The 72089-nt window shown below is 35.9% G+C and overlaps 1 long non-coding RNA gene across 6 annotated transcripts; it reads left to right on the top strand.

Annotated features, from left to right (window-relative positions):
- The first annotated feature begins 26113 nt into the window (after positions 1–26113).
- Positions 26114–60656, top strand: LOC141545511 (uncharacterized). 6 transcript variants are annotated; one of them, XR_012483051.1, is made up of 4 exons: positions 27364–28640; positions 28748–28766; positions 34238–34356; positions 54572–60656. It is a non-coding gene; the product is annotated as an uncharacterized LOC141545511 (long non-coding RNA). The 6 variants fall into 6 exon arrangements; XR_012483043.1 differs by lacking the exon at positions 28748–28766 and having other exon boundaries at positions 26114–28747; XR_012483048.1 differs by lacking the exon at positions 28748–28766 and having other exon boundaries at positions 27364–28747; positions 59248–60656.
- Positions 60657–72089: the final 11433 nt, after the last annotated feature.

Here is a 72089-nt window from a genome sequence, read left to right as displayed (position 1 = left end):
GGAATAGAAGAAGGAAGATATTTTTTAGCAATATCAGGAAGGCAGCAAGTGGAGTCACCTTGACTAGCCAAGACTCTTCAGAAATAGTTGGGGGCTCTTGGTCATTGGCACTTGTAGGCTCTGCTGTTTTGGAGAGTTATAGTAGTCTTGCCCATTGTTATTGCTCATTGCCAAAGTACACTCCTATAAAAAAGAGATTTCATTCATGCTTAAAAGTGCTTAAGAATATCATGAAGATCAATAAGGTAATTCCTTTAAAGTGCACTGAAACTCTGAAGAGAAATGGGCTATATAAATATGTGTATATTGACCCATCAGTCATTCAAAAAATAGAAATTGAACATAGACTATATACCAGACACTATAAGAGGACAGTAAAGAAATGCACGCAGAATCCTTGTCCTCAAAGAGCTTATAATACAGAACAATAATGTGCTAGTAAATATTTAACAACTGAGTTCTTTGCACACACACACAAATACATACATACTTCTAAATTTAATCCAAAATATCAACATTTCCTTAAGTCTATCTAGATAATCAACAAAAAAAAATAGATGAAACTGATTTGTAGGGAGATTTCTGAAGTATAAATGCTCATTCTAAAAACTTTATATACTTTGACAAGCCAGTTTAGAGCTGGTTCTAGCATACTCCTTATCTTAGTAATCACTTCATCCAATCTTCTTGTTTTATAAATAAGACACCTAAAAGGCTAAATAAAAGAGAGGCTAAGTAAGGTCACAGAGCTTACCAAATAATCAATTAACAAGCATTTGTTATGCATCTGCTACTATCAAGCATTGAACTAGTAGGTACTAGTTATATAAAGAATATACTACCCCCCACAATAAGGAATTTACATATATACATATATATAAGCATATGTAAAATAACAATAATATAATAAAGACAAATAAAAACATGGTAATTATATATAAAGTAGCTGGGGCAGTTAGATGGTACAGTGCATAGAGGCAGGAAGACTAATCTATATGAGTTCAAAATCTTGGACACTTAACTAGTTTTTTGACTCTGGGCAAGTCACTTAACCCTATTTGCCTCTGTTTTTTCATCTGTAAAATGAACCCGAGATGGGTATGACAAACTATTACAGAATCTTTGCCAAAAGAACCCTAAATGGGGTTACCCAATTGAAAAACATTGAACAACACAGGGAGTACAGTAACATTTGGGGAAATCAGCAAGGGCTCCCCAGAGAAAGTGGTGTTATAACTTAGGTGTATCCTAAGAAGAACCAGTTCTTAGGATTCTTAAAAGTAAATTGATAAAATTTCAGAGTGAATACTTTCCCAAAGAAGTAATTAAATAATTTTAATTATCACATTTCTCAATATTCTTTCTTTTGTTTTTATTGTTTACAAGTTTAATCTTACCTCCAACAAATCAGTGATCTCAATAAACACAGGCAGTTGGCATCAGGAATCATTCTCATCCAATAATGAGTCTTCTCCAATCTGTCAAAATATAGTCTATTTAATTCTTCATGGTGATGTTTGGTGCTCACCATGTCTAGCATCTACTAGTTCTTTTTTTTTTTTTTTTTTTTTGAGAATAGTGTTTACTCTATAGACATTTAAGGCTTCCTTGTCTCTCATCTCTGAATTAGAACCATACTTTCCCTATCTTTCTCATTTCATATCTTGCCATTAAAGATACCATATACCAGAGTGTATATCATTTGATTTGAATGGGTTTCATCGAATTCCTGTACCACCTAGTCCTCAAGAATTAATGTTGGTGTATAAGCTGCAATTATTTTCATGGTCAGTTCATTTGGGTACAATAGGGCAGAGAGGTCAAGGGATTCAGCAGTTATAAAATCATTGATTATCATTGTGGGAGAAATTTTAAATGATAGATGAAGTCAAAATCTGACAAGTGAGTGAGTTGAACGTAAATAAATGTCAGAATCAAGTATAGTATATCTTTCTAAGAATTTGGAAGTGAAAGAGAAGACATGTATAAATATAGCCTGAAGTGAGGAACTATCCGGAGAAGGTCTTTTACACTATGAGAAAACCTAGGTTTATAAACTAAAGGAATATAACTAGCAGGTGGAAAGTGGTAGAAGTTGGAAGAAAAAGGACTGGGAGATACCAAAAGGAACAAGAAATCAATTTCTCCTCCTCACCCATTGTGTCAGGGGCCATGAGGAATATGGTGTCTTCTGGGAAGAGTCAGATTTCTGTAAATTCAAAAAAATAGAATGAATTGGAAATGAAGAAGAGAAAGCAGATAGGTGGAAAAGGGTAGTGACTGAGAAGAGATGAGGTGACTTGGATAAGAATGTGAGTTTAGAGAAAGGCAGCAGGGAAAAAAGAAGAAGCATTCCCTCTCCAAATCCTATAAAGATAATGCTACATCAGTCCACATAAGAACACTGCTATATGAGGCAATGAAGTTTGAGATGGCAATCAGGGTCTTTGATACCTGAAGAACAGGTTCCTATGAGCATACTGAACTCAACAGAGATTCCAACTTTGTATTTTCATCCCAAAAGGGCAAGAGATGAGGCATATTTAAAAAGAAATCCCACCAGATATGGTCTGATCAATGCAGAGAGGATCAGGCCAATCACCCCTTTACATAGTGTGTCCTTTCTTGTTTACTTTTAAGTTCTGGCAAGGGAGTGGAGTAGCTTACTGTGCAGAAGTTTGTAAGGAATATAATATTTTCTGGGAGGAACATTAAAAACATATTTCAGTCAAAGCAGGATGGAAAGAATGTTGGTAGAAAGGTTTACAATTATAGCAAATATCTTTTGATAATGAATGATCGGTTCCTGAAGGTACAACCCAATGAATTATGAGATGGATGACTCATTCAGGTTAGAATGAGTCAGAGAGGAATATGGCTAATTAGAATACAGATGAGAATTCTGAAGCTTGTATGAATATAGCTCTTATTCCTAAAGAAGAGAGTAGATCAGGATCTAGTATAATTAGACATAGAAAGGGTAGCATTCCTTGTGTCCAGATCTTCTGTCCTATTTCAAAATAAAATTCGTAATGTTAGTATTTTAGAGTTCTAGGTATGCTGTTGATGTCTTTTCTTCCTGGCCTAGGTTCCATTTTTAATTCTCTAGACTTATTTCTCCATGATAATTCAGCAATATTTTATCTTAGAAGATCACTCCATCCCTATGACACCTTCTTCTGATGGGTCAGTTCTTCCTGGAACCTCTGTTTTAAGGAAAATGCACAAGCTAGTCATATTCACTCCTTCATTCCTTTCTGCCCTCTAACCCTGAGTCTACAGAGTTCGTTGTTCAGTATCCTACTCACTGGAAGACCACTTTTCATGCTGGAAGAAAGATCACTCTGTCCTAATGGGTCTCTTTTTCTGACTGTTCAGTTCCTCCAGGAATACCATCTCACCCATACACTTCTCTTTAAGTGTTATTTCTCCCATGAGAATATGAGGTTCTTGAAGGCAGAAACTCTTTTTTGTTGTTTATATTTGTTTTATCAGTGCTTAGCCTAATGCTTGGCATTTAGTTTTTGACTTGGAATGACTCCAGATTGGAAGAATGAGGACAAATGATGGACTGCTGTAGATTTTTGCAAAGTTTCATCCCCAAGTATACTTTCTGTTGGTTCTTCCTAATGGGTCTAATCATAGATTAATACTGGTATTTCAAAAGATAGGATGTGATAATATTGTTTATGCCCAAAAATTCTTACAAGGGCAGGGCACCCAAGATTGATTTGGTGTCCAAAAGGCTCTAATATTTTCTATTGCTAGAGAGACAGTATTATGGAAATGAATATTATCTCTAAACAAGGGAAACATAATAAGAAAGCATGGATCAAGTGGCTAGGAAAGGTCAGTCTTGATGCTCCTATTCTGACCTTGCAACTTAGTTATTATAATTAGCTTTTTGTCTTGTTACTTATAACCCTGACCCTGATCTTGTAACCCAGTATCAGAAACTGGGTCACTAACTTGAATTCCTATGTCTAAATCTATGCTTTAGTATTTTGTTCCATGTCAGAATGGGAATCTATTTTTCCATCACCAACTCTTTCATCACCATATGTCTTTCAGATCTTTGAATGTAAGTTCTGAATGCCTGCCTATTTGGACATACAGCTAATATCTTCTGCCACATTACTGAATGTCTCACCTTTTAATATTTCCCCTATCTATTGCCAGGTATCCCTGGGTCCAGACCCTTGGATTCCAGTCTATTGCCTGTTTCTATACTCACGTGATATTAAAGATAAGAATATCTCACATTTATAAAGCATTTTGTGATTTCTAAGAATTTCATAAAGGATATAATACAATTTCATTATTCTAATTTTGCAGGTGAGGAAATTGTGCTTAAGTCCCATATTTGTTTCTTCCTATTAGTATGACTTAAGACAAGTCACTTCATCTCTTTTTTTGCCTCAGACGCCCTTGCTTAATAATAGGACAGAATAAATCTGGATCTCATCCATCCATTAGTCCATTCACATCAGAATTTGGTGGCAAGGAATAAGGTCACTTATTGGCTTGTTCTCAACTGAGAGATCATACTTATTGTGTTAGAGACTGGAACATATATTATTTTGGGGAGATATTGGACATATTCTTTTACCAGAAATCTTAAGAGATCAATTATTTTTTCTCAATCAAGAATTATTAAATATACTAGAAGATGGATTGATATTTAATAAACTATACATGATTACTGTGCCAATTTTCTCCCTGATACTTTTGCTGGCCAGTGATCTAAGGTTCTTTTCAATAATGGACTATAGGACTCTTGATGGACCCCATTAAATAAACAAGCAGTTTTTCTCGAGAGCAAGAAGTATTTAATGAGGACTTTCAATGTTTAGTTGAATGATAAACATAAACCCATCAAAATGACTTTTATTATATTAAGATTGTGGTCCTTAACCAGACCTCTGAGGATATGAAACATGTTGATACTCCTAAAAAGATCATGGAGGTGAATTGTTTTTCCTGGGCCCACTTGCTATGCTATGTAAACTTCCCAATTTTTAGGAGAAGGGTGGGGGCAAAGGAAATGGAAAAGAGAAGAGGGGAAGAGAGGGAGGAGGAAAGTAAGAACAATAAGGGAGAAGAGGGAGAGAAAGGAGGGGAGGTATTAGTAGAGGAGAGAAGAAATTCTCATATTAGTGGTTGTTTCTCTTCCTATAAGATAGTGATACCTACATTTCAACCTGCTTTTATCCACAGAGAAGATGAAGAACCATGGTATTCTTTATTGTACTAGCCCCTAAGGGAAAAAGAGAAGGCAGATTAAGAAGGCAGAGCCTTCTTCTTTTTTGCTTGCCAGGAAAAAGGGAAAAGAAGCTAAAAGAACCAGATTCTTCAAAAGATCTGAGGCTTTAAGCCCTACCTTCTACTTCTTGTCTGGTCAGGTCCCAAAGTTCTAGTCATGTTCCTTTTTGCTATATCTAGACCTTTTCAGATCTATCCTCAGAGGGAAAGAGGTAATTTCATATATTTTGTTATACAAGCCAACTTTGAATCTCAGAGACCTATCCTATTAATAAAAGCAAGTCCCCTCTTCAGTCACATGAATTCAGAGATCTGTTTTCCTGAATGGGAACTGAATGAGGAAGTAGTAAATCCTTATATCCATTCCCTCATTCCAAACAGCCAGAAGATATCCTGGTTTTAGATGATAATAACTACATTGCCTGGGATGGCTAAGCAGGCAATGAATGATTCAATCTTCATATGCACTGAGAAAAAACCAAAAACTTATCACACATATCTCAAGTTTAGTTTTAAAAAATATTGGTATCCTCCTTAATCAATGTGCCTTCTAATTTCCTGTGGGATCCTGTGAACATAAATCAGTACTTAGTCTTATTGGCATTTTAATGGCTTTGCCCTTTTATTATTCTGGTTACATATGCTACTTCACACTTAGAAAAAAATTGCAATAGTTGTAATTTCATTTGACTTTTTATCACAAAAGAGAAATGTGTTAAATGACAAAAATGAATGAAAGTAAGCCAGCTCCATTTTGTATTGTCAATGAAACAAGCATTAGCAACATTAGGAATCCCAGAAGAAATAGTCTGTTGTCAGTCTGTCCATGGATGTAAGGATTCTCATCCACCATCCATCCTGTCCTCTGAGAACTGAATGGAGACGTGAATCACTTTGTAGGCCAGACAGCTTTACAAAGCATGGAAACCCATAAGTACTATAGGTGGATGTAATTTAGTTACATTTTGAATCTGTACTTCCCAGAAACCATTCAAAGTATCTAGAAAAAGAAAATAAATACTGGAGATCTGACAATTTGGCAATGCTTGAAACAATTTTTCTCTCCAGCAGTTAATGCCACTTTATTATTATACTATATTATTGGTTCCTAGACTCTTATTCTCAGCAAAATATTCATTCAACTACTGCTCTGTTTTCTCTTGAGACATTAGAACTCTCTTCTCCTAAAAAGTGCTAGGAGAGTATTTTGACATCTTTGGACTTAAGGAATTTGGTTAAAATGAAGAACTGGTGAGAAGGATGTGGTCTGAAGATAAATAGGTATCTTTATTATTTAAAAACAACAACAACAAAATACTAAATACCACCAACATTGTTAGGTATAAACAAACACTATCATATAATATCATTCACCATTTTATACATGCAGGATCTGAGATAGAGTAAGAGACTTGCTCAGGGTTCCACAATAACCAAGCCTGATCTAGAACCAAGTTCTATTTGCCTTCTAGTTACGTACCTTTCCTCTAGACTAGACTAGATAGGTAGGCAGGTGGATAAAACTGACTGATAGACAGATGACTAGCAGGATATTCAATCAGACAAACAGAGACAGATCAACAGACAGACAGACAGACAGATAGATAAATAGATGGATAGATGGATGGATAGATAGATGGATGGATGGATGGATGGATCAGTAGACAGAGAGATGAAGATATAGATAAATAGATATTTATATAGATATATTAACATGTACACACATATAAATACATGTATGCATGTGTATATTTGTGTGCATATATGTATGTATTCATCTTTATCTCTGCCTGTCCATGAATTCCTAATTCAGGTGGCTAGGAGGGGGAAGACAGCCAGAATTTTTTGGTATGAATAATTAACAATATATAGAAAGAATCTTTGTGAATGGCATCCAGGACTGAGAGAGGTGAGAAGAGCCCTCATAGGAAGAGAGAGAAAAGGAAAAGAAAAAAAAAGAGATGAAAAAAGTAAGAAAGGGTGATTATTTAATGTGTGCTATATCTAAAATGTACTACATTTTATTCCTGTTGAAAAAGAAAAAAACAGTCTTTCTTCTACCCAACATAGGAGAAATGTAAGTTTTATATTTAGTTTTTAAAATTATCTTAATTTTAGCCTGTTAATGAATAACAGTTATTATGGCATCCATCAACATATAATTAACTTAATTAGTAAATTAATAAAATGAGTTATTAATAATATAATTCAAAATATTTAGAGCTTAGAGGGAAGCAGACCATAGGGAAGAAGAGAAACTGAAAAGTTTTCCACAGGTAAAAGAAATAGTTTTGGGAAATGGTCTATTAGAGCATGTTTTCATGGTAGGATCAAATAGCATGCAATTATTCTGTAATTGCCTTTCAGCCACTTGCTATGTAATTATTCATTTGGTTATATGCTCCCTACAAATTAGCTTCTCCCCCCCAACCCCAAGATCTTTTTAAAAATTACAGAGAACATGGTGATTATCCTTAGAGTTACATGGTTACTGTAAGGGTAATTACCATTTAATTGAGTAGACATGTACTCACGTTGTGACTACATGGTATTCGTGTACTTCTAGAGTAACTGCATGGCTGCTGAGTTTTCAAAATGCCATTTGCAACTAACCTAAAGTATCTGAGAGTTCTTGAGCATACCATTGCTCCAAAATAGTTGTGTGTGTGTGTGTGTATGTGTGCACGTGCACACACATAAGAGAGTTAGGCTTTCTAATTAACTATCTTCTCAGTTCAGGTATAAGCAACTTTTTTATGTTGACTATCACCAAACCACTGAAAAATAAATTAAATTGAGTCACATATAGCTTAAAAGCAACTTAATTTACTTAATTTTCTTCCTCTAGCCAGAAAGGCATGGTAAGAGAATACAAAAGATTCAACTTCATCTATTTTTAAAACAAACACAAAATATAAAATATCATTCATTAGATGTGCTCCCTGATCTTATCAGTGTGGGTATCCCCTTCCCCAACACAGCCATAAAATTCTTTAGGCTCTTTTATGTAGTTTTTTTCCCATTATGTTTTCCTGTAACTTACCTATACACTAACCTGCTAACAGACTGAAGGCTGTCTTCCACTTATAGCATGACTACCAGGACAATCCTTGCATCACTCTCTTGTGACCCTCCCCATTCCTCTTCCTGGCTACATGGCTGACCATATTCTTTTTTCACTTCTGCAAGATGATGTATTTGCTATTTCACTTTTACTACTGTAGTAGCATGCTGCCCCCTTGTTCCTTCCTTCTCCTCTCTCTCTTCTACCTCTTTTTTAAAAATTTATTTTATTTCTAATTTATGGAATAAAATGAAGATTTCTATAACAGAATAATTTTAATAAAAAAACCTTTTGCATATGAAACTGCAGATCTATTATGTACAGCTTTCTATTCTTTTTAAAATATAAGCTATCATATACATTTCTTTTTTCTCCTTCCTCCTTTTTTTCTCCCCTTACTCCTCTTTCTCTCATGTATTCTCTTCTCTCTCCCCCTTTCTTACACCTGTCTCCCTATCTGTTCTTTTCCCCAAGACCACATGTTCCTGAAGCGTACTTTTATATTTCAAGAAATATACAATATAACAATAATAGTAAACATTTTATAGCACTTGTAAGTTATATATATATGTACATATATATATATGTTCTCTCATTTGATCTTTATAACAACCCTATGAAGAAGTATTTTCCCTATCTTTAGATGAGAAAAATGAGCCCAATGGAAGCTAAGTTAGTTGCCTGAGTTCACACAGCTACGTTGTATCTGAGGCCAAATTTGTACGCAGATTTTCTGGATTTCAAGTTAAACACTCTTTATCAATTGTGCTACCATGGGTATTGACTTTTTTCCTTCTAATTTTTCTCATAAATACTTTTCATATTATTATGGCCAGTTCTTTCCCTGGGTAAGTCATCCTTTTCACAATCATAAGATTCTCAAGGTGAGGAGAAGAAAAGGAAGGCCTGGCAAAGATATTTCCTTATGTTTGTCACTATCAATACGCCCTAATTGAGGAAAGAAACTTGATTAGAGCTTACCTGAACAAAATCCTCAGGGTTTGTCTTTAAGGGAAGAATTTTAAAGTGAAGTCATGAGTTGAAGATTCTTGAGTATGAAATGGATCTTAATGCTAGACTTTTTTTCAGTTATCAGCAAAATTCTTGATATTAGTGACAGGCAGTAGGGACTAATAGACCCATGTATAAAAACTAGCACAGAAAATTGAACTGAGGCTTTGATCTGGGACACAGATTCCCAAGAAATGTTCCAAGTTATTAAAATGCTATCTAGCTCCAGATTTTGCCCTTGCTACAGTCTTTCCTCACTCCTCAGAAAGGCAAAGAACATTATTTACAAGTCTAGCAGCTCTTATTTTAATGTTCCTAGAAGCTGGTGTTTGTTTCCCAACAAGTTCCTTTTCCCACAAAGAATCATGTCACCTTTAGTAAGAAACACCCTATATTTGATATCCCATCCAAACATTTTATTTGGCATTTAGACTTGCTCCTGCAGATTGCTTAGCACAGCTTATATTGTTAGAGTCTCAATCATATATAGCTTATTGTTTTTCCTGTATCTTTGAACCATAGGATACATCCACAGATCCCTGCTTTTATAACACAATGAGGCATGGAGGTGACCTTCAGTTATCAAAGATTAGAGCAGTAGAATGCACTCGAGTTTTATCTTTTTGGAGAGGTTTCAGATATGGTCTTGGAAATGGAGTATGTCTCCTTCTCAAGGACATAGCTAAATAAGGAAAGACTCATTATCAGTAGACTGGCCACTTGGTGATGAATTCACTAGCCATGGAGATTAGTAACACAAAGGAAATACTACATGATCCTTTAGTCCTACTGTGTGGCTTCCATATGATTCTGTATTTATGGTAATATAATAGGAAGAAGACAGTCTTGTAGCAAAAATGAGGGATAAACCTTAATGTTTCATGAATGTACTCTGAGATACCACTACACACCTGTCAGATTGGCTAAGATGATAGGAAAAGACAAGGATGAATGTTGGAGGGGCTGTGGGAAAACTGGGACACTGATAAATTGTTGGTGGAGTTGTGAAAGAATCCAACCATTCTGGAGAGCAATCTGGAATTATGCCCCAAAAGTTATCAAACTGTGCATACCCTTTGATCCAGCAGTGCTACTACTAAGCTTATATCCCAAAGAAATATTAAAGAAGGACAAGGGACCCACCTGTGCCAGAATGTTTGTGGCAAAATACTTGTGGCAGCCCTCTCTTTGTAGTGGCTAGAAACTGGAAAATGAATCAATGCCCATCAATTAGAGAATGGTTGAGTAAATTATGGTACATGAATGTTATGGAATATTATTGTTCTGTAAGAAATGACCAACAGGATGAATACAGAGAGGCTTGGAGAGACCTACATGAACTGATGGTAAGTGAAATGAGCAGAACCAGGAGATCACTGTACACTTCAAAACAATTCTATATGAGGATGTATTCTGATGGAAGTGGATATCTTCAACATAAAGAAGATCTAATTCAGTTTCAATTGATCAGTGATGGACAGAATCAGCTAAACACAGAGAAGGAACACTGGGAAATGAGTGTGAACTATTGGCATTCTTGTTTTTCTTCCCACATTATTTATTTTTACCTTCTGAATCCAACTCTTCTTGTGTAACAAGAGAACTGCACGGTTCTACACATATATATTGTATCTAAGATATACCATAACATATTTAACATGTATAAGACTGTTTGCCATCTAGGGGAGGGAGCGGAGGACGGGAAGGGAAAAGTCGGAACAGAAGGGAGTTACCCATGAATATATTCTGTCAATAAAAAGTCATAATAATAATAAAAAAAGTTTCATGAATGTCCAGTAGACCTCCAGCATTTTTGTTGCATCCTCTATGGAGGCTGTTCATGAGCACAGGATGGGAAGGTGTATTTAGATTGCAATCTGCATTTTTAAAAGGAGAATTGGACTTTCTTATCAATACAAATCTATCTTAAGTAAACTTTAAAATGTTGAAGTATTTATCTCTGTAGAGAAAAACATGTCATCAAAAAGTGTCCTCCAATAATGTTTTCCCACACATATCTATAGATCATATAGGATTTCTTGATTGATTCATCAAGAGAAAACATTTTTTAAAGAATCATCTGATTATCAGCATCATGTGAATAAGACAGGGTCTCCTCAATGATATTAATGATCATTTAAAGAGATCACCCTAATAATTAGCACGACAAAAGATAAATGCCCAAACTATGACATTCTTTTGAGGGTGGGGGTGGAACAGCCCTTCAGTTCATTTATTTATACATATATATTGGATAGGCTTTGTAAATGGACAATAAGCTAGATCCAGAGTGGGATAAAATAGTGATAGAACTGAAATGAATATTGGGAAACTGTGTACTGCTTTCAATGATTTCAAGCTTGTCCTTGATGAAAAAAAAAAAAAAAAAGAAAACAGGATCATGGAGTCTTAAAGTTGGAAGATGTCTTCATTCTATTAAAACTATTAAAAATAGTTTAATCTATCCCTGAACATGATCTTCTTCATCAACTAACCAGCTAATCATAGGCACTTATAGAGTATTTACTGGCTTATTCTGGGGTACTGGCACACTTGGGTAAACATTACCACTGCTCGACCCCTTCCATTAAAAAAAAAAAGAAGTGTAAGAATAGAGTTATGTCAACCCTAAGTTGACACTGAGTGTCTGCCCTCAAAAGAAAGGCCACTGTTAAAGCCCAGGTGCTTGGTTATCCCATTTCACTTTGAGAATAGCTCCAATTGTTAGGAAGTTTTCATTTATATCAAATCTAAATCTGTAGCTCTGCAGCTTCCACACATTTCTGTCCTACAAGACCAAGTAGAATAAGATCAATCTCTCTTTCACATGACAGATCCTCAAGTATTTGAAGATAGCTACCATATCTCTAGCAACTAGACAGTGCAGTAGATATAGTTTGGAATCAGAAAGACTTATCTTCATGAGTTCAAATCTGGCCTCTGACACTTCCTAGATATAGGACCTTAGGCAAGTCATTTAATCCTTATTTGCTTCAATTTCCTCATCTGTAAAATAAGCTGGAGAAGAAAATGGCCAATCACTCCAGTATCTTTGCCAAGAAAATCCCAAAATGAAGTCACAGTTAGATATGACTGAAACAATTCAATAACATCAAAAACCGTTATTTCCCTCAGTCTTCTTTTTTTTTTTTTTTTTTGTCAGTTCTCAATAGAGTCTTATTTGACATGATCTTTAACATCCTAGCCACTGTCCTCTGGACATTCTTCAGTTTATCTATATCCTTTTTAAAAGATTGTAACCCAAACTATACAATTTCCAGATGTCTGGCCAGGACAAATTAACCAACATATCACCATTTGTGGATATTGGGTTTCTCTTATTGCCACCTATGATCACATCATTTTTTTAGCCTCTATATCATACTATTGATAATATGACCTCTTTCTTATTCCACTAAAATCCCCTGGTTTTATTCAGACAAACTACAATTTACACAAGTTTCTACCATTTTACCTATGATTTTTAAACTTTTGCATGTTATATTTATTCCTGCTAGATTTCATTTTATTAGATTTAGCTTAGTATGCTAGCTTGTCAAGATCATATTGGATCCCAACTGTCACTTAATCAATCAATTAACATATTAAAGCACCTACTATATACCAGATATTATTAGCTATCCCATTCACCTATTTTGTATCATCACAAATTTGTTGAGGATTCCATCTATATTTATAATCACATTAATTATTTTAAAATGTTATACAACCATTAATGATTATAATTTGTATGCAACACTTCAACTACCATCTAAAGGCACATAATTACTATTATTTAGCAAATATATCCCCAAGGATAGCATGAAGGTACCATCAAATGTCAATGTAAATCTTGTCTAAGGTATCTTTTTACTACCAATGTTCAGACTTTGAAGTCTAATCAGATCACCATGGGTCAGAACTGACAATATTTTTATTTTTATGATAATATATTTATAGACCCATCCAACTTATAGTCCTTTCCTCTATTCCATAAGTAAAAGAAAAAGTTATGACGGCTATCTTAAAGCACAGAATAAGGGAAGGCACAAGGCTAGGAAAGAAGCTTATTAGTATTCATAAACTAGCTGAGTTAAAAGAAAAATCACTTTCTGATTGCCCAAAACACCACCTTTGCCCCATTTTAGAATTGAAGATGCTTTGGCCCAGAAAGATAAAATGTTACTCAGTGATGGCTTATAATTAATGAGCAATCAATGCAAATCAACAAATTACCTGTAACAAAATCTTACAAACCAGAGGGACTTGAAAAGGTAGGTTTATACAACCATTATATTTCAGAGGTAGGGCTTGAACTCAGATCTATCCAGGCTTTTAAAAAAGCCTCTATTCCTTAGAACCTGAAAAACAAATTCTATAATATAGTAAATTCTTTCTCTATAATATAGTAAAATCATTCTGAGAATTTTCTGAGACTTTGTTTAATGACTAATTTAAACCATTCTCTGCTATGGTTATCCTATTAAACTGTTCTGTTACTCTATGATATTTATATAGGAATAATATATATTCTTAAAATTCAAATTATATAAGAACTCATATTGACTTTCATAGGGACTGCAGATTAAATCTTTTTTCAACATCCACTCTGTATTTAGGAGAATAAATTATGTGTTCTAGGTTTAGTCTCACAAACAAAATTTTAAAATCTTACAAAACAGTAAATATTAAGAGACTAGCTGAATTGTGTGTCTGCCAGAAAGAGTAAGGTCTGTTGAACTTTTTATCACTTAGCTATGCATTATATAATTTTAAATATATTTTATTATTTAGGATATTTTAAAAGATTTATAATCTTCCTGATTTATGTATAGAAATGCATTTGTGCATAAATACATATATTATGTGTAGTTTGACAATATAAATAATTTATGTTTTAAGTTTATATGTCTTGTTCATATGTAGTCTTTAGTTGCTAAGAACCCTAGGGGGAAAAATATTACACTATCAACTTTGACAAGCTAGAGCAGGTCTATAAGAGGGCAGTCAAGACTCCAAACCGTGCCATATAAGAAATACTTGCAAAAATGTGGAAATGTGACTTGCAAAAGAAATGTGAAGAGTGTATGCTGATATGGGGGGGGAGACAATATGATTATTGTTATCAGTTATATGAAAGGATATTGTGGGATAAGAGTTACATAGTAGAATTACAAAAGCAAATTATAAGGAAGCAGATTTCCATTCAATTTAAGTGAAATTCCAGTTATGCACAGTCCCAGGGCCATTTTTTTGAGAGGAACAGCCCTGCTGCATTATAGAGGGGAGGCTTGATTCCTGTTTGAGATATCAGAAACAATCATGCTATATACTTTCTTTAGACAAACACTTTGGAAGAAGAATTCAAGAAAGACAGTTTAAAGAGATAAGTGTGAACTTCTTTGAGTGGCAGACAGGAAACCTCCTTAGAGCTTCTGATGTGAGAAACCTGACCCCTAACAAGTCAATTACCCTACTTCCTGTACATACAAAACAAAAGATTTCTAAGAATGGACTAATCTTTTCCCCTACTCAATCCTTCTCTTTCCCAAAGGGAAATCCTTTTTTAAAAACTGTTTTTCATCTATTCTTAATGCTTACTAATCTGTACAACTTCTCCAATATCTGTTTACTGCTTATTTTGATGAAGAAGTACACTGGTTTTTCCATGATGATGATCTTTTGTATAATTAGCATTTATTAAGAAGGAGTTTCTCTAAGTATATATAATACAGGACAGAATGTTACAAGTACAAAAAGAGAGCTCTAAAATTCCATAACAATTTGTAGAGGGAGAAATGATTTAACCTAGGAGGATCAAAGAAGTTTCTGTAAAAAAAGGATTTCAGTAGTTGTGTAAATGCTGAACGAGTCCATTCCAAACATGTAGACAGAAAAGGAGAGACTAAATAGTGCTTTTTGCTACAATGTGCAGCATGTGGGGAGAAACTGTGAGATAAATCTGGGAACAAGCCTGGAACTTAAAAGTTCATCCAGACCAACCTATTTATTTTACAGAGGAAATTGAGAACAAAGGAGATGAGATCTGTCAGTCACAAATGTAATAAGTAGTAGAACAGAGTAAAAATTATGAAATTCTGATCATATATCTATATCTATCTATCTATCTATCTATCTATCTATCTATCTATCTATCTATATATCTATCTATATATATATATATATATATATATCTTCCAAGATAGATTGAATGCCAAGATCTCCTTTATACCTTAAGTAATAGGAAGTAAAAGTTTTTGAGCAAAAGGGAGGAGTCACTAAATGTCAGGTGGTAATAAAATGGGCCAGATCATCAGGTAGTGTGTAGATTGGGGATGGGAAAGGGGAAAGACCAGAGGCAGTAAAAGCAATTAGGAGGGTTTTGTAGTGAGGATCTAAATTAAAAGCAAGAGATAATCCAAAGGTAGGGCTGATAAAAATTGGCTGAGGGAAAGGAATAAGCATTTATATAGTACCTACAATGTTCCAGGCATTGCACTTAATACTTTTTATGACTATTATCCCAGATAGTTCTCAAAACAACCATGTTAGGCAGATGCTATTATTATCACCATTTTATAGTTGATGAAATCGAGGTTAAACAACTTGCCCAGGATCACATAGCTAGTAAGTGTGTGGGACTCCATTTGAACTCACATCTTGAATACAAATCCAGGGCACTATCTGTTGAGCTACCTTCTACCTAATTGGAAGCTACTTGAAGGTAAGGGGTGAAGAGTTAAAGATATTTCTAATTTTCTGAGCCTAGTGAATTGGTAAGATGGCGGTATTATCAATAGAAATAGAAAAACGCTATAATTACTGCTTGGTAGAAGAGAATGTTGAAAGGAAAAAGAAGAGGCAACATGATACATTATCTGCCAGAGCACTGAATTTGAGTCAGATCTGGATTCAAATTTGCACCTACTCCTTATTAGCTTACACAACTTTTGACAAAAAAAAAAATCATGGGTTGAAACAAAAGGCTTTGCAATTGTCAATGCTGGAAAATTACCTATGCATAAATTTTTTTTAAAATTAATTTAATTAATTAACTAATTAATTAAAAAAAAAAAAAAAAGAAATATCATGGCATTGTGAATAGAGTGTTGGAGTTAGAGTTCACAAGACCTGAATCTGACCTTTGCCCAAACTATTTATTCACTATATATCCATGAGAAAAATCTTTCCTCAGAGCCTCAGTTTTTTCATCCATAAAATGGGGATAATAATCCTTATTCTCAGAATATACATGATCATCAAATGAGATAATATATGAAAAATGCTCTGAAAACCTATCTTAAATTACCATATAATTATGCTCTTTGGATGAATACAATTTCTATCTTTCCTCCTTTTCACAGCCTAAAATTAAAAAAAAAAATATGTAAAGTACCTTGTAAACCTAAAAGTGCTGTGTAAACATCAGCTATTTATTAAATTATTTCTCTTGTCTGAACTGGAGCTTATTCATCTGGAAAGTGAGAGGATTTAGTTTAGATCTTGCAAGTATCTTCCATCTCTAAATCCTATGAACACAGAGAAAATCTCCTTGGTTGTCTTAATTATGCGCTGCTTAAAATGTATGGTGGACTAGACTCAGAATCTTGGAGACATCTTTGAGTGGGAGAAATAGACAAGCAAATTAGTGCTCCATTATTATTTTAAATTTAGGTGTCTGCATGTATACTCTCCCCAGATGACACTGGCTCTATGACACTCTCATATTGAGTGTTCCTTGTCTTGTCTCACCAAAAGGGGTGGGGCAGAAGGGGGCATAGGGGTACTCCTCATTCCTACTTTCTGACTGCATCTTTGCCACCCTCTCTCAGAAGCTTATTTCCCTTTGAAATTCAGTTCATCCTTTTTATAAGCTAATATAACTCCTTAGCAGAGTTAAGGAGTGGCCATTTCCCCATGTTTCTCTACAAGTTCAGTATCTGCCTGGAAGCCTTCCTATCTACTCCAACTTTTTCTTCCCAGTTCAAGAACTTCATCATATATATCAGTTCCCTCAAATACTTTGTTCTCCCAAACTCTTATGATCTTCATTTCTACTCCACCTGAATCATGTGCAGGGATAGTCATATCTTGATATGACCATCACCTATCATCACTACATCTTTCTGATTCAGAATGCTGAAATTCCTTTTTGACCCAAATCTTCTAGATTTCAATTTTTCCTTGTATTCATATTTCCTAATCCTCTTCTTCATCCTCATTATGATCGTTGGTTCCTCCATCTCTACTAGCAACTGCTTTTTTCTAGCCTCCCATTTTTCCCATTCATAGTCTTCACCCTTGAATCTCCTTGGTCACATGTTCAATCAGTTTAGCCGTATACTATCATATAGCCTTGAGTTTCTTCTTGTCCTACTTCCAGGAATATCTTGCCAAAACTGCTATCCTCAGTCACTCTAACTATTTGCCTTTTTTAATCCTACTCACATAGTGCTGGATACTTCTGGATTTACCCCAACCCCTATTACCATATAAATATAAATAACAAAATGTTGTGATGTTGTTTGCCCAATATTAAATTAAGTGTAAAGACCTGTGGAATCACAGAAAGTAAAAGGACAGTTACAATATATTAATACTGTCATACCCTTTATGAAAGTGTGAAGTTTTCTTTAATAGAATTAGAGGAACAACTTGCCATCAGATGACAAAAGACTAGTCCCCGCCCTATCCATTTTGAAAAAGCTAGGTTTCTAAACACTGGCATCAGTCAAGACTGCCTGTTGTAATGTGACACCAGTTTTTATACCTGAGGATAGTTGGAAAAGGTGAGGAAGGAAATTCACTCCCTATCACCACCAGCTTTGGATATCTTATCCAATAATTAGCAAAGTTACACCCCTTCCAAATAGACACTGAACAGAAAGGCAGCTGAATCAAGCAAATTGTGGCAGGAAGCAGCTTCAAGGAGCAGGACTTCTGGCAATAAAAAAGAGCCTCCATTAGATTCAAGAAAGAACTAATTGGAATTGAGTTGTGGAGAGAAACACTCAGCAGACATACTGCAACCAGGAGAAGGGGGATATAAAAATCCTACTAGAAGAGAAGGAACAATTGACTTGGCTAGTGCTCCTTATAAGGCTGCCTGACTACCATTATACTCTAAATTTGTGTCTACTCTTTCAGGGAGACTGTTTACTTGTGAGAGAGTGCACTTCAGGTTTATGAGGGGACTCTTGATAGCTATTCTTCTAAATATGCTGTTTTAGTAAATGCCATTGTTTGAACTAATTTGTCTGAGGAATGACTGTTTAGGGAAACTTACTGCCTGGATTCATGAGCTATACTTTTAGGATGCAGACCTACAAATGGGTCTCAGAATCTGGGAATGACAGTAACCCACTTAAGGAAACAGCTATTAAACACAAGTTTTAGTTCAAGGAAGAAAAAGATGAGCAGAGTTTGCTATATACTCAAAGGAGTTAGTTTGGGTACACAGTAAAGCACTGTTTTACAACCTCAATTTGGTCCTTGCAACTACATGGCAATCTTTTTATTCCTTCCTGACTGTCTCTCTCACTCTGCAGACTTATAGGTCTCTCCATTCTCATCCTTTTCTGTCCCTTTCAGCAGAAAATATTTTCTCCTACTTTACCAAGAAAATAAAAACCATTCATCCTGAGCCTGCTCTTCCTCCCCATTCAAAACCCCTCTCTTGCCCCCATTCTCACTGTTTGTGCTTTGGTCTCTGAAGAATAGGTGGGTTTTCCCCTTATCCAAGTTAAGCCTTATGGTTGTGTTCCTGATACCCTCCCCTCCTGTTTCCTCCAGGAGCTTTCATCTTCAAATAATTCCCTCTCTGTCATCTGCAGTACCTCCTTATTTTTTCAGCTTCTTCCAAATATAATCAGATCTCAGTTCCTAAAACAAATCTTCACTTGATACTCTGATTTGTCTGTCTTCTGCCTTTCACTACAAAATGATAAACTGATGATCTAGTCTTACTTCTAACTTCCCTCACTCTTCAAATTGATTTTCTACCCCATCTACTCAGAAACTGAAACTGATCTCAGAAAGGTCACCAAAGATCTCTTAAATCCAATGGGCCTATTGTGCTATAAGAAATGATAAGAGGACTTATTTCAGAGAAAGGTGAAAAGAATTGTGTGAACTGATGCATGTTGCAAGGAACACAACCAGGTAAACAACTTACTTAATAACAACAATATTGTAAAGACAAACAACTTAGAGACTTAAGAACTCTGAATAACACAATAATCAGCCACAATTTCTGAGGAACCTTAATGAAACATGCTACTCTTCCTGACAGAGAGGACTCAAGAGTGAAGATTGAGATATCTATATTTTTTGGACATGGTTGATGTAGGATTTAGTTCTGCTTTACTATGTTACATTGATTAAAATTGATAAAAATTTCAATGAGAGATAGAAAAATGGAATGAGCTATTAATAAAATATATTTCTATTCATTAAAAAAGCTAAATTAAAAAATTTTAAAGATAGTTTTTTAAAAATCAGTCTCCTTTCTAGCTTCAACCTCCTTGATCTTTCTGCAGTTTTTTTCTATAGTTGACCTCTGTATTTTTTTTTTTATGTTGTTGGTCCCACTCTCTCCTCTCTCTTTCATTGGTTACTATAACACTGATTTCTGTCCTTCTCCCAAGTGTCTGACTGCTTCTTATCAGTTTCCTTTCCTGAATCCTGATTTTACTCACTAGCACTTTTCTGGTCTTACTTTTCTTCTCTTTCTATGCTTTCTCCCTCAGTGACCTCATCAGCTCCCATGGGTTCACTTATTACTTGAATGCAAAAGACTCTCTAGCTCTAATCATTCTCCTGAATTCCAGTACCATGTTACTAGTTGTGTGATAGACATTACTATTGTTTCTGCGAGTAGCATAGGCATTTTAAGTTTACCATGTCCCAAACAAAGCAAAAATTATTTCCCCCTAAACCTATCTATCTTCCAAACTTTCTTATTTCTATTGATAGCACTACCATACTCTCAGTTACCAACATTTGCAATCTTTGGCTTTTGACATGAGTTAATCTTGACTCTCCCTCACCCTAATCCCCCCTTATCAATCTGTTACCAAATTTCATCAGCTTTACTTCCAACAAGTGCATCTGTCTCATTCTTCCTAATCATAGTCCTTCCTGGTTCAAGTTCGAATAACCTCTTCTCCTGGAATACTGGCTCCTAACTGATCTCCTTATCTTATCATTCTTTTCTTCTTAATATCATCCTCTATGGAGCTGCCAAAATTAATATTCCTAAAATGAAGATCAGGCCATATTGTTCAATTCTCCTCAAAAAGTCTTCAATAGCTCCCCAATTTCAATCTTTATAATCTGTCTAAAGTTTTTCCTTCTCTTATTAGGAATGTTCTGACTTTTTATAGTATTTTATCTTCAGTAAAGGCCTATTGGTCATTTTCCATATATCCCCAAAACTATTTTCTTCATAGATTTAATATAGTTTTCTCATTCAAAGAGATCCTTTATAGAAAATAGAGCTGTTCTATTGTCTCATGTCATTTAGCAGAAATTCCCTATCTCTCTCAAAGAATCTACTATGCCATTAATGGAATATTTAATGTCTTTATCTTTTAGTCAGGAAGCACTCCTTTAACCGAGTGCCATGGGTGTGTTTTTGTGCACACTGTTGCACACTAGGGTCCTAAAGTTTAATTATCCAAATTGCTCAGTTTAGCTTAAAATATACCCAGAGCATATAAAGTAAAGCAACAGATAACTGACAACTAAGCAGAAAAACAGACAATAATTGTTTTAAAGCAACTGTGAACTGTGTTCCATTTTACTAGTCAGCCAAGAGGATACCAGTACTTAAAAGCAAAGATATATAAGGAAACGGCAAAGCTGAATCTCCTTTGGCCAAGACAGAATGAAAGGAAAAGAGGAAGGAAGGAAGAAAGGAAGGAAGGAAGGAAGGAAGAAAGGAAGGAAGGAAGGAAGGAAGGAAGGAAGGAAGGAAGAAAGGAAGGAAGGAAGGAAGGAAGAAAGGAAGGAAGGAAGGAAGGAAGAAAGGAAGGAAGGAAGGAAGGAAGGAAGGAAGGAAGGAAGGAAGGAAGGAAGGAAGGAAGGAAGGAAGGAAGGAAGGAAGGAAGGAAGGAAGGAAGGAAGGAAATTAGCATTCATTAAGTTCCTACCATGTGCAGGCACTGTACTAATCATTTTACAAATTTTATTTCCTTTGATCCTTATAATAACCTGGAGATAGGTGCTATTATTATGCCTGTTTTACAGTTGAGGAAACTGAGGCAGTCTAAGGTTAAGTAACTTGCCCAGGGTTGCACAGCTAGTAAATATCTAAGACTCAATTTGAACTGATTTTCTTGACTCCAGGTACTCTATCTAATCTCTGTATAGTTTCTTGTAGAGTATTACTTTTTTCAAATTATAACAATAATTAATAATATTATTATCTTCATTTAATTATATATATAAATTATTAACATATATAAATAAAGATAATAATATTATATGATATATGATATATAAAATAGAAAATATTTAATTATATTATAATTATTAATAATAAAGTAATGATAGTAATATCTAGCATTTATATGATACTTTAAAGTTTTCATATAATTTCATATATGTATATATGTATATAAAAACATAAGTACATATATATTTATATATGTACTTATGTTTTTATATATGTGTATATATACAATTGATCCTCACACAGCATTGGGATGCAGGTGCTATATTATCATCATTTTGTAAATGAGGAAATTGAGGCACAGAAAGGTAAAATGACTCGCCCCAGTTCACCTAGCTGGTCAGTGTCTGATGCAGAATTTCAAATCAGGAAATTTTAACTCCAAGCATTTTATCATATCCCCTGTGAAGCTACAGCATCATTAGCCCCAGACTGGACCATTTGCATAGAGGGAAAATGCTTCATGTCATTAGCGCTGGCTTGAGCTATACTCAGCCCTCATTTTTTCCTCCTCGTGTTCCCTTGTGTCTTCCTATCTAGATTGCTTCTTGTCCTATAACTGTCTGTAAGATTTCTTCCTCACTGTTTCCACATTCCCTAAGTGGAAGGGCTCATGTCCTCGTATCAGATGGTGCTCCTGCATTGTAATACCCCACACAGACTTCTAGAGAATATAGTTCTCAAAAAGAACATGCCCTTCACATCTTCCCAACAGGAAAAAAAACCTTTCAATAACTACAAACTAAAGTTGTTCTTGGAACTAAACATATATAAGTACATCAGTTGATATAGTCACAAACAATTTCTCTGAAAGTATGGCATATATGCAGTAATGCACATGTCATTCTCATTAGAATATCTGTAACAGGCTTAGGTCATATCACAAATAAAATACTTGCCCCATACAACAAAATGCCATAGAGGAAAACAAATATGGAAGTTGTACACTCTTTAGAGTATCACCAAGAATCTGTTATCTGGCTACATTGTAACTCTCTCTCCCAGAAGTCCTGAAGCATCATAAGCCATCCTAGTCATTGGCTGAACAGTCCTTGCATTTCTTCAGAGATCTGCTTGCAGTTTTGTACCCTCAGCATCCTTCAGCCATAGTCCTAATCTTGGGCATGTGTTTGGTCTGCCATCGCCGCCTTTCCTCATTTAGACAGCCTATGTAGGTAGCCTGCATCCTTATGATTTTTACAGTTTTGTAGTCAAGCCTTCCCTTTGCCCAGTCCCCTGGTAGTCCAGGTCAATATTACCCAATTTCCTAGGACCTCAGGAGGGTGGAAACATGCAATTTCCTCTTTATCTATTTTCATTCTTGTAATGAGAGGCATGATCTAAGTGGATTTCTGAGTATTTTAGGGATGTAATCTTTCAATAAATAAATTCTCTAAAAGCAAATTTATAATTTTTAGAAGTGAATTGGTTTTTACAAGGTATATCATGACTTTACTAAATTGTATACAAATATTTTGAAAGAATTGATATACTCCCAAGTGAAACCCTTTAATTTGCCTCATTTTGAGGGTTTTACACAGAAGGGAAAAGACTCTAGAAGACTCAGTGGTCCTTTGATCCTCTTTTTCTAAGTTTAGGTTTCTTTTTAAAGGACAGGAATAGTGGTTTGGAAGGGTAGGAGGGAGTGATGCTTCAAGGATGATAAAAAAGAGGTTTCTCCACATCTTGAGGATGCACTCCTTTAAAATACCTACAAATAAATAGCTTCTGGGCCTTTTCTGTGGGGTCAAAGTTACTGCTACCCCAGTTGACCAAAGAGTCTTCTTCATAGGTAGGATAGATGTATCATCTAGTATAAATTTAGGACCACTCAAAAATTCCTTTTTTTTTTCCTTAAAGTTTTTTCTGCTGTTAAAATGTAAACATTTCTGTGAGGAGAATATATGAAAACTTACCAGCCATTAAGTCTATGTGTGAAATGAGTTTATCAGACCTTTTCCTTGAGGCAGGTTTTAAGAGGGAGCAGGATAGGGAGAACATGTAGACAGTAAGCACCTAAAGGCAGTAAGGTTAAGGGAACTATCAAAAGAGGAAAACCATACAGAAAAGTAACATATGAGGTACTAAAGACAATATACATCTATTTAACAATTTAAGATTGGTGCTATTTGAAAGCTCCTTCCCCCCCCCCATAATGGTTCCGCATCTGGCTCATGGACCAGAGTTTATGTGATAGAGCATCAGAACTTTTATTTAAATGTCATTTGAGGTTAATATTAATTCCTTCTGCAGCAATATCCCTGAAGTGCTGCCCCCCAAATCTTCCTGTCTTTAGGTTCAGATGTCCTCAAAATAACTCTTAGAAGTCACCCACTAAAACTCTCTAATTTTAGATCAGTTAGAATTTATCACATAATCTCAAATCATAGTGAGAACATGAATAACTTTCCTAAAATAAAATTAAAAATAAATACTAATAAAATGCATCATAAGACAATTCTTCTGCTATAATACCATCTCTCCCACTCCCAGACCCAACAAATTCCCCCTATCCCTCCCCCGACCACCACATACATCTCTGCTGGGAAAGAACTTTGCCCAGCACAGGATGGCAGGCTGAAGACACTCACAATCAGACATCAGCAGAAGAGCAGGGAAACATTGCAAACAAGTTTGTGGTCTTCTCCTTGGCAAAACTGCCAGTCATATCTCCAATTCTTTCTGGTGTTTATTCTCTCAGGTTTCTCTCTATCAGCACTCAGCTGGTATCTTCATGAGGGGTGAAGGTCTCGCCAGTCTGCCAGAGTACAATTATTTCAGTCCCAAATCTGACATAAAACACCCTGACAGGATGGGATGCAGCTGGGGAGGTATTCCTGCTTCAGCCGCTATTTTCCATTCTCTCTACTTCTGTCTTCTTTCCTGGCTCAGTCTTCACCTTGGCTGTTCTCCTGGGTCTCCTTGCACCAACTAGCTAGCCAGTCCTGTAACAGCTGTAGGCACTGAAACTGTGCTGGAAGAATCCGGTAATGACAGCTGCTGAAAAGTGAAGCTAATTCTACTTGGATATACCCCTTAGCCTGCTATTTCATCCCCTAGTTCTTATTTCCCTTAATTCTTATCTAGCAACTTCCCCGTTCTTTGGCATCCATTCCAAGAGGCTCGAATGAGGAATAAATGGAAAAATAAAATGGAAAAGAAAATCATAAGCCATAAAAAGAATTAACATTTTATGCAATACTTTTTGTGTATCACATGCACAGAATATTCATGTATCATTCATGTATCAAAACCATGTAATCATGGTTTTGAACCCATAACTATGGTGTCATGGAAATGGTACTGGCCTGGATTTTAGTTGGGGTTCTTCCACTAACTGGCTGTATAATCTTGGACAAGTCTTCAGTGACTTTATCTGTAAAATGTGGGACTTCAAGTCAGTGATCTCTAAGGCACTAAAATTCTATTTTCCACTTTCTTTAATTTTGTGAACTCTTGTCTCCATTGGGGACTGGTCATGGATTTATTCCATGTGGTGGCACTGTGAATGCCTAATAAATATCAAATGACAATGGCGTAGTATGAGGCTATGATAAAGTGATTTGATCTTCTCAAATATGTTATGCAAATACAAGCATTATTATTCTGTTAGTGCAAATTTATAATTGACTTTTCCTAAAACATTGCAGCAAGTTAAAATTAATTCAGAAGGATTATAGTCATTAAAACAAATGCTTGATAATGAATACTTTCTCATTTTAGCAATTCTCGAGCCATTGGGATAACACCACATACGGTCTTTGCTCAGTTGTCAGATTCACTGAGATGTACAAGCTGAATCTCTTAGCAAGACACGAAAAGGGCTTTATAGAAATGGCACAATCATCTAAAGCCAATGGCATAATGATCTAAAATTGTTTTAATTATTTTACCTTAAAGCTTTTCCTATGCTTGCTGCCATGACATCTGGTGCTATTCACTTGTTGGTTGCTGGACATAAGTAGGTTACGGTGATATCTCCATCTTTCCATAGGTTTGCGGTTTTCTGAAATCAAAACTGGCAAGGAAATCCTTATGTCATTTTCCTTCTGAAACAGCCTCTGACCAAACTAGCAAGTACACTGACCTCAACATGGCAAAAGATATCCCAAGGAACATGTTCCGGCTTTGCAAAGCAGGACAGAAGGAGTTAAGTCCTCAGGGCTGTGGGCTTAAAAAACAAAACAAAACAAACAAACCAAAAAACCCCTATGCTTGCGAAAACACCAGAAGTCACAGAAGTCGGGTATGGGAGGGGATCCCTGCCAGCAGTGGGCACAGGAGAGGCTGTTCTCGTCAAATCAGCTTTTGCATGCAAGGTCAGCCTTGGTGTGCTACCTTAGAAATTGGCCTTATCCTGTAGAGGACATTGAAGGATAACACATTAGAAGTCAGCTGACTGCTCTGTCATAGAGCTGCTGCTTTCCATATTATCACAACTACCACCCAGCTAGCTTTTCCTGCTGCAGTGCGGCAAGGCAGTCTCACAGAACTAGGCACAAGACAACATGGTGGTTCCCCCTTTATTTTGTCCTGAATGTTGGTCCTTTCCTAAAGGAGGAGGATTTGCCTCTGTTAAGCCAGGAGCAGAGATGCAGCCTGGATGTGCCCGATGGTCTCTACCTTGGCAGCATGAATTTTCAGCTGAGCAGGTATTGCTTGGAGCCCTGTACCCAAACTGCCTCTGATGGAGAACAGCTGCTTCCCTAGCACTTTTTTTTTCTATGAATAGTCTCTCATGCCACGATGCTCTACCTGCAGGAGTAGGAAGTCTACCACAGAGGAGCCGATGTTCTCTGTCACTTATCTCTCTGACTGGGGCCTTGGCAGCCAATTTCACCAGCTCTGAAGCTGTTTAACTATCCCGGCTCCCATAGAATACTGGCTGTTGGGGTCGGTGCAGACTCTCGTTCGCCTCACTTAGAGCAAGGTTTAAACAAGAAGCCAGACTCGCTGACCTAAATCAATCCCAGTCCTTTCTGGATGCAGGGCAGCAGTCGACTAGCAATGACACAATCAGCCATCAAGTGGAGAATCTCTGGGATTGCAGTCTATGTCAGTGGGTGCCGGGGAGAAAGAAAAGACTCCCAGTTTGGGTTATCCAATTTGCTGCTTCTTTCCTTTTCCCAAATAGCTATTAATTGTGCTTGGTTTCTCAGACTATATTTCTATGGATCAGTCTATCCACAAAGCAGTCAGTCCTTGATCTGCTCTTGCTGGAAATCAGGGTGCTAAGTCAGCCTGCTTTAGCAGTTGCCTCTTTCTGCGTGATGCTATGCAGCTAGAATGGGTCACATTGACAACAAAGGAGCCAGCACAAAGCCTCCCTTTATCTCCTCGATTGTTACAGGAGCATAATTCTTCTCCGATATGATGCCCTCCTCTTTTTGTTTCCTCCATGTGTGTGCATGTGTGTATATGTTTTAATTCATCTGAGTGAAGAGCCTCACAAGACATCATCATGGATGTGGGTTTTAATGATTTGGAAAAGACAGCCTGTGGAGACCGCCATTTGAGACAGCAGCACATTTAGGTTATTGCCAATTTGAAATACTTGGTTTGTGAAGCTGAGCCCTAAGGGACGAGCTCAGGAACTGAAAAAGAGATCGTAGATAAAGAAATAAAAATGACAAGCATAATGGAGGCTCTGCAAAAGAGACTGTCAGAGCATCAGTTCATGGATGGCAATTTCACCAGCCTGAGACTGAATAATTCATAGAATGAAATTACCCTGCTTTCACCTTTCCATTTAAACCGGCATGATCTGAATCTCTAATAAATTTTCAAGATAAAGTAAAATGCCAATTTGAATCTGAAGAGCTTTTAAAGCCAGATGCTGCATCCTGAAATCTTTCGATATCTTTCACAATTATCCTGTGAAAACTGCACTTCAGCACGAAGCACCATTACCAGTGAAAATTGCTGTGATTACAATAGCAACAATAGAATACCATCAAATGATCGTTCATTTACCTAATTTGCTAAGACTGACTGTGGTTTGAATGCCCATTGTGTGTCACAAAGCCTGGCATCCGTGGATCAATATCGCAAAGGAACAAAAACGTTGCAGAGGGCACTACCTTTAACTCTGAAAGTCCAGCAGAGAAACCTCTACTAGGTCTAACTATTTTTCCATGTCTAAATCTCGTATGGCTGTTTTGGGGTAGGGTTGGCGTGTTTTCGGTTTGTTCCTTGGTTTGGGAAGACATTATCTTATTGATTGGTTTATAACCTTTATGTTAACCTATAGAAGCCACAGCATCTGTTTCCCAGAGTAAAGGAGAAGTTCTGTGTTAGGCAAACTTAACAAAAATCTGTTGTTAGATTGATAGACTTTTTTGACTTCCTTAAAATATTATCTGTTTTTAGGTTGGCAGTCATTTTTGATAATTCCGGTTGTGGCAAATTGTGTTCCAATATCATTTGGTTTTCAAATATGTTCAGTAGATAGAGCCAATAATAGGGTGTGACTGAGTCTCTGTGTGTGTGTGTAGCATTTATAAGAAATTCATTTCCTCTAGCCAGTAGTTAAATAAAACTTTTTGCATGTATATGCTCTGTTTATGCATGCGTGCTCTCTATCATCAATCATAGAGCGAGAATAGCAACTTTTCCCCCTCAATAATATGGACAGTACAGTGTTTCATTGTAATTGTGCCATTGTGAGAAGCTGGTGTGGTTCATAAATCTTTGTTTGGGAACAGAATGTAATCACATTTAACAGGACCTGTGACTTCTTGAATTGTAGGTACATTGGCAATAGGACAGTAAGTACATGGACTTCCTAAGTTGCTCAGTCTGTGTGTATGAGAGATTGTGTTTGAAGGATAACCAGAATGTGGGAGGAAGGTAGGTTTGAAACATAGCTGTGTGATGTCTTGATGTGTGTTCGAGTTTTCTTCTCAGATGTACTCCTTAATCTCTAACCAGATCTCCATTTTCCCCTCTTCTAACAGGTATGTTAAAGAACAAGAGGTAAGCGATGTTTCTAGTCATTTGTATAATCCATTACGTTTGTTATTGTTTTATTTTAGGGAGTATGTGTGTGTGAGAGAGAAATTTTTATAAGAAATGCATTTCCAAATTTCCTAGGTAAAATTTTAACTTTAGGTGAGAGAAAAATACCTTTTAACTTATGTTTTGGTATAGCTGTCCTAAGATACATTAAATATTTTTTTTTTGTTTTTTTATATAACATATTGTGAAGAATTTGAATTTTTTAAAAAGTATTTTGAATATTTTCTTCACCTCTCTAGACTTCACTCATTTTACTGCTCTCTCAGGAAAAGAGTAGAAATGAGGTAGAGTGAGAGGGAGGAAGAAGGCTGTATTTTTTGTGAATGATTAATTTTAAAATAATTTTTAAAAAGATAATGGATATTAATAAAGATAGCCTTATATATGTTCTCATTCTCTTTTTGATGGATTATCAAATATTTGTGCTATAGCTCTTGGTATGCTTATGTTCATTTTAGAAATGAGCTTCAGTACAACAAAGGGCTTTTCAAAAAATATTCATATGCTAAAGTTTTCTTTATTAACATATGGTTTTACTAAGCTTTTTTCTTGGCTGACATCTACTGACACTGTTTAACATTCAGAATTCAAGCAAACTAATCAGTATTATAACCAAAGAGTTTGCAAATTTTATATTATAGTAATATATTTATATTTAAATTAATGGGAAAATTAAAAATTAGATATATTGCTACTTTTCTGAGAAATATTGAAAACTAATCATCTTCACTTCATAAAAATGCAAATGATTAAGTTTTTACTTTTAGATGATTCAAATATTTTTATTTTAAATGCTTTGAAGATGAATATTTTGCTTTTTCCTTTGTGTTTATATAATGTTGAAGCTTTGATAGATGGTATGAACCAGAAAATGTTGCTCCAGGAATTGTTACTTCATGGTATTATCAAATCATTTTGCCAGAAAATAAGATTCACTAACTTAAAACAAAAGAAACCAATTATAAAATTCTTCTGAAGTTGAAATTTAATTTTAGCTTCTTTTACAGTGCTTTCATACAAATGAATTGAACATCTTAAGAAAAAAATAATAAAATTATGACTAATAAATTATTTTCAACATATTTCATTTTGTTTGTATATTTACCTACATATTAAGCTTAAAAAATAATATTTTCATAGAGATATAGAAACTTTATAATTACCAACAATTCATCAGATGAAAGTCAGGAATTGACTTTTGAGAATTGTAGCCTGAATACTGTTTTGCAGAGCTGTTTTAGTGGTCACAGGAAAGATGGGCTAAAAATGACTTCTTGCTTCCACCCTTTCCTACCCAATTTCTTTACTCTCATCAAAGAATAGTGTGTTACAAGAATAGGCAATTACAAGTAACAATTTTAGCATACAAACAAAACATCAAAATGTCTTGAACTTTAAGGTAGAGTTTGTTCATGCAAGCCTCAGCTACTAAATGATGAAATTTACCTTCAACCATTTCCTGTATCAGTGTTTTTACTGATTTAGCTGAGACCTGGCTTTGCATAACACAAATGCTAATGGAGCAATATATACCAATCTTGATATATCTTGCCAACACATTCTGTCCTTAATGTATTTGTTTGCAGTGAAAAAGATCACTCATAGAGTTTATGGAATTTCTTTCACATAGTTTTAGAAGAAATAATGAATAACTTTCTCTTAGATTTACACAGAATTAGGAACTAGACTTGCAATTTCAGTTGTATAAGGAACTCTTATATAAAGAGATCCCACACCTTCATTTTACAGAGAAAGAAACTGAGGCCTAAAGAAATAACTTACTTAAATCTCATTTGGGGCCTACTACTTAAAGTTTCAATTGGGTAATCTTGGTCTAGTCATTTTTATCTTTGTAAGTCTCAGTTTTCTCACTTATAAAACAAGGGTAGAATAGATGATCTCTGATTCCTTTCAGCTGTAGATTGTGTGATCCAATAATGTTCCTAGGCTAGTCAACCAAAAAGAGTCAGGTATAACCTAAACTTAAAAAAAAATGATCAATATGGTTTTTTTTCCCCATTGTGCTTTCTTTTTAATGGTGAAGATCAAAGGGTGATTCTAATCTTACAAATGATCTCAGAAAACCTCTAAGTTCAGAACAACTTTTTCTTAAAGCAATCTTCCATCCTCACATTTATTGCTACTTATCCAGTGTGAACTATGACCTTTAATGAAAAGGAACTGTTTTCAAGGCTTTGAGACTACTTTTTGCTTTTTTCTGTGTATGGTCCACTTGGGGGAAGGAGGGCAGGTTGCCCAATTTCTCCTTGTATTATGAATTCAAGCTTAGTTAGTCACAGAGCCAGATGGTACCCAGCCAGATTTGAAGCTATAACTGAGTAGAAAAGCAGTATGGGAAGAGTACATTGCTATAGTAATTTCTCATTTTTATGGTTCTGCTAACATACCAAAGAGCATGCTTGTAAATGCTGAAGTATTGAAAAACTTTTTCTCACAGCTCTATAGCCAAGGGCAGGACTATTAGAATATCAAGCAAATTAATTCCCTTACTAGTCTTGGAATTCTACAGGTATTAATTAATCTCCTATTATGTGTAAAGTATGTAAGAAAGGGATTTGTTCTCAAGCCATGAACTGTCTCCAGGTATCACAATTTTGGTTTTTAAAAAAGATAATAAATTCCTTAAAGATAAATATGTTGCTATATCTTTGAACATCCAGGTTTTTATAACTTGCAGTCTGAGGTATTGATCTGTTTTAGCAGGTAAAAAGATTTTCTTTTTTTCTACAAGGCAGAAATAATCAGTATATCCAAAGGGTTCAGCTGGTGCGTTTTCTTTATTTGACTTTCCCATACAAACAAACCATGATCTGATGAATTGTGAGCTTGATGGGTAATTGGTAATATTGCTACTCTGAATGGTCTGGCCATGATAAAATTACATTGCAGTTTTACCTATAGATAGAATACCCCCCGAGGATACTTGAAGTGTACTAAGTGAAGCTATCATCATCATCATCATCTTCAATCTTGTATCCTAAAGCAGAAGAGAAACCATGACAAACTCTAGTCCCCTTCCTCCACCCCCCCCCCAGAAAAAATCCCTCAGTAAAATCAGAATCAGTTTACAACTGAAAGATAAAAAAGATCATTGAAACCAAAAAGCAATGTGATATTTGAAAGACTATAATATGGAAAGAGTCATTTGGCTTCTGCTTTAGGCCCTAAAGGGCAGAACTGGAATTTAGTGGAAGTAAAAAAGGCAGATTTAAACTTAATTTAAGTGGACTCCCAGGGAAGATTTAAAGTTATCCATTCCTATGGAAAAGGGAAGAATTAAAAACCTCATGAGAGGCAATGGCATCAGAACGTTTAAGGATGGGGACTATCTCCAAAGAAGCAGGGGAAGAATTTCCCCATTTGTAGCCACTGTTACATTTTTGTTTCTGTTGTCTCCCAAATGACTGTACTAACAGAACAAAGAATGAGCAGATAAAAAAGGGAAATACTGTAGTTGAACTATAGAACAGTTCTAGAGAGCTGTAACAGGTCCTGTCGCTGAGATCGAAATTAGGTGTAGCTGTACTTCTCAGGACTTCATTTCCCTTTCTTGCTTGTACTGTCTTGAAAGAACTATATCCCCAATCTTAACATTTTAAAAAGAATTTGTGGTTTTGTCACGTGACTTTTAAAAAGCTCAACTTTTTTTTTAAAGTCCCATGGTTGTTGATTTTAGTAATGATGTAGGCAAATCTTTGAGGCTTGAAGTTAAGCGAGTGATGGGATTTGGTGAGGTACCCATGAGAAAGGAGTAAGAAATTTGATATGGGGATCTACAGGATGTATTCTCCAGGGAGAACAAAAGAGATTCTCTGTCTGTTACTGCAACTACCAGCTGAGAGCTTTAGGTGAACAAAATGAAGTATATTTATTCATATTTATATAGCTTCCCAGGTTGAGAATGCATGCATGTGTATTCCCCTGGTCAAAGGCACCTGTGGCTACAAGTCATGGGAAGTGAGGAATGAAAAAGAACTAGAATTTGCTCCTCAGTGATGGTTGCTTTTAGTGGCTTAGATTTTTCCCTTGTTCTGTGTCTTATAGGTTTAAAGAAACTCCTCCTTCAAAGGTGGAGCCAAGAGCAATAACTAGAAAGTCAAGCCTGAAGGAAAAGTTAGAAATAAAATACAACATCCACATAAGGGTGGGGACTAGCCAGGAGGATATAATTAGTTCCACTCACTAAACTTTAGCCCTTCATCTCATGCATAGCCCAATAATTGGTATTCAGGAAAATATTTCTTAAAAATTATACTAGAAATAAAGTATCTGCCTCTAGAGATAGTGAAATCCCCTTGAAGTTCTCAACAGTTCAGGCTCTTATAACCATTTATCAAAGATGGAAGGTTTTTAGGCTGATAAAATAGATTAGATAGATCTTGAGGATCCTTCCAGGCCTTAGATCCAATAGTTATGTTAATTTTGACCATATAAGATGATTTATGAATTTAAGCTTTATAATAACAATAGCTAATAATCATAATAACTAATATTTATGTAGCATTTTAAGGTTTGCGAAGTGTTTTACATAGATCATTTCATTTAATTCTCAAGAGTTGAGAGAATTCTCTCTTCTCTCAATGAGAGAAGGTGCAGTTATTATTCACATTTTATAGATGAGGAAAATGAGACTTACTGGCCCATGCTCACATAGCAAGTAAATATATGAGGCAGGATTTAAAAGTCTTATTCTCTTGACTCTAGGCCTAGTATTTTATCTATCTCTGTTATCCCCTTCCCACATTATCATACATAATATTGTGCTAAATGTGTTTACTTTAAGACTCCATCTCCTGACCTAAATTAAATACATCATCGAAAATCATAGATTTAACAATGGAAAGAAAGTTTAGACATTGAGTCCAATTTCCTCATTCTACAGATGCCAAAATTGAGGTACAGAATAACAAGTGACATTCCCAGAGAAACACAGCTCACAAACATCTGAAGCAAGCTTTAAATCCAGGTTTTTCTGCCTTTTAAGATTTTTTATTTTCTCCACTGCCTCAATGTGCCCGCTTGATGATTTTTTCATTAGTAAACCCAAAAGACTTTCAATTAGGAAAACTTAAACTGTTTAATTTTATCAATATGATTAAATATGAAGAAATGTGATGCTATTGCCAGTATTATAAGTTTATTAGAAACAGTTAAGGGAGACAAGTTGTATTTTAATTCTGGAAAATCTTATTATCTTGAACTTGATTTCGTAGGGAAGTGTCTTTTAATGGTTGTCTTTTGGGGCAGCTAGGTGGTGCAGTGGATAGACACCAGCCCTGAAGTTAGGAAGACTTGAGTTCAAATATGACCTCAGACAATTAACACTTCCCTGCTATGTGACCCTGGGCAAGTCACTTAATCCCAATTGTCTCAAAAAAAATTGGTTCTTTTTTTTTTTTTCTCCCTAGAATACTCCCACTCTTTACCTCCACTTCCTAGTCTCCTTGACTTCTTCAGGAAAAAAGCTGTTTCCAGTCCTACCCACTGCTGTCTTCTTCCTCTGAGATTCCCTTCTAAGATAGATCTGGTATGTACATAATTAATCAATAAACATTTATTAAGTGCCTGCTACATATCAGTGCTGATAAGTTCTGAGGACACACACACACACACACACACACACGGATGCAAAATGCAGCCTCTAGTCTCTAGAACTCAAGTCTAATGGAAGTGATAATAAGCAAACAAAGGTGTACAAATAGGGGCATATAGGTTATACAGTGGATAGAGTGCTGACCCTCAAGTCAGAAAGATCTGCGTTCAAAAGTGGTCTCAGACACTTGCTGGCTGTGTGACCTTGGGTATGTAATTTAATTCTGATTGTCTCCATTTCCTCATCTTTCATATGAGAAGGAAATGACAGCTTCAGTATCTTTGCCAAGAAAATTCCAAATGGGGTCACAAAGAAAAAAACACAACTGAAATGACTGAACAACATGTACAAACTATACAGGGAAATAGGAAATAATTAAAAGAGGGAAGGCACTAGAATTAAGAGTGACTGGGGAAGGCTTCCTGGGGGAAAAAATGGAATTTTATATGGGACTTTAAAAAAAACAGTCAGGAAGCCAGGAGATGGAGATGAGGAGGGAAAGCATACCAGGCATGGGCGACAGCCAGAGAAAATGCCCTGGAGATCAAGAGATAGAGTGTCTTATTCATGGAACAAAAAAGAGGCTACTGTTTCTAGCTCAAAAAATACATGATGAGGAGTAAGATGGAAGAAGCCTGGAAAGGTGGGAAAAGGAGTTGGGAAAGATAAATTACGAAGGGCTTTCAATTCCAAACAGAGAAGTTTGCAGTTGATCCTAGAGGCAAATGGATCCACTGTAATTTGTGAAGTAGGAAGATAATATAATGAGACATATTTTAGGAAAAACACTTTAGTGACTGATAAGAAGACATACTAGAGTGCGGAAAGCCTTGAGGCAGTCAGACCTATGCACAGGCTATTTCTATAATCCAAGTAGGAGTTGATGAGGGCCTGAATCAGATTGGCAATAGTATCAGAAGAGAGGAGGAGGTATATATGAGAGATGTCACAAAGGTAAAATCAACAGGTCATGGGGGCGCATAGAGGGGAGAGGGGAGAGTAGAGAGTGAAGAGTTGAGAATATGAGAAAGTGGGAGGATGGTGTTGCCCTCAATAGTAATAGGAAAATTAGGAGGTATGATGAGAAGAGAGGGTTTGGTGGTGGGGAGTTAATGAGTTAGCTTTTAGAAATGTTGTATTTAAGATATTTACTAAATGCTCAGTTAAAAATGCCTGAAAGGTAATTATAAATGAGGGATTGGAGGTCAGCAGGGAGATTAGGGCAAGCTAGGTAGATTTGAAAATCATTAGCTGTAATTAAATCCATGGGAGTGAATGTTATCACCAAGTGAAGCAGTAGAGATCAGGGCTTCTTAAACTTTTTCTACTTGGGATCCCTTTTCACCCAAGAAAATTTTATATGACCTTGGACATATAGTTATTATAAAATTATAAAAATTATAACATAGGTATTATAGCTTTAACATATTTAACACGTATTGGTCAACCTGCCATCTGGGGGGGAGGAGGAGGGGAAAAATTAGAACAAAAGGTTTGGCAATCGTCAATGTTGTAAAATTACCCATGCATATATCTGGTAAATAAGAACTATTTTAAAAATAGGTATCATAAAATTGTAAAATATAGGTATTATAAAATATAAAAAATAGTATGCAAATCAAGCAATCACTGATAATAATCATAATTTTGCAACCTCCACATTCAATTACTAGACCCCAAGTAGGGTCATGAATCACAGTTTAAGAAGCTGGAATATAGAGGGAGAAGAGGAGAGGATCCAGGACAGGACCCTATGGGACATCGAGAATTAGAGGGTGTGATCTGGAAAAGGATCCAGCAAAGCAAACAGAGAAGGAGCAGCCTGATAGGCAGGAAGAAAGCCAGGAAAAAGTGGTGTTTCAAAAACCTAGAGAGAAAAAAATATCAAGAGAGTGACTCAAAGTGGCAAAGGCTGCTGAGAGTCAAGAAGAATGAGAATTGAAAAAAAGGCCATTGGATATGACAATTAAGAGATCATTGTTAATTTTAGAGAGTAGTTTCAGTGACTTCAGTCAGAAGTCAGCTTGTAAGGCATTAAGAAAAGAGAACATAAAGGTATCTATTGTAGATGATTGTTTCAAGAAGTTTGGTCGCAAAGATCACAAAAGATATAGAACAATAATTAAATGGGAATGGGAGGATTAAAGAGGAATTTTTGAGAATAGGTGAGACATGGACATGTTTGTAGGCAATGAGGAGGGAGTCATTTGATGAGGAAATATTGAAAATAAGTGAAAGATGTGGGAATGGAGAAGATGGGATAGAATGGATCCACAAGAGGTAGTCCTTGACAAGGAGTAAGCCAGCTTTCTGTGTGAGACAGGAGTGAAGAAGGAAACCGTGGCAGAAAACATCTGAGTAACACGAAATGAGGAAGAGAGAAGAGGAAGTTCATGGCAAATGGCCTCAATTTTTTTCTGTAATGTCTGAGGCAAAGTTCTCAGCTGAGACGGTAGGAAGAAAGGAACCCATGGGAAATTTTAGGAGGGATGAAAAGTTAGAAGAGTTCCTGTGGATAGTGGAATAGTGGGTTGGTTAGAGAAGTGCAGAATTCAGATTTGATGCTATATAACGTATGTGTGGGTAGCTAGGTGGTGCAGTGGATACAGCTCCAGAACTAGTCAGGGAGTCATGATGAGTCAGACACAACTGAACACAGCAATGAATGTGTAATATACAGTTATTTGCATGGTTTCTCCTATTCAAATGATAGGAGCTCGTTGAGGTCAGGGACTATATGTACCCTGCACATATTTACAATCTCTATTTGTTGGTATCCACAGTACTTAAGCACAGGGCTGGGACAAGAATGAAACCACTTAGTGGTGCAATCTTGGACTTCGTTTTGAGCTTTCCAGAGGCATTTCCAGCAAGTCATTTAATCCCTCTATCCCTCAGTTTCCTCATGTGTAAAATAAAGATAGCAATAAATAATGGTTTCATCATAATTTCCAGAGTTTTGAGAAAAAATGAAATAATTACAAAGTACTTTGAAAAGTTTAAAGTGCTATGTAAATCGTGGCTAGCTAATAGTAGTGTGGTGGTGGTGATGGCATAGTGGCATTTAAACACCATGAAAATGATGATGTTTAAATAAAAATGCTTTTTGGCTGACTGAAGAGAAGCAGAAAAGAATTAAAAGGAAGCTAGAAGGTAAGAGAAAATATAAAGAGTAGGCAGTTAGTTGATTGTAAATGGACCTGGGGGTGACTAAAAAAAGGGGAAAAAAGGGAATGTGAAAAGTTGGTAGCAGGGTGAATGACCCTAAAACTACGTCTTACTTAGATATTTATAAAATTGCAGTTTGTTGTTATAGTTCAATCCTTTTTCAGTTGTATCTGACTCTTTGTGATCCATTTGAGGTTTTCTCAGCAGAGATACTGGTGTGCATTTGCTATTTCCTTCTCCAATTCACTTGACAGGTAAGGAACTGAGGCAGGGTCACACATGCTAGTAAGTGTGTGAGATTAAATTTGAACTCTGACCCTCCTGACTTGAGTGTTTTTTCTACTACCCAACTTAAAACTAGCCACCTGGCACATAGTAAGCACTTAATAAATACTTATTGATTGGTTACCTTTAAAGATAGGCACCCACAAGCTTGACCATAATATTTCAATTCATAACAAGTATTGTAATGGTTGTGCCCATTTTATGGATAAAGAAATTGAGGTATAATAGTACCAATCAATCATTTATATGGGGCTTTAAGGTTTGCAAAATGTTATATACAGAGTTCTCCTATGTCACAACAATGGTGTGAGATAAGTACTATTATTATACCTAACTTACAGATTAAGCAACCAAGACTCAGATGCAAAGTGATTTGCCTGGGTTCACAGAGTAGGTAAATGTCTGAGTTAAAAATGTAATCTTGGTCTAACTTACAGCTACAGTACTTTTTCTGCTGTGCTGGTTAAGGCCTTTTTTCAGTGACCTTTATCAACTACTTTTTGTTATCGTCTTTTTTTGAGGAGGTAAGTATCCTTATTCAGACCTTCTCTGTGGAGTCTGCCCCATTCATTCACCCAGAAAGCCTTCAGAGACAAAATTCTGAGTAAGGATGATTAGCAAAGTCCTGATTCTTGCAAAGTCATGGGAGGTGAGAGCTAATGTGTTTCCTTGTTCCAGGAAAGGCAGATGTCTCAGATTCCTGCTTTCAAGTTTAATACTATGAGCATGCAGTGTTCTGGTGATGAGTCCTTAAAATTCATGCTTGGAAAGGTCTCCATCAACTCATGCCGATGGCACTTGTGATTAAGGATAAAATCTGTTAGACTAGAGACATTGGAAACATGGAAGACTTTTCATAATCAGTATACACTAGAAAGTTTTCTTAAGCCCACCTGGTAATATTACAATGATAAACAGATATGCAGAAGAAACATTTTGTTCCTATTTTTGGGAAATTGATCATAGCCTATTCTAGTACGGCCTGGGGTTGGGTTAGAGCCCAGAAAAAAAGAGTTTTTTCCCCTAATGTTACCTTTCATTTAGAATTTAAAGCTTTTTTGTTACTTGATCTCTTCATCTTTTTCCAGTTTTATTATTTTTTTAAACACAAAGTTTTCTTCTATAGTATGTGGTAGAGCAATAGAGGACTATTTATCTACCATTCATGATTCTTCATCTCCTATCACCATCACCCAGATCTGGAATAAACTTCTTCCTCAATAATGACTCTTAGGATTTCTGGCTTCCTTGCAGACTCAGCTGAAGCACCACTTCCTCTGAAAAGCCATACAGGGTTCCCATAACCTTTTAATAATTTCTCCTTTAAGGTCATCTTCCATCTCTACTCTTTATTTAACTTAGGCATATTAATTTTATCATATGTACAACTATATGTGTATATGCTGATTTATATAGCAAAAAAAGTTTGTCTTTTGCATGTTATATATGTGTATGTATACTTAACATGTATATATATGTGGGTGGGTGTATATAAATGTGTGTTTATGTATAGCTAGGTGGTACAGTGCATAAAGATCTGTAATCAAGACCTGAATTCAAATTTGACCCTGGGGATGTCAGTTAACCCTGTTTGCCTCAGTTTCCTGATCTATTAAATGGGCTGGAGAAGGAAATGTCAAACCACTGAAACCCCTCTATGGGGGTCACAAGAGTTAGACATGACTGAAAGGACATAACATTATAGATAGATATATCTCTATACATATCTATAAATAGAGATATAGTTTTCCCTTTAGAATGTAAGCTTCTTAAAGACAGAACCATTTTTTCTTTTCCTTTTTTTTTAAATCCCCAACACTTAACACAGTACCTACAATATAATAAACACTTAAAATGCTTGTTGATTAGTAATCTTTAGATAGACATCAACCAGCTTGCCATAATATTTCATTTGCCAGTTAGCTAACAGAAAATTTGTACATAATCCCCAATGGGGTTTTAGTTTTTAAAGTAACTTTTCCAAGAGGGTGTGATGATAAATGTTTAATAACCAGCTTTGGTGGGATAGTACACCTGACATACTTATAAATTTAATCTGCATAGTTAACATATTTTATTACTTTCTTAAATCTAGACAGTCATCAAAACAAAAAATGAAAGATCTTATTTGCAGTGTATAAATGCTAACACTAAATATTTAACAACTGTCTCTCATCAATTTGAGAGGATTCAAACTTGCCTCTGTTTCCACACAATACTAATCTTAAACCACTTTGTAGATTTGGTACACAATTATAATGCTACATGTTCCACTTTCCTCTTGGACAAGATCTGTTAATCTGGGGGGAAAACCGGCTGATGTCACTAGGAATTTTGTATAAGGGGAAAGCAGAAGATAGATTTTTGGTTTTTCAAAAATCAACATGAGCACCTTTTACAGCATATTTACTTTTAAGTTTGTCAAGTTTGCTATAAATCAATTTATGTAAAGAAAGACTAAATATATTGTGCCCTTGCTATTGTTTTGTCTGTGACTTTCCCCCCCAATGCTGTAAAATTCCCAGGTAATTTTTAAGAAGTGCTTAGAGATATCCAGCAGCAGTTACCTATCTCATTTTTTTTCTTATTCAATTGTGTTAAATTTAAATCAAACAAATTTTTATGTGCAGAATTGTTTCCTTAGTTGTCTGAATTTTTTTTTAATTAAAATTTAAAAATTATAATTTTTTTTATGTTTTGTTTCATGTTTAAACCCATTGGTTTGGGATGAATGGAAGGAAGAAAACAAGCATATATTAAGTGCTTCTTATATGCCAGGTACTGTTTCACAATTTATACAAATATCATCTTATTTGGTTCATAACAACCCTGGGTGGTAGGTGTTCCCATTTTATAGCTGAAGAAACTAGGGCAGAGGCTAAGGGTCACAAGGTGATAAGCATCTAAAACGGGACTTCACATGTCCACAACCATTAGACTGCCAAGCTGCATTACACATGTTTTATCAGAAACTCAGCTTCTAGGAGTAAAAATATATTCAGGAATATTCTAGGAGGGAGAAAGGTAATAGCTAAAAAGGCGTCCATCTAGGAACCTAGCCACAGTATAGAATCATAAGACTTTATAGTTGGAAGGTACCTTACTTTGAAAGAGTATTCCACTTCTTTTGCACTCCTACTCTCCCCGCCCCCAATCCAGTGGCAGACCACAGTGTAAGTAACCTGCCTCCTCAAGTCACTCTAGGAAGCTTGTCTGCTTTCCTGCTGGATTCCCTTTCCAGGTATGCCTAAATCAAGAATTGCATTGAATTAAAAAAAAATTTTTTTTCAACCAATCTCAGTACTTTCCATGCATATCATTATCGGATTTTATTCAATAATTCAAAAAAACATTTCACCTTTAAAAACGGTTAAAGATTTGTTTATTCCTATTTAATTTTTTGATTGATTCAGTAGGGACATCTGAGTTTTTGGTTTGTTATTGTTCAGTTACTTCAGACTCTTAATGACCCCATTTAAAATTTTCTTGCCAAAGATACTAAGATGATTTACCATTTCCTTCTCTAGCTCTTTTTACAGATGAGGAAACTGAGGCAGATAGGGTTGAATGACTTGCCTGGGGTCACACAGTAAGTATCTGAGGCCAGATTTATACTCAGATCTTCCTGATTCCAGATGAGACATACCAATTTCCCAGGTTATTGGTAGGTGAATTAATTTGGATGAGGGAGATTTCTCATTCCTTTTAAATAGGTATATGCAAGTAGATACTAGGTCACCCTGGAAAAATCCTAATTAGTAGGTAGAAAACAGGAAAAGCTTCAGGAAAGTATAGTGCTTGAACCAAGTTTAGAAGACCACTGAGAATTTTGAGAGGCAGAAGTGAGGAAGAGGAGAACATTGAAGTCATAGAGGAGAATGATCACAAAAGCAGAGATGCTGGAGGTACAGCCATATGTGCGAGGTACAGAAAGGCCATTTTGGATGGGCTGGAAAGTTTGTGGAGGGGAATTATCTGTAATAAGGCACTAAATAAGAAAGGGCCATGATGTCAAGTGTTTTAAATGTAAACCAAGGGCTTTCTATTTGATCCCAGAGGTAAAAGGGAAGCATTGCAATTTATTGAGTTGGGGGAAAAAGAGTTGGGGAAAGAGGAAGGGATGACATAATGAGAACTGCCCTTTGGGAAACTAATTTTGGCAGCTGTATGGAGGGTGTATTGGAGTAGAAAAAGGCTTTGAGACAAAAAGAAAGCCTTTGAAATAGTTTTTGGTGCTGAGCTACTACCTATCAAGCAATGTGACTTTTTTCTGAGATTCACTTTCCTCATTCAAAAATATAAGGATAATAATACTTGTACTATCTACCTTCCATTGACAGTAAGAAGAAAATTCTTTAATAACCATTGAGCACTAAGCAATCTTCATAATATACACTAGAACAAAGCTTCTGTATGTAGCATAAATCTATCATGGGTTGACCAATTTATTTGTATTTCTTGTGCCTTATCACAGATTACTCTCCTCCACAAATTTTCCAGTCCATCCAAAATGGCCTTCTTTTTGTTCCTTACAATGCCTGGCACACAGTAGGTGCTTCTCCAAGCAGTGTAATGGGGTACAGGAGGTTTGAGAATCAGCAAAATTTTTCCCAACTCCTCTTCCCTATCCCCTAGGAGCTTGTATCTTTCTTTATAGTGTCTATTAATTCCTAAACTTCTTGCCTTTTGTAAATTTAACATCCCATTCTAGCAATTTATTTCATGCCCCTCCTTTTTTCCACTCCCTTTCTCCTACTATTATAATTCCCATTTCATTAGTGCTAAGTTTTAGAAAAATCCATTTGATTGGGCTATCACACTGTCCTCCTGGTGATGCGATATGGTTGTGAATCATGAAACACCACAATTTCTAAATAATCAAAATTGGTGGTGACCAAAAGGGCAATGGAGTAAAAGGGGTAAGTAGAGTGCAACATAGAATGGCGGTTATCCAAGAAGTAGAAATGGCTGATTGGGAAAGGAGGGAGATCTATCAAAAGTGAGAAATGAAGAACAATGCAAGTGTTGCTCCAACATCTGTGAAATGTAAAAAGGACTTTAAGCCATTGAGTAGATTGTCCATGGAGGATATGGACAAGAATAACAGGAGAGGATGGCTCTGTTTGCCATCTGTATTGAGAGAAAGAGTATAGATGTTAATGGGAGCAGGAGTATATTAAAATGTTATACTATTTAGGTCACCTAATTGTTTTTGTAGCTTGCCAACTTCTGGGTGCTAGCTAAAAAAGTCCCTGGAGACAACTTTATCTCTGACTGCTTGTCTTATCAGAGAAGCTGCCCCCTCCCCAAGAACTAACTGCTTACGAAGATTGGTGGGTGACTTGTTTGTTTTTTCTTGCTGGAGACTGAATGGAAAATTCTTATAACATGGACCTTGTGGGAGGCCGCCCATGATCCCAGATATTGGGAAACTAGATAGTGCAGACACTGGAATTCTGTTGTAGATGGATAAGCTCTTTCTGTAGGAATTGGGAAATAGAGTGGTGGGAAAGCAGCCAAAAGGTGTCAATCAAGTGAAGGCCCCCCCTCAAATGAAGAGGAATCCAGGCTGGGTTGGAAGCAGAAATGTTGTATTAGGAGGAAAATCAGACACTAGTGCCAAGGCCCCTATACAAAGGAGCCCATAGCTCCCCATAGAGGTAGGCAGATGTACGCTTTAAAACTATAAAGGGAGGTTCAGGGAGGGGCTGAGGAAAAATGGACAATCTTCTCCAGGAATGGATAGACGCAGAGGCAGCATGAACAGCTGGCCAAGTTCTATTTTCTTCCTTAGCTTTATAGGCTTCGTGAGGAGAGGGATGTATTATCGTCACTTCTCTTCCAAGATGTTGTTCACCCCATGTAGTGAGGTAGTAAGGAGATAGGGTTGGGCCATGAAAGGAAGATAAGGCTGTTCCTCTTTGAACAAAAGCATGGTTAGAAGCCAACATTATATAGAATGAAGTGTCTTACTTGGATGAATATATGGAATTGTCATAACAAGAAACATAATCTCGAAGATATTGAATCTAACTATATCAGACATTTGGAATATCATCCAAACTTCAGGAAACAGCTTTCTTTTTCTAGTGGAAGGGGAACAATCATCATGGCTAATAGATAGAAAGTTGGAAAGACCTTAGAGTGTATAGAGTTCTAGGCAGGTAGGTGGTGCAGCGCTTGATCTGGGGTTAGGAAGATCCTAGCTGAAATTCCTCCTTAGACACTTAATATATCTCCTCACACTTCTACTATTGTAAAAGCCTTCTGGTTAGTCTGCTTGCCATAACTCTTTCTTCACTCTAATCTGTCTGTTTTCCTAAAGCTCATGTCCAACCGTTTCATACAAATACCACTCTCCCTTTCCCCTCCCCCATAAAACTCCAATGGTTCCCTAAAAGATTAGACATTTCTTGTAAATCCTATTTGAAGATGAATAAATAGAAAAGTGAAAAAAATTATGGCATTTCAGCATTTCATCTGATCAGCAAAAATAGAATTGGCAGCTTGGGTTTATGTCCTTCCATAGTTTGGATCCAATTTAACTTTCCAGTTTTCTCTCACATTAATCTCATTTATACTCTCTTCCTTCCAGTCAAACTAGTAAGCTAGCCATTTGACAACTCATCCCTTGTATCTATGTACTTATATAAACTATTCTTGACGTCAGGAACATATTTTCTTCACCTCCAGCTCTCAGAGCCCTCAGAATAGCAAGGATCAGCTTAGGTGCTGCCCCAAATCTTTAACAGAAATAGCTAAGTGAGTTAGTGGATAGAGTGCTGGGCCTGGAGAAAAGAAGATGTGAGTTCAAATCCATTTTTGTCATATCAAAATTTGACTGGGGCCTACATAGTTACTCAGTACTACTGACAAGATGTCTAGCCATGGAACGACTATATTAAAAGTCTATTTAGACAGCTAGGTGGCCGAATAAAGTGCCAGGCCTGGAGTCAGGAAGCCACAAACTCAAATATGGCCTCAGTTATTTTCTAGATGTGTGAGTTTGGGCAAGCCATTTTACCCTGTTTGCCTCTGTTTCCTAACCTATAAATGAGGTGGAAAAGGAAATGGCAAACCACTTCATTACCTTCGCCCCCAAAAATGGGGTCACCAAGATTTGGACACAACTGAATAGCAGCAATTTGATTTGTGTGGACTGAGCACTAGAAGGAAGGTAGTAAGCTGTGGGGAGGAGCCATTTGACCTATAGAATTTTGACCAAGGGTCAAATTTTTTTTTGTTCTTCCTTTACAATATATAAACATAGCTCTGTCTCTACCTCTTTTCATTTTTTTTATATTAGGTAACAGTCATTATAATCAAGTGTTTTTCTTAGCATTACTTTAGTATTAACTATAAAGAAGAAAAGAAATTCAAATGTGCAGCTTCTGAATGGATTTGGCCATTCAAGAATAAACAACTATATTTGTCAGAGTTGTCTCTTTCAAGGGCCTAATTATTAATATATTTTTTGGATTTGATTATCTCTGCTTCTCTCCACTTACCTCTTCTTCCTCAGCTGTGTGTGGATAGTACTCTCCCCCTTTATAATTCATGATTGCAATTGTATTATAATTATGTATTGCATAGTATTACAATTATAATATACAATTACAATTAATTTGTAGTAAAAGAATGAAAAAATCATACAAGAAATTATGGATCCCAGTTACTCAACTGATGGTCATGCAAGGCAGACTTAAAAGGGAGTAATATGTTATTCCTTTTAGAAATGCAGCATGGTGTAATATATAGAAAGCTGATCTCATAGTGCTTAGTTAAGCAGTTTTCACATCATCCTCCCAGATGTCATCCTCAATTCCTCACTTTCTTACCCCTCACATCCATTCTGTTGCCAACATCTATTGATCTCAGATATGCAACATTTAATAATATATATATATATATTCCCCTTATTTCCTTTTTACATGCTCTAGTGCAGGGCCTCCACATCTGACATGTACTCTGATTCTGGGTGATAATGGGTAAGCCATGTAATATCTCAGAGGCCTCAGGAAGCTCTCTAAGAACAGGAATTGCTGATCTGTGCTGGAGGGAGGGAAGAGAGAGAGAGTTTTCAAATAGGGAGTTCCCCAGATTGATGAAATCACAGGTCTGGGCCAAAGGAAAAGAAAAAGTCATTTTTCAAACAGCCTTTTCCTGCTTGGCATCTAAGCTGAGCTGCCTGTTTCATGGGTTTAGTCATCTGAACTTTTACTTCCTCTTGCAAAAAGTTAAATCTAAATCTAACATTTTGGGGTCATAGATTCCTTTGTCAGTCTACTGCAACTTTGGGACCCCTTTTCATAATGTTTCTAAATGCGTAAAATAGGATTACAAAGGAAGCAAATTATATTGAAATTTAATTTTCAAAATGTAAAAAAAAATTCTGTTTCTTAGGTTAAGAAATCCTAAAAGATAAGAGCTGTGTCAAATCAGAAGTATCTTAAAACTCTCATTACAGATTTTACCTCCCAGGTAATGAATTACACATCTATTGGTTTATGGTTTCTTTTTTAGAGTAGGGAAGGAAATCAGCATTTATTAAGTGCCTACAAGATGCCAGGCACTGTGCTAAATGATTTATAAATATTTTCTCAATGAAATCGCAAAACAACCCTGGGAGGTTCAAAGGTCCTTTCTAACCTGTCCTGCCTCCTACCAAATTTCTTACACCTTATATCTACTCCCTACCCACCCTGTACTCTTTGATCTAGTTACACTGGGTTCTTTGCTATTCCTAGCATAAGACACTTCATCTTAGCTCAGAGGATTTTCTCTGGCCTTCCTCCATATCTAGAATGCTCTTCCTTCCTCCTCATCTCTACCTCCTTCAAAGTCCCAGTTGAAATCTCACTTTCCACAGGAAGCCTTTCACAACCCTTCTTAATTCTAGAGCCTTCCCTCTGTCAATTGTTATCCTTTCAGTTCTTAAGCATGAGTTAAATCAAAGAAGCATTTATTAAGCACCTACAATGTGAGAGGTACTCTGCTAAGCTGCAAGGATACAAAACAGAGGCAAATCATAGTTCCTGGCCTTAAGAACTGACAATCCAAGGGAGAGACAAGCAAACAAATATGTAGGATCAAAAATGAAATAATTCAGGAAAGGCACTAGAATTGAGAGGGGTTGGGAAAAGTACTCTATAGAGGATGGAATTATAGCTGGGAAATATAGTTAAAGAAAGATTGAGGGGCCATGAGGTGGAGATAAGAAGGGAAAGCATTGCAAGTGGGGGGCCCTCCAGAAGAACTGCCCAGAGCCAAAAGGGGGAATATCTTGCTCCAGAAACTCAGCAAGAAGTCTAGTGTCATTGCTCTGAAGAGTCATGAGTGTAAGAAGCAGGATATGAAGGGCTTTGAACACCAGAGGGTTTTACATGTAATCCTGGAGGTAATTGAGGAGTCATTGGAGTTTATTGGGTGGGAGTGTGACACGATTGATTCTGTAGTTTAGGAAATTCACTTAGTTGTCTGAATGGAAAGAGTATTGAAGTGGGGAAAGTGTCTTGAGGAAGACATATCCATCAGCATGATATTAGAGACATGGAAGCCCTGCATTAGAGTGATGGCATGTAAAAGAAAATAAAGGGATATACATATTTTTTAATGTGGTAAAGGTGAAATCAATAGATACTGGCAACAGAGTAGATATGAGGCTGAGAAAGTGAGGAATTGAGGATGGCAATTGGGAGGACAATGTAAAATCTGGACAGTCTACTAGTGCCATGCCAGGAAACTGAGTCTTTTGTATCTAAATTCTCACAAGAAGGTTCTGAGTATCACCTGGAAAAATAATGTACTGGACACTGTTATACTTTTTCAAACTAAACTGCTAGGCATTCAAACTTTACTGCAGAGAATGCATTGCTAATGGTCTGTCCGTGTTGTTCAAATACCAAAGGAACGCTTGCCAAAAAAATTCACTAGTTTCCTCTGATCACCATAAAATATGATACAAGGATGCTCAAGGTCTCTCTAAAGAACTTTTGAATTGATTTCTTGACATAGGAGACACATGCCTTCATCAGAAAAGATGCTGTGCTCTATTTACAAAGTGAAATTGAAATAGATCAAAGGAAACTCAAGATGCTCAGATTTAGAGAATCTACCCCAAATGTTCATATGGACTATTTATGCCCAACCTGTGAAAATATTCTGAGTTCATATTGATGTGATCAGCCATAATCGGACCTTAATTCTAACAAGTGCTGTCAGTTTGGTCCTCTTCGAGAACAAAGGAACCACCAACCAAATTTAGGAATTTAGGAGATTGGGAGGGAGCCTGTTGGGAGAAAATTTTGGACATGTTGACATCCAATTGGAGATATCTTCTAGGTAATTGGAGATTCAAGATTGAAGGTCAACCAAGAGTTAGGGCAGAATAGATTTTCAAATCAGCAGTATGGGAATGGTAAATAAGTCTATGAAAGCTGATGAGACCACCCTGAGAAGTAGTATAGAGGGAGAAGAGAAGAGACACAGGACAGAAAACCCTGTGGGACATCTATAGTGAGAGGGCGAGATGTGGAGGAGCATCTAGCAAAGAAGACTGAGAAAGGGCAGTCTGTTAGGTAGAGGGAGAATTAAGACAATGGTAGAAAAGTACCATCAAAAAAAAATCATCGATTACACCAAATTAAAAAATTTCTGCACAAACAAAACTAATGCAAACAAGATTAGAAGGGAAGTAACAAATTGGGAAAACATTTTTACAGGTAAAGGTTCTAATAAAGGCCTCATCTCCAAAATATACAGAGAATTTACTTTAATTTATAAGAAATCAAGCCATTCTCCAATTGATAAATGATCAAAGGATATGAACAGACAATTTTCAGATGATGAAATTTAAACTATTTCCACTCATATGAAAGAGTGTTCCAAATCACTATTGATCAGAGAAATGCAAATTAAGACAACTCTGAGATATCATTACACACATGTCAGATTGGCTAAGATGACAGGAACAAATAATGATTAATGTTGGAGGGGCTGTGGGAAAACTGGGACACTGATGCATTGTTGGTGGAGTTGTGAAAGAATCCAACCATTCTGGAGAGCAATCTGGCACTATGCCCAAAAAGTTATCAAAATGTGCATACCCTTTGATCCAGCAGTGCTACTACTGGGCTTATATCCCAAGGAAATACTAAAGAAGGGAAAGAGACCTGTATGTGCCAAAATGTTTGTGGCAGCCCTTTTTGTAGTGGCTAGAAACTGGAAAATGAATGGATGCCCATCAATTGGAGAATGGTTGGGTAAATTATGGTATATGAATGTTATGGAATATTATTGTTATGTAAGAAATGACCAACAGGAGGAATACAGAGAGGCTTGGAGAGACTTACATCAACTGATGCTGAGTGAAATGAGCAGAACTAGGAGATCATTATACACTTCAACAATGATATTGTATGAGGATGTATTTTGATGGAAGTGGATATCTTCAACATAGAGAAGATCTAATCCAATTCCAATTGATCAATGATGGACAGAATCAGCTACACCCAGAAAAGGAACACTGGGAAATGAGTATAAACTGTGAGCATTTTTTTTGTTTTTCTTCCCAGATTATTTTTACCTTCCGAATACAATTCTTCCTTTGCAACAACAACAACAAAATTCGGTTCTGCACATATATATTGTACCTAGGATATACTATAAGATATTTAATATGTATGGGAATGCCTGCCATCTAGGGGAGGAAGTGGAGGGAAGGAGGGGAAAAATTCGGAACAGAAGGGAGTACAAGGGACAATGTTGTAGCAAAAAAAAAAATTACCTATGCATATGTACTGTCAAAAAAATGTTATAATTATAAAAATTAATAAAAAATTGGAGAGAAAAAAACAATATGTAAAGCAAAATATTCTACCAGAAAAAGAAAAAAGAAAATCATCAACAGTGTCAAAGGCTGCAGAGAGGGTGATTCCAAGGAAAATAAAAATTGAGTAAAAACCAGTGGTAAAAAGTCACTGCTAACTTTGGAGATCAAAGTTTTGGTGGAATGATGAAGTCAGAAGCCAGATTGTAAAGAGTTCAGACAAAAGTGAAAGGAGAGAAATGGGAGCATCTGTTGTTTAAGGCCTTTTCTAATTTAATCACAAAAGGCAAATGAAATATGGGACAATAGTTGATGAGTATAGATGGATGCAATAGGGATTTTTTTGAGATTGGAGGAGATATGACATGTTTGAAGTCATTAGGGAAAGAATTAGTAGACAGGGAAAGATTAAAAGTAAATAATGCAGTGTGTATTGCTATATATAAACATATAAGCTTTTATATACTTTACTTGAACATATACTTTATATGTTCAAATAAAAGCTTATATATATATATATGCATTTTATAAAAATATAATTTACATATAACTTCTCCAAATTATATGTAAGATAATTTGTGTATATTATGTTTATAATGCATACATATTACATGTTACATGTATTATGTATTACATATATGCACATATTACAAAATCCAGAAAAAGGCAATTAAACTCAGTCAGTAGAGATTTGTTGAGTACCTGCTGTGTGCTCAGTACTGTGAAAACTACTGGAAACAAAATGGAATTTCGTCTAGGTATTAAAGAAAGTTAGCAAAAGTGAGTGAAACCAAAAAGTAGAAATGAGGAGAAAGAGAATTTTAAGCATAGGAGACAGCCAATGAAAATTCTCAAAACTGAGAGATGAAATGTCTTGGTGAATGGTAAGGAGGCCAATGTCGTGGGGAGTGAGGAAGGAGAATTTTAATTTGGAAGAAAATCAGAAACCTAGGGGACAGATTGTTAAGGGCTTGGAAAATGGAATTCACAAATGATTCAAAAATACTCTTGTTGATAATAATTAATGGAAATATGATGAGGTTCTTAATAGTGGTCTTCGGATGAATATAGAAAGATTACTTTAAGGGAGGTCGATGATGACCAACTGCTGTTCAGTTGCACTTAGGACAGAGCTTTAAGAAATGAGCTTAAATTGCACTAGGAGAGATTTGGGTCAGACGTGAGATTTCACTCATATTCATCAGTGGAACAGATTACTATGGGAGGTGGTAAAATCTTCTTTATTGGATATCATTGTTATACAGAGAACCATCTGCCCTGGTTGATTTAGAGGCAGTTTGCCTAGACACAGTGGAGCATATAGAATATACAATTTTGGGATCTTTTCTAGCCAGTTGAAAAACCTACTTATCTTTACTTATTATTCATTCTTCATATAAAATAATGGCATTACTGACCCACCAATAAATAGGGTATGGATTCTGTGTTGCTTTTCTGGTAGTGGTGATAGATTTGTATTAATCCATCCACATTCTCTCCCCTGGTCCTTCTTGTGACAAAGGCATGCATTCATGAGACAGCTGGTTGGGATTAGGGTTAGGGCACAGCCTGTAGCCAAGGAAAAGAACAGAGCTCACAAACTGGTGTATGTGGGGATAAGCCGTATGGGATTCAGAATGAAATGAAATAACTTTGAGGGCATTTGTTAGAGAAGTGCCTTGTGGACTTATGGTTTCAGGCTCAGTGCTTTTTTTCTTCTCTGCCAATATTGTTCTTTACAAAGTCTGCCAGTAGGAAAACTGCCTATTTCTAGGCTGTAATCATCTTTATTTACACAGGGCACATCATATGTTTTCTAATGCCTGTTGTACAGATAATCTTGCAGCTGAATGGAAACTCCATTATGTGAGTCCACCAGTACATATATGATGAACATCCCCTGCACATGGACACCAAAACTGGCCCAAAATGGACAGGTGGCAAAGAATGGTATGGATTACATGTGGGAAATTACAGAGAACTTTCAATGACCCCAAGTTTCTCTCCATAAAACCAAAAATCCCTATATTTAATAGCAGTATTTATCTTATGAGTTATATGTTTTCAATTTATAAAATGCTCTCAGTCTCCAAAGAATCAAAATTGTAGGTTACTCCCCCCAAAATGCCTTGTGGACATATTTAAGCTGCACATTACCAATGACTAATTGTATAACTAAAGTAATAGAAAACATATCCTTAAGGAAATGTAGCAAAACTAGGTAGGATGGAATCCAGGGCCTAGAGTCAAAAAGATCTGAGTTCAAGTATAGCTTCACATTCTTAGTAGCTGTAGGAAGCAAGGCCCTTTACCTCTGTTTGCCTCAGTTTTCTCTTCTATAAAGTGGAGCTAATAATAGTACCTAGCTTTCAGAATTGTTGTGAGGATCAAATGAGATAATATTTATAAAGCGATTATTATTATGGAAAAGTTGATGGGTCAGTCCTGCAAATGAAGGATATATAGATGTATAGAAGGATTAGGATGATAACTCAGACTGCATTGATAGCAACCTAATATTAATTTCTAAAGAAAGGATCATTTTGCGTGGGTTTATAGTAGATTTATAAATAGATATAAATAAAACACCAATAAAAAAGCATGCATGATTTCAGTTTAGCCCTTTTAGAGGATATGCTATCATTAATGATCTATTCTTTGAAATACTGAAATATTGGGGGGAAACTTATTCCTCATCTTTGAAGAGCCATATCCTATATGCAAAAAATATGAAGAATTAATATATATGTATTAAATGCCTACCACGTGCCCCTCTCTAGGGACATAAATATGAAATGCAGCTCCTGCCTGTAAAGAACTTATAGTCTAATAGAGGAAGCCAAACACAAAAGGGAGCTAAAAAGATGCCTGGTGTTTGTTTGGTTTAAGTATTTTCTGGCTTAATTTATTGCTTTCCCTTGTTGAACTGGAGAACAATTAGTTTTCAAATTCTAGCTAACTCTAGAACATATATATATATATATACTGTGTATATATATATACTGTGTATATATATATATATACTGTGTATATATATATATACTGTATATGTATATATATATTGTATATGTATATATATATATAGTGTATATGTATATATATATAGTGTATATGTATATATATATAGTGTATATGTATATATATTGTGTATATATAGAATACACACACACACATAAAATTCTGCACTATATGGAAGTGGGGGCAGCTAAGTGGTACAAGAGATAGAATGCTGATTCTGGAGTCAGAAAGTCTCATCTTCATGAGTTCAGATCTCAGACATCAGCTGTATAACCCTAGACAAGTCATGTAACCCTGTTTGTCTCAGTTTCCTCATCTATAAAATGCTCTGGAGAAGGAAATAAATAGCAAACCACTCCAGTATCTCTGCCAAGCAAACCTCAGATGGGATGACAGAGAGTTGGACACCACTGAAGAACAACTGAACACATAGAAGTAAGGGTGATAATAAGGCTATTTTATATCTGCTACAACTGGTGATCTCTAAAATCTCTTTCTATTATTGAAATCTAACTTTGTAACTAGATATTATGTTCAAAGATATATAAATAATAGACAAGGACACTGATGTAAAACATTCCTGCTGCTCCACTCTTGGGTAGGTCAGTAGAACTCAATATTTCAAATCCAACCTCAGACACTGTAAGCAAGGTGACCTTGAGCAAAGTCACTTCACCTGTTTGCCTCAATTTCCTTACCTGTAAAATGGGCATAATACCCCTAGGGTTGTTGTGAGCATAAAAGGAATAATAATTGCAAAGTAGCCGGCACATAGTAAGCACTAAATCAATGTTAGCTATTATTATTATTATTTCAAATCATGTAAAATAATAGTGTCAAATTGAAGAGGGGGAGGAGAGAATCAGACTAATCAGTACATACTCCTTGTGGGGAGTATGTTGACTTAGTTTTAAAATGCAATGTTATCTATGTTTTATTGTATTTTTTATTTATTTTGTCAAACATTTCAATCTGGCTCAGGTTTCATTTGGGGGTGTTATCCCTGGAATCTGAAACCTTTGATGTAAAACATTAATACAGTAGTGAGCATGCATTAATCAGAACCTATACTTTAACAAAGTGAAGGAAAAACAGAGCAGATACTATGATTGTATTATTGGTGTGTTTTTAATCTGGAGCACTAAAAAAATGAACTGGACTCGGAGTTGAACAGTTTATGTATAAATCCAGACTCTGCTACTTCTTAATTTTGTAACTTAGACCAGAGTTGTATCTTTTCTAACCTCACTTTCTTGATCAAATAAGATAATACACAGTGATCCAAAAGTCTTATTCAGTTTTAAGCTATTAAAGTATTAAGACTTTTTGAAATACCCTATTTATGTGTTGAAGTCCTATATAAATATTGAAGTCCTATATAAATGTGAACTGTTGTTAAGAACATTTGCACAAATTTCTTCCCTACTACCTGTCCTGAAGGTTGTCTTTCAGATTAAATGAAATAATGTAAGAATCGTGCTTTATAACTTTAAAGACTTAGGTCAGTGCAAGCTATTGTTATCCCTTGAAGAACTGACCATGCAAGTATTATCTACATTTGTTATCACTTTTCTTGGAGTGATTCTAGCTCCCAGCACTGTACAGTTAACATGAACCCAGTGTTAAAAGCAACACCCAAGTTGAGACGAACACAAATAGAAGTGAAGAAAACTTATTTTAGGAAAGTACCATAATATGGTATTTCCTCTGTTTTCCATTTTACTTTTTTATTCCATTTCTTTTGCATCATGCGCTGCCCACCGAGGTGAGGTATCATGCTGTTCTGCATTCATTTTGACCAATGAAATTGCATTCACTATCACAAAGGCCCATTTGTTGTTTCCTGCCCAGACAGGGAGAAGCAGGCAGGGGCTGAGCCCACGGAGACTCTACAGTGCCCTGGCCCAGAAACAGAAGCTTTGGTTCTACTGTTGGAGACACATTTCAAGAGCCAAGTTAGAAGAGGATCAGTTTCGACCTCAGATCACCCAGATGATTAATTATGGGCCAAAATTAATCTTCCATAAGGTTTAATCCTGCATAGTTTGCCTTAAATGAATAAGAGTTGGCTTTATTAAATAGGAATACAAGTAGGCCTTGTTCAGATCTCACTAGGCTGCATTTAGGCCATCTGGGGATGGGGCATTCTGCACAGCCAAGGAGCAGGTGTAGTGAGGATTGGGTCACATGGTAGGGATTGGGCTTGCACTGGCTAGGCAGCTAGGTGAAACCCCAGATGTGTGTGCTGGCAAAGGTACAAAGAAAGGAGGGTTCCCCCAAGCTTAGAGTCCCTGGGCTGTGCAGCTGTTTATTTGGCACTTGCTTAGGGCTAACCTGTAGAGTTAAGGATTTAACATGAAAATCCCTTTGGAAAAGTACAGCTCCTTCCAGGCAGAACAGAAAAGAAAGAAATATATTTGCTCCTAATTCTCTAGCAGACAAGTCCTCTGGCATTTTGTAACTGTCCCTTTACATACACACACACAAATATATAAACATTTCGTGTTTGAGGCAATGAAAATTTGCTTTGAAAAGAGGAAAATGATATTCAGAAGTAGTAAGCAACCCTCTTGGAGGCTTAACTTTTTTTTTTGCACTTACATATATATATACCTATCATTTTTTTTTGCATTCAGGGACATAGCCTGAAGAATACATATAAAGTAAGTCAGGAATTCCCTGATCTGCAAGGTGATACAATAGGAGAAAAAGCAGGCCTCAGGCTCAAAAGCAAAAATAAATTAAGAGAAGTCCTCCTGGGTTGCAGGAATTCATTGAGTAAGTCCATCTTAATTTGCAACCCCCTCTTAATTTGCTTCTTTCCCACTAGTGAAGCCATCCACTCTCCTGTGGTTTTCACAGAAAAGAATCACCTCTTTGTTGTTGTTGTTTTTGGAGGTAGTGTTGGGAGTGTTTTATTCTTTTAAATGAATTAAGGAAATTTTCTATTTCAAGGAAAAAGGAAGCTGTTAGTCAAGAATTTGGCATAGGGTCTTAGAGCCCCTTTTAGGCCCATACTCTTCTGTCTCTTGCTATATTATCTGCATTCTTCTCTCAATCTCTCAAAACCTCTTGCACTAGAGAGTCAAATAAACTCATTCACATTAAGGTTTAAATGATTGATTTGGCTCAGTATTTCACTCTCTAGAGGATTTTGCATTTTAACAGGGGAAGAATCATTAGACCAAAGGAAAAAAAATCTATTTCCTGAATTCTATCAGCATTTGATGGGAAAGGATGGTTCCCAATCAAATCCAAACTTCATAAGATTTGTTCTCTGATTAAGATCTAATCAATTCTATTTTATATTCTTTCTTATTTTATGCAATTCTGTCTCACTTAAATCCAATTCCCAGATAAGTCATCTCATGATGTCATTGGTCCTCTTCAAACATGAAGGACCAAAAGCAACAAGCTTTTTCTTAACATTTTCTGTGGTAAGTGCAATGAGAAACACAGTTTCATCATAGAATCATAGTTTAAAGGTGAAAGAGACCTGAGGAGCCATGTAAATTCATATACACATTCCTCCCATCCTCACATCATTTTATAAATGAGGAATTGAGACCCAGAGAAATAATATGACTGGCCAAGGTCTCACACATCATAGTAAATCAGAGAGCAAGGATTCGTTCCAATATTATCTGACTCCAAATCTGGGTCTCTTTTCCCTTTATTCTTATACCTTTCTTGAGATTTCTAGTTAACAAAAATCTCTTCCTTAAGTTTCTCAGCTTAACAAATCTTGAAATACATTTGTTGATCTAGGAAAAGGACATAATGTATAATTTGGCATTAATCTATTTAACTAGCAAATCTTTGGCATTCAAGGTTATCCTATTTGCATCTCTCCCTACTTCACATGGGGATGGAGAGAGGGTTATGGGAAGCACTGGAAAAGGAGTTTTCCCACCAACTCCAAAACTGGCCTTTGCAAATATAGGGAGTTTTCTCATAAAAACTGGAGAGAGCCTTTGGGTTAAGGAAAAGGGTTTTGTTCTGATTTGGCTTTTTTTTCTCCACCAGAAGATTGTTATTTGTCCTTCGTTCTGGAAGAGGACCGTAACATCAGGGAGATGATGCCATGATATCATTGAGTGAGGGAGAGAAATAATCAAGATGGGGAGCAAAGCCACTACAGGGTGACAGGGACTGGAGACCTGCATGACTGGAGCAATTTAGAAATGACAAATTGCAGACCATATCAGTAGATGTAGATGACCAGGGAAAATTCAGGAGGTTGGAAACAAGCATTTCTTAAAGGTTTGATGGTTGCCAGACACTGTACAAGCACATTACAAATATCTCACTTGATTCTTACATCAATCCTGGGATCTAGGTGCTATTATTATCCCCCATTTTCCAATTGAGAAAACTGAGGCAAATAAATCTTGCCCAAGGTCACAGAGTTAGTAAGTGTCTAAGGTTGCATTTGAACTCAAGAATTCTTAATTGAAGGCCCACTGTTCCTCCTAACTGCATAAAGGAGATCCTAATTTTAGGCAATCTTTCAGTGAAGTCTTCAGAACTAGGTATATCAGTTGTTCTTTTTTTTTATTTTTTATTTTTTATTTTTCAGTTGTGTCTGACTCTTTGTGAGCCCATTTGGGGTTTTCTTGGCAAAGATGATGGAGTGGTTTGCCATTTCCTTTTCCAGCTAATTTAAAAGATGAGGGGACAAAGGCAAAAGTGCTTTGCCCAGAATCACCCAGCTTGGAAGTATCTGAGATCAAATTTGAACTCAGGAAGATGAGTCTTGTTTACTCCTGGCCTGCAGTTTTATCGGAGCTGTCCACGTGTATCTTCTTGCTGCAAAAGCAACACAAAGACCATGTTTTTACTTCTAAAGTCATAAGTTTGATGAGATCTGAGTTTGAAACCACTCTGAGGGACAGAAAAGAGACTGTAGTCTCATTTCTGTTTTTATAAAATGTTTACTGTTCCATTGACTCTTCCCTCTTAGCACAAATAGCTATAGAAAATCAAGACCAGAATTAAATTCTGGGGATGAGGTAGGAAGCAAATGAGATAATATAGGTATATCACCATAAAAAATTCCCCATTCCAAACTCAAGTCCATGATCCATAGAGCAGCAAGAAGTACCTTCTCAACTACACAGAACATATTCAAAAGGGAGATAATGTTTAAAAGGGTATATATAACTATAAGTCATGAGTACTTAGGTGGTACAGTATGTTAGAGCATTTTACAGATGAGGAAACTGAGGCAAAGAATCAAAGTTAATTCTCTTTGCCTCAATTTCCTCATCTGTAAAATAAGCTGGAAAAGGTAATAACAAAACACTTCAGTATCTCTTCCAAGAAAACCTCAAATGGGATTATGAAGAGTTGGATGTGAATGAAAAAATGACCTAACAACAAAAAGCCATAAATCAATTTAGCCTTTAGAGATAGGAAACTTCAGCTTACCAGGAGATACTGTTTTCATAGATATCTTCAAAACCAAAAAGATCTCTCATATTTTATTTCAAAGTACACTATCTACTTTATTCAGCAAGTATATACAAAATAACTTGGGTTGTTTTTCTTTCTTAAATGTCCTAGAACTTTATAAAAGGAAATAATAATGAAACAAATTTGTTACCATCTCCTTCTCCTTCTCCCTCTCCCTCTCCCTCTCTCTATCTCTTCCAAAAAAAGCAGGTATTACGGTACTTAACTTAGCTGACTTGTTTTAATAATGCTTTGTCTGACACAGAAATCCAGAACTCAACATCTGTTCCTAATAAAAATCTATAATCAGCAATGCCCATTGCTTTTCAAAACTTATTTTCTTCATCCTCCAACTATGCACAGACCTGGCCAAAGCTTGTTTCTGTTGTCACTAAGACATATTGGCATTGCATTTATTTCAGTTTTTGTTTTTAATCCAGCAATGATTCCAAGTGGAGTCAGTGTCAACTTCTTGGGCAATAGAAGTGGTCCTTCCTTAATTTAATTTAATTATATTTATTTTTAATCTCAAATACATATTTTCATTTTCCTAAAGATTCCCTAAACTAGATTATACATGTGTTTGTTTGTTTTTTTACTGATAACACTGAATCATTTTGGACACTCTTGTTTCTCTCCATAGTCTAAGAAATATTTGATAACAGAAGCAGTTTGCATTGAAGGTCACTTTACAAAGCAGCTACCTTTAGAATACCCTTGCCACAGAGAAAACTCATTTATAAAGAAGGTAGTGTTTATGCAGGGCCCTGAAGGTCAAACAGAATGAAATTCTTCCAGGCCAGGGTAAACGCCTTCATAAATGAAGGCTCTTCACAAGTGTTCCCTTTAGCCTATAGTCCAAAAGTATAGGAAAAAATTGTTAGGAACACTTTATAGATTTTTCCTGCTATGAGAAATAATAATTTCTTTTGAAAATAATGCAAATAAAAGTAATTTATATGAATGTGTATATATTGTATACATGGGGGGGGTGTTAGTCTGGGAAAGGCCTTATTGTCTCCTTTAAACATGACTCTGTAAAACCTTGCATATTTTCTTTTTCTATCATGCAGTGATGTGCAACTTTTCATATTTATGAACCACTTTGAAAGTAAATAACAGATTTTGACTGTGAACTGAAAACTCCTCTTTGTCTTTTCCAAGACTTATCACATTAGATAAGATATGAATGACAAGCACAAGAGGAACGTGGTAATGGTAAGTGAAAGGAGAAACAAGAAATGAAGATTATAAGATGATGAACAACAGAAATACAGTGTTGGCAAACAGTCTCAAGACACTGGAAGTCATTCCATGCCATTCAGAAAGCACTTATCAAGCTCCTATATGAATCAGGCAATGTACTAGATATAGGGATCAAAGGCAAAAATAAAACAACCTTTGCTTTCAAGTTGCTTACATCCTACTGAAATACAGTCATTAATGCATATTTATTAGGAAAGTTTTTTAATTGCGAGAGGTGAGAGAAAAAATAAATATGTATTAGTTGAAAAATAAAATAAAATGTTTTTGAAGAAGTATAGTCATCAGAAACATTCTTTAGGAGGTACTTCAACACCTCAGGAGGGCTACTTCAATATTTGTTTTCAAAGATGCAGGATTTCACTTCTGGGGGTACTCCTCTACTAATACCTTTTTATATCTTAGTAGATAATTTCATGAGTTGCTGTGATTTTTAAAAATTCATTATCTGGTGCCCAATCTTCTGTTAATAATGATCTCTGAAATTATGGAGGCTGGCCCTGTAACAATAACACAGTCTATCACTTAAGTCTTACTCAAAACTTTTCCAGTTTGGTAGGACCTTGTTAGGGCTTGCACTCCACTGACAGAATTCTAGCACTCAAGGTCACCTCCCTCAGTAAAGCATCTGAGTAAGATTTAGTTCAGTATAAAAATCACTCTTTACTCTTCAGAGTTTGGATATCCTTACACAACAAAGAAACTTAAAGCAATAGTCATTTTCAAAGATTAGTACCTGTGGGTTTCCCTGCTTGCAATTGTCAGAGAGTATTTGCAAGACGACAGTAACTATTATCCAGTTATTTAATAGCTCTGAAAATTAGCTATTACCTCTTGAAGGAAAGCATTTTTAATATTTAAAATTATCTCATTTTAGTATAAACTGTGAGCACTGTTTTGTTTTGTTTTGTTTTGTTTTGTTTTTCTTCCCAGATTATTTTTAGCTTCCGAATACAATTCTTCCTTTGCAACAACAACAACAAAATTCGGTTCTGCACATATATATTGTACCTAGGATATACTATAAAATATTTAATATGTATGGGAATGCCTGCCATCTAGGGGAGGGGGTGGAGGGAAGGAGGGGAAAATTCGGAACAGAAGGGAGTTCAATGGATAATGTTGTAAAAAAAATTACTTATGCATATGTACTGTCAAAGAAAATGTTATAATTATAAAAATTAATTTTAAAAATTAAAATAAAATAATCTCATTTTATTGAAAAGTCACATTGGTCATTATTTTGATATATTTTATTGTTGTTATTTGTCTACATGTTTGTCCTTTCAGTACTGGCACACTAACACCCACTATCCCCAAACTAAATCTTCCATTTTTATAGGAAAACAGTCAAAACAAAATTATCTGTTATAGTAACTGCATCTGCCAGTGTATATACAGTATTTTGTCTTTTTAGTTAACATCTCACTGCTCTGTTCTCTAGGCTTGTTACTGGTTTTCCAGTTCCTCAGGGTTCTACTTCCTTTTAGTGATCTAATAAAATAGGCCCTCTTGCTGTTCCTCATAAACAATCCTCTGTTTCTGATATCCATACCTTTATACAAGCTACCCCTTAAACCTGAAACATACTCCTTCCTCATCTCTTTATCTTAGAATCCTTAGTTCCTGCAAAGCTCAGCTCAAGCATCACCTTTTTTCATGATTTCCCCCAGCTATTAGTGTCTTCCCTGCCAAAATTATCTATCTATCTATCTATCTATCTATCTATCTATGCAAACACACACATACAAACATATACAGATCTCCCCAGATTGAATAAATTCCTTGAAGACAGGGACATTCCCTTCTGTTTTTATATCCCCATTATCCACCACAACATCTGGCATATAACAGGAGTTTAATATCTAGTTGCTTTTAGTAATTGATCATTTAATTTATTTATTTTTTGATGAGATAATTGGGGTTTAGTGACTTGCCCAGCGTCACACAGCTAGGAAGTGTTAAGTGTCTGAGAGCAGATTTGAACTCGGGGACTTCTGAATTCAAGGCTGGTGCTCTATCTACTGCGCCACCTAGCTGCCCCTTAATTTATATTTTGTATCATTCTATATATCATTCACTTTGTTCTGTTTAACTATGTAATAATTCTTGACAATCTTTTTACTCATCATATTAATGTATCATAAGAAATGGACAACTTCACAACTGATGAATGAACAAGTGAATGAATAAAGTATTTATTAAGTGCTTACTATGTTTGAAGCACTGTGCTAAGTCCTGGGGATACAAATAGAAAAGGAAGATGGTCCCTGCCCACAAGGAACTCACAATTTAATCAGGAAGACACATATGGAAGATTTTAGCTTTAAGTAAGAAAGAAAAGTCCCATGGTTCTTGGAATGTGGGGCAAAACATCTTTAAAGTTTTATAATAATTATTACAAATATGATAATAATATTCCATAGTATTATATTATATATTAGTATTGATATATTAGTAATTATTAATAATGGTGTTCATGTGATATTAATATTATGTTATATATTATATATTAATTTTAACATTGAACCATTTGATAGTGCCAGGGACTTTGGTGGCAATAACCTTTGTGTCATTCTTAACTCCTCATCTGCACTTACCCCACAAAGCTGATGTATTTCCAAATCTTCTTATTTCTATCTTTAAAGCAGCTCTCATATACTTGCATATACGTGCACAGGCTCTCATCCCTTGAAGCCTTCTAACTGCAGTAGCCTGCTGACTGATAGCCTTGCCTCAGGACTCTCCCAGTTAGATTTCATTCTCATTCAGCTACAGTGATTTTCCTCAAGCCAGGACTGGCATTATTATTGAGTGCCCCCTATTCAGCTAAATTCAGGTGGCTCCCTATGCTTCAGGATTTAATATAAAATGTTCCATTTGTCCTTTAAAGTCTCTCAGAATCCGGCCTACCCTTCCAGTTGTCTTATAATTTATTCCCCTCCAAGCACTGTATGATTCAATGACAACAGGCCTCTTTGCTGTTCCTTGAACATTTTCTGATTTCTTGACTTTACATTCAGTGCCTATAATGTTCTCCTTCCTTCTCTCTGCCCCCTATTTTTCCTGGCTTCCTTCAAGATTTAGCTCAGATCAACTGCCTGCCATCTAGAGAAGGGGGTGGAGGGAAGGAAGGGAAAAGCTGAAACAGAAGTGAGTGCAAGGGACAATGTTGAAAAATTACCCATGCCTATGTTCTGTAAATTAAAAAGCTATTAAAAAAAGAATTCACAAAAAAAGATAATGATAAATGTTGGAGGAGATGTGGGAAAATTGGGACACTGATATATTGTTGGTGGAATTGTGAACTGATCCAACCATTCTGGAGAGTGATTTGGAACTGTGCGCAAAAAGTTATCATACTGTGTTTCTACTTATATCCCAAAGAGATCTTAAAGGAGGGAAAAGGACCCACATGTGTAAAAATGTTTGTGGCTTATAGTGGCTAGAAAGTGGAAATTGAGTGGATGCCCATCAAGTGGAGAATGGTTGGGTAAATTATGGTATATGAATGTTATGGAATAGTATTGCTCTGTAAGAAATGACCAGCAGGATGAATACAGAGATACTTGGAGAGACTTACATGAACTGATGCTGAGTGAAATTAGCAGAACCAGGAGATCATTGTACACAGCAACAACATTATGCGATGATCAATTCTGATGAATGTGACTCTCTTCAACAATAAAATGATTCAGGCCAGTTCTAATGGCCTTCTGATGAAGAAAAACATCTGCATCCAGAGAGAGAACTGTGGGAACTGAGTGTGGACCACAATATACCATTTTCACTCTTTCTGTTGTTGTTTGCTTGTTTTTTCTTTCTCATTTTTCCCCTCTTTGATCTGATTTTTCTTGTGCAGTGTGATAATTGTGGAAATATGTATAGAAGAATTGCATATGTTTAACATATATTGGATTGCCATCTAAGGGAGAGAATAGGGGAAAGTGGGGAAAAAAAATACTTGGTTTTGTAAGGGTGGATGTTGAAAACTATACATATATTTTGAAAATAAAAAACTTTAAAAAAAAAAGATCTGAGTTCAAATGCATCCTTGAATACATAGGTGTGGACAAATCATTTACCCTATGGTTTTCTCAGTTTTTCCAATTATGAAATAGGAATAATAATAGCACTGAGTTTCTTGCATTATGTTAAGGACCAAACAAGATAATATTTATAAAGTACTTAACACATTACCTGTCATATAATAGAAACTATATAAATGCCAGCTATTATTATTAGGGACAGTTTCATTTTTCTTTTTATACATGGTAGAAACTTAATAAAAATATTGGTGAATTGAATTGAAAGAGTACCGTTTGGTGTGAGAGGATTTATATTACTGTTTTAGCTTGGTTAGTTCCTAGTTGTATGACAATGCCAAGTCAAAATTTATCTAAATTTCAGTTTCTAGGAATATGAGAATAACAATATCTATGTGCTACAACTCGTGATAAAAATTCTTAAAGCCCCATATAAATTTGAGTTGTTATTATTGTGGCAAAGAGGATCTAGGCCTTCAGAGGTATCAGGGTAGTAGATGTCTGGAAGAAGGCTAATTTCCCATCCCTTGGACTGAGGTTGCAGCTTCTCTGTAAAGTTGTGAAAGGACCTCAATTTTGCTTTTACTCTTGTAAGGTTAAGGATAGACTATCTGGACGTAGGTGAATTCCCCACAGCTTGCTGGAAAGAGAGAGTTGAAGTTTGAATGTGGGTTTCCTGTTGCATGGCCACACACCTTGGACAAGTTCTGGGATTTCCAGTTCTAATGTAGAAGGAAAACAAGGAAAGAGTCCATGGGGATATTCATAGACCGCCCTCTTTTTTTTCCCCTCCGTGGATGACTGGCTTTGGTCCAGCAAACTACAAGGGGCCCTCTGTGAGGATCTCTGGACGTTTGCCCAAGGCCTTTTAATGCCACAAAATAAGAGCGTATCACAGTATGGAATAATTTAATTTTTCATTCCTTCTTGCTAGAAAAATAAGCCCAGCAATTTGGGAAATTTGTATGACACAGTACAAAGACAAAAGAAAAACGCACTGTTGATATTTAATTCATTTTAAATAGGATGGAACTTGCACTTATAGAAGGGGGATTTGAAGGTTTTCTCTATTAGGAATGATTTGATTTTACAGGTTAAAGTTCAGCCTCATGATTTTTTCAAGTTCAGAACTGTAAAATGAAGAACATCAAGGAAAATGGAGAGCTCATGGTCCTCTGAAATGAAGGCAAAGTTAGGATTAAAACCTGCTAATAATTGACCTGAAATGGATGGGTAATAATTTGTCATTTTAAGGTAAAATTCTAGCTTAGAATTTTGTAGTATTGAATAATATTGGAAGATACTATAGTATTGAGAGATTATTGTAGAATTGTGTAGTATTGAGTATAATGTGTGAATTAATAAATTCTTCCTAGGAGAAATTAACTTCATTAACAAAAACGAAGCTATTTGTGAAAAATTTGGGGGGTAAGGGGTTGGATAGAATGTTTCCTTGAGGTGGGAAGAACTAAAACTATAAAAACTCTTGTGGATACATCATAAGGATGCAGAACAGGGCACGTAGCATGGATTGCATAACTGAGATTTTGTTTTCAAACAAAACAAAGTCCATGTCAGAAGAATGACTTAGCTATATGATTCTACTAATCCCTTTTGAAGAATAAACTGTTAAGTTCTTTAAAGAAATTGTGTACTTTACTAAATTATCTCTTTTCCTGTGATTTCTCCAGTATAGCCCACAGTAGTATCTCTGAAACACTTAAAAAAAAACAGTATTGATCCCATCAAAATCTATCCCAGTCTGTAGAATGAAACATTTATTTTCTCCAAATGTATTTATTTGTAAATTGACCCAATTTCAAAACTATAAGAACTTATGATAGTAGGATCATATGTTTAAAACTTCCAGGAGAGCCCTTGGAGATATGCCTTCATTTCATAGCTTACAGAAGTTATATTTTACAAAGAAAACTGAATCCCAAAGAAATTGTATGTCTACATTGTATGTCTTTCTCAAGATCACCCATACAGTACCTGGCAAAGTCAGGATTTGAACCCAAATTGACTGACCCCAAATCCATCATTCCTTAGCAGGGATCATTGAATAACAAAGACTAAAATATCACGGACAAAGAAGTTGAAAGACCCCAAAACATGAGAACTACAAATGGATTTTATTTCCTAATAAGTTTATTCATTTAATCAATAGTAAAGAATTAAGTATAAACAAGCAGATTTCTTTAAACCCATTTCCACAATTGTTCTGCAGGCGGTTTTAACCTTGTTATTCTGACGAGCAATAAATGAAATTCACAGATATGGAACAACTGAGCTAATGTCTATCCATGTGTGTAGAATTATTAGGTGCTTAATTTTATATATTCAGAGGTCTGGAAGGCATGAGAAAATTACATAGATGTAGAACACATTCTCAGATTTCACAAGACCATGTTCAAGTATTTTGTTCAATAACCTCTGAGGAAGCAATCAGGAAAAGTAGGGGTTAAGGAATTGAAACAAGACCACAGAATTCCTAGGTACCACATAGATGCATACTAGAAATTCAAAGACCTCTCTTTCAAAGATCCTCTCTTTCCTAGTTTGCCTCCTTCCATGGTTAAGTATCAGAAATTTGGTTTAAGTGGATTTGTGAGTAGTTGGCTTGTTTCCAGAAAGATTTTCCTTCTAGTTCACCATAAGGAAAAATGGTCAAAATTCAACTGGCAAGAGGTATTTTATAATAAGCAGGACTAAAGTAGGCTTTCCCCAGGAGAAAAGAATGCCCTTACACCCCAATAAAGTCCCCTCCAAGTTATTGTTATGCTGTCTTGAAGGGTGGTTTTGAATGGGACTTAAAAGAAGAAGGAAAAAACCTCCCCCAGTTGCACTAAAGAGTTCTGATGATGGGGGAAAAAACTATTTTCTTTTACCCAAATGTTCTCTGATTTTGTTGTTTCCTTAGTCTAGCCAGGTTCCCTTATTAGACCACCAACATTCTTCAAAAGCATTACTTCTTCAACTATATTTTACATAGACTATTGGTTTTCCAGACTAGAAGTGTTGCAATATAACCTGAGTATTTTGCTGGGAGTTTATAAGCAAGACTATGTGAAATTTGACAAATTATTCTTGAATTCTTTATTTGTGTAAATTCACATGATTTGAGACTCATGAAATTTCTGTTTTATTTTTGTTCCAAACTCCCAGAGGATGTAATCAGTGATTTAAATGGAGGGAAATATTTGTCAAGCAGTATCAATGATTTGTCATTTTCATGTGATTCTAATGAATTTTTAAAAGTCTAAACACATTTTATTACAAATACTGTGTGCCTTTTGAAGGAAAATCACATGGTCCTAAAGTATTATTGACTGAAACCAGTTTGTGTACTTTTAAAAATGTCTACAGATAGATAAGTATATGTATTTAAAATTTATATTTATGCTTAAAGGAGATGCTTTTATAGGTAACATGATGATGTAATTCTACTTTTTACAGCCCCTGAAATAGGAGTTTCCAAACTTTTTCAGTCCCTATATTCCACAGCTTTCAGTAAATCTTTCCAAAATGCCTATGCAGCTAGGGAAGGAAATAAAGTCTGCAGTTTATATGCACTTAAGAAATATAATAAAATTAATTTTTCATGAAGAAAATTTTATTTGTTTTATAACACCATTTTTTAGCATTAAAATTGTTCTTTTTCCAATCCACATTTTTTCCACTAATACTATTACTTTTGGAATATGTTAATAGGATAATATGGTTATTTATTAAATAATTAAATTTTTAAAGCTTTATAAATGCTAGCTATTGTAATTACTGCTCTGCCACAATGCCACAAGTAATTACATCTATAATAAAGGCTTTTTGAAGACAGATGGTCATGACAAAGATGGGCAGACAATTTCATAGATTTGTCAAGATTTTTTCAATATCTTCAAATTAAGCCCATTTCTTTGATTTGTATAATATAAATATGTTTTCAAATAGATCAGAACCTATCCAAGATCTTCAAGATCTCCATAAAGACAGGAAGTGAGACAAGAGGAACGTGTTCAAAGAAACAGGACCAGAATTAAGAGGAAGGCCTAAAATAATGGTTCTAAATACACTGTAACATTAAGATAATAGCTGATCCCAAGTAATCAAAATATATGAGCCTCTACTATATGTAGAAACATATTAGATATAGTACTTTATTGATAAGGATAGGCGATGATAAAAGGCAGCCAGTGGATAGATTGTCAGGCATGTAGTCAGGAAAAACCTGAGTTCAGATCTAGTCTCAGACATATAACAACTGGGTGACTTGAGCAAATTATTTAGTTTCTCATTGCCTCAGTTTCCTTATCTAAAAAAATGGGGATGATAATAATAGTACCAACCTCTCAGGGTTATTATGAGTTGATTCAAGAATTACATAGCACAGTACCTGGTAACTTAGGAGGCGCTATATAAATGCTAGTTATTATTTTATTATTATTAAAGAAAGAGGGGCTATTCCACAGCAATAAAGACATAAATGGCCTACTTAGTAAATTTGTACATGATACAAAATTGAAAGGGATAATTAAATTCTGGGCTGGAACAACTCTAATAATATGGAATTAAATAGGGATAAGTATAAAGAATTAAATCTATGCTCAAAAAAAAAATCAATTGTACAAGTATAGGATAAGGGAGACACAGCTCTTTGGTGAACTTCATAGTCAGTACAATGTCAAGGCAGCCAAAAAAAAAAGTAGTTAAAGCAGGCTGTACTAATGGAAGATCAGTGTCCTACATCCTACATGTCCTATTGTACTCTACCCAATCCAACCACACCTGGTGTATCGAATTAAGTTCCCCGTTTTTTTTTTTTTTGTTGTTTTTTTTTAAGGAGAAACTGGGCCAAATCCAGAAGAAGGTGACAGCGTGTGAAGGAATTTGAAACTTTACTATATTAGAAGAACAGAGGATAGTCTACCTCTCACATCTGTGGAGGAGGAAGGAATTTATGACCAGAGGAGAACTAGAGATCATTATCGATCACAAAATAAAAGATTTTGATTACATCAAACTAAAAAGTTTCTGCACAAACAAAACTAATGCAAACAAGATTAGAAGGGAAGTAACAAATTGGGAAAATATTTTTACAGTTAAAGGTTCTGATAAAGGCCTCATGTCCAAAATATATAGAGAACTGACCCTAATTTATAAGAAATCAAACCATTCTCCAATTGATAAATGATCAAAGGATATGAACAGACAATTTTCAGAGGATGAAATCGAAACTATTTGCACCCATATGAAAGAATGTTCCAAATCACTATTGATCAGAGAAATGCAAATTAAGACAACTCTGAGATACCACTACACACCTGTCAGATTGGCTAAGATGACAGGAACAAATAATGATGAATGTTGGAGGGGATGTGGGAAAACTGGGACACTGATGCATTGTTGGTGGAGTTGTGAAAGAATCCAGCCATTCTGGAGAGCAATCTGGAGCTATGCCCAAAAAGTTATCAAAATGTGCATACCCTTTGACCCAGCAGTGCTACTACTGGGCTTATATCCCAAGGAAATACTAAGGAAGGGAAAGGGACCTGTATGTGCCAAAATGTTTGTGGCAGCTCTTTTTGTAGTGGCTAGAAACTGGAAGATGAATGGATGCCCATCAAGTGGAGAATGGTTGGGTAAATTATGGTATATGAATGTTATGGAATAGTATTGCTCTGTAAGAAATGACCAGCAGGAGGGATACAGAGAGGCTTGGAGAGACTTACATCAACTGATGCTGAGTGAAATGAGCAGAACCAGAAGATCGCTGTACACTTCAACCATGATACTGTATGAGGATACTTCTGATGGAAGTAGATATCTTCAACAAAGAGAAGATCCAATTCACTTCTAGTTGATCAATGATGGACAGAAACAGCTACACCCAGAGAAGGAGCACTGTGAACTGAATGTAAACTCTCTATCTACCCAGGTTACTTACACCTTCGGAATTCAATTCTTACCGTGCAACAAGAAAATTGGATTTACACACATATATTGTATCTAGGTTATACTGTAACACATGTAAAATGTATAGGATTGCCTGTCATCTAGGGGAGGGAGTATAGGGAAGGAGGGGAAAATTTGGAAAAATGAATACAAGGGATAATGTTATAAAAAAATTACTCATGCATATGTACTGTCAAAAATTTATAATTATAAAATTAATAAAAAAAATTTAAAAAGAAAGAAACTTCACTATACAAGAAAATTTAGATGTTTGTCTTAATTAAAAGAAGATGTAGGGGGTTGGGGGAAGAGGAGAGAAGAAGGATATCATATCCATATTCATATTAAAACTGTGAAATTCCCTTATCTGTCATTCCACTTCTCTCTTTGCATTGCAACTCCAAACCCTGTTCTTTGACCATATCATGATCTTCACTCTCTTCTGACCCCAACTTCCCTCAATCTGCCCTCCCTTCTCTCAGTTTTCCCTCTTCCTTTTCTTTCCCCTTTCCCTTCCTACTTCACTAAAGGGTAAGATAAATTTCTATACCCAAGAAAGTATGCATGTTGTGACCTCCAATCTCTTAGGCACTCAGTTTTCTCCCAGGCCATCACCCTTTCCTCTTCCCCATCTCAACCTCTTGGTGAACCAGCTCAACTCCGCATTGTTCTCATCTCTTGAATCCCTGGTCCCCTTATCCTACTGTTGATATTGCCTTGCCAAGCCTTACATCATACCCACCATCTGTTAATTTTGATCCTACATATGTGCTGCTGAGCAAAAGGTGGAGAAAATAATGCGCCTGATTTCAGTACACTATATCTAATGTAACTTCTACTTCAACTTCAAGACAATTTGTTTATACTTCTCTAATTAGCTACCCCACTCTCTACAGAGATTCGTTCAAACCTTTTCACTTCTACTCAAACTTCCAATGGCTTCTGCACCCCTTACTCTCTTAGCTGAGAACCTTGTCTCAGATTTTATTGAAAAAATTTGTGACAATTCACCAAGAGTTATTTCTTTTCCCTTCCTTATATCATCCAGATGCCTCCTCGCTATATCTCTTCCTTCTCTCTTTTTTCACATAATGAGGTAGCTCTTCTCGCCAAAGCAGGCCCCTTTAAATGTACAGGTGGTTCCATTCTCTCCCATCTTCTCCAACAGATTAACTCCTCTATCATCATATCACATATCATCCCCACTCTCATACTTAGCTTCAATCTCTCCATCTTCTGGAATTTCTCCACTGCTTACAAACAGGTTCATGTCTTTCCCATCCTATGATTTTCATTTGATCTATCCATCCCAATAATTCCATATCTCTTCTGCCTTTTGTGGGAAAATTCCTAGGGAAGACCATTTACAATAAATGCCTTCACTTCTTTTCTTCTCATTCTCTTCTTATGTAGTCTGACTTTCCACTTCATCATTCAACTGAAACTTCTCTCCAAAGTTAATAACAATCTCTTAATTGCCAAATCTGCCATCTTCTTAGTCTTTATCCTTCTTGACCTCTATCCAGCCTTTGACACTGTCAACTATTCTCTTATCCTTAATATTTTCTTCCCTTCAGGTTTCCATGACACTACTTACTCTTTTGCTGGCTTTGTCCAAGTCATTTCCCTTAACCATGTGACCCCATTTGGGTCACAAAGATAAGGAAACTGAGGCAATTAGAGCTAAGTGGGTCACCCAGAGTTACATAGCTAGTAAGTGTTTGAAGTCAGATTTGAACTTGGGAAGATGAGTCTTCCTGATTACAGGTCCAGTACTCTATTCATTTCACCCTCTAGCTGTCCTATCATCTCTATGTTGATGATTTCTAAAACTACTTACTCAACCCCAATCTTCTTTATTTTGTATTCTCATATCTCCAATTGCCTCTTGGAAATCATGAACTGGATGTCTTATAGAGATTCTAAATTTGATACGTCCATACTTGAATTTTCAATGACTTCCCTTACTTAACTTTCCTATTACTATAAAGAGTCCTATCTCTAGTCACTCAGCCTTGCTACCAAGTTCTCATCATTTTTCTCTCTCCCCAGCTCCCATATGCAATTTATTATCAAGGCCTATTCATTTTGCCGCTGCAATTTCACTCAGTATCCCCTCTTCTCTCTTCTGATACAGCCATCACTTGTACAGGCTGTCATCACCTTATACCTGGACTAATTCAGATATTCCTGCCACAAGTCTTTCCATACTCCAGTCCATCCTCCCCCAATAGTCAAAGTGATTGTCCTAAAGCAAAGATTTGACCGTGTCATTCCCCAACTTGATAAATTCCTTTGGCTCCCAATTGCTTCCAGGCTCAAATATAAAAGTCTATGTTGTGTATCAAGCCCTTCACAAGCCATCCCAGTTTTTGTCCAGGAGCCACTATTTCACTTCCACCCCACTCAACCCTCTGTTGTATTCTTTGAGCCAGTGACACACTGGCCTTCATGCTTTCCTTTGAACAAGACACCCCTTTTCCAATTTCAGGCATTTTCACTGGTTTTCCCCTTTTTCTAGATTAACATTTCTTTGTTTCCTGGCATCTCTGGATTCCTTCAGGTACCAACTAAAATCCCACCTTCTAGAGGAAATCTTTCTCAATCTTCTAGTGCCTTCCCTCTGTTGATTATTTCCTTTCTGTAGCTTATTT

The sequence above is a fragment of the Sminthopsis crassicaudata genome, chromosome 1 (genome assembly GCF_048593235.1).
Source record: "Sminthopsis crassicaudata isolate SCR6 chromosome 1, ASM4859323v1, whole genome shotgun sequence".
Classification (NCBI taxonomy): domain Eukaryota; kingdom Metazoa; phylum Chordata; class Mammalia; order Dasyuromorphia; family Dasyuridae; genus Sminthopsis; species Sminthopsis crassicaudata.
This window is presented reverse-complemented; position numbering and strand designations above follow the sequence as displayed.